We start from the raw sequence: 72,089 nt of genomic DNA, 5'->3' as shown, positions 1-72,089 counted from the left end.
AAAAATCGAGGTGATAGGAGGAGAGAGCGGAAGGCTAGGAATGGTAGCACTGATAGGAGAAGGGATGGGGAGTGGGAGGAAAGGAGACAGAGGGGTAGGAAAAGGAAGAGATTGGGGGAGGGGTTTAAAATTGGCAGATGGTAACATCCAAGTCCGGCCGACGCCGGTAAACCGGTCCTAAGATGGCTGCTGTTGGACTTTTTGTAACAACCACACGGAATTGCGACCAGGCTTGTTCTTTGAAATCTAGTGTTTGTAGCACTGCAGTTCAATTGAAATTGGGAAGATGTTCATTGGTGCGCTCGGGAGGAATGGGTTAGGGTTTGCATAATGAATGTTCTAAGTTGGATTGTCTACATAAAAGGATAGCCACGCCAGTGTATTTTGGCTACCTGTCGTTGTTTAGATAGTAACCAATTTATTCTTAATTGTATGTTCAGCACCTTTATATCAACGTGCGCTGTGTTAAGTGCACTATGTAAATAAACTAGTATTATTAGAACTTTTCTTCTTCTTTCTTCTTTCTTTCTTTGGCTTGGCTTCGCGGACGAAGATTTATGGAGGGGGTAAAAAGTCCACGTCAGCTGCAGGCTCGTTTGTGGCTGACCAGTCCGATGCGGGACAGGCAGACACGATTGCAGCGGTTGCAAGGGAAAATTGGTTGGTTGGGGTTGGGTGTTGGGTTTTTCCTCCTTTGCCTTTTGTCAGTGAGGTGGGCTCTGCGGTCTTCTTCAAAGGAGGCTGCTGCCCGCCAAACTGTGAGGCGCCAAGATGCACGGTTTGAGGCGTTATCAGCCCACTGGCGGTGGTCAATGTGGCAGGCACCAAGAGATTTCTTTAGGCAGTCCTTGTACCTTTTCTTTGGTGCACCTCTGTCACGGTGGCCAGTGGAGAGCTCGCCATATAATACGATCTTGGGAAGGCGATGGTCCTCCATTCTGGAGACGTGACCCATCCAGCGCAGCTGGATCTTCAGCAGCGTGGACTCGATGCTGTCGACCTCTGCCATCTCGAGTACCTCGACGTTAGGGGAATTGGATGTTTGTGCTGTCTGGTTGGGGAGTGCCAAGACAGAATACAAGGTACCCCCTGTGTCTCGTCCCAAAAATCTGAGGTTAATTGACAACTGTAAATTTCTCATTTATTCATGTAAAACTTGGGGGGACTTTATAGGAATGCAGGGAAAATAGGTGGGGGGGAGGGGGAATTTATGGGGAATTGGGATTGACCTGTGAGCTATATAGAAAATATGGTATGTCAGCCTGCACAGTGTGATAACACCCTCAACACAGTGGCACTGAGTTAAAAGTTGCAGTCAGCTCAACAGCTTAACCCTCAGGTTGGAGGCAGCAACAGACAGTGTAGGGTTGGGAAACAATGAGGTTAGAGGCTGAGGAAGGAGATTACTAGAAGTGATGAAGTTAGTCATGGAGCAGGAGACGGTGACCTGACATTTGCTTGTTGAAATCCCTTGTGGCGTCAGGAGACATGAACTGTTATTTGCACAGCTGGATATCACTCCATAGAATACAGTGTCCAGAGGGCTCATGGGACTTTGTGTGATTTATTCTGGAACCGTTTGCAAAGAATATATGAATCTAAATAATGTCAGCTATTGCTCACACAGCAGCAGATGTTCAATTCTCAACAATAATTTGAATTCTTCAAATTCTTCTGGTGAGATGGATTAGTCTGCACCATAGCCACATCAGGGAAATAGATCGTGCAAAAGCTTCTAGTGAAAAGGTCCAAAGCAAAAAGCAAACCCAGCAATGGATGTAACAGCTGAAATCAGGAAGTGTCGCAGAGAATTGTGCGCAATGACAACACAGAATGAAACAATTCACTGGTCACTCCTGGACAGTTCTGAGAAAGAGGTGGTCAGTTTAGTCCTGAGCATTAATTCTTTGCCAGTAAGCTTTAAAAAAATTAAGTGCATGTCCAAATTGCTAGATATTTGAGGAGGTCATTGATCCCATTGGAAACATCCTTTGAAATCTGTTTCAGTTACACCTTCGGTGAATCTGTTCCAAATCTACAAATGTACTGCAGAAACTTAGTGAGTCCAGCAGTGGACCCTAGGAGGTAAAAGGGATATAATGAATATTTCAGGCCTGAGGACTTCCTCAAGGTAAGAGCAAAAGGCAGGCAGGCACCTGCATAAAAGGGTTAAGTAGACTGCACTTCCCCAAATGGTCACAGATCCGATCCTTAAGAATTCTCTCCATTAGTTTACACAGCATTGACATAAAGCTCATGATCTATAACTCCTATTACAAGAGGCCATTTTCCAATACTCTGGATGTCCCCTGAAGCCAAAGAGGATGAAAATATCATAGCAACTACCTCAGCTAGCTTGACTCTCACTTCCCACAGCAGAGAAAGTTTACAAGGATGTTGCCTAGTTTACAGCATTTGGATTACAGGGAGAGATTAAGGAGACTGGGACTTTATTCATTGGAATGTAGACGACTGAGAGGGGACTTGATAGAGGTATTTAAAATAATGAAAGGAATAGATAGACTAGACATAAACAGCCTCTTTCCCCTGAGGGCAGGGGAGGTTGGAACAAGAGGGCATGAGTTAAGGGTAAAGGAGCAAAACTTTAGGAGAAATATTAGAGGATGCTTTTTCACTCAGCGAGTGGTGGCAGAATGGAATGATCTTCCAAAAGAGATAGTTGCAGCAGGGTCCCTGCTGTCATTTAAGAGAAGGTTGGATGTGTACATGGAGGTGAGGGGTTTGGAAGGTTATGGGCGGAGAGTTGAGCTAGTGGAGTTGTTCAAGTGAACCAGTGCGGACTCGAAGGGCCGTTATGGCCTGTTTCCGCGCTGTAAATGGTTATATGGTTATATTGCGTCTGGCCGTGGGGATTTATCAATCTTGATTTTTTTAAGAAGATTCCACACTTCCGTTTCCTTAATCCCCACATTGTCCAGCACACAGGCCTGTTCAATTTCAACCTCACCATAATCCAGGTCCTTTTCTCTTCTCAATACTGAGACAAAGTAATCAGTTAGGACCTCCCCAACCTCCTCTGATTCCAGGCACACGTTGCCCCCTTTATCCTTTAGCAGCCCCACCTTCATTCTCGTCATCCTCCTGTATTTCATATATGTATAGAATGCCTTGGGGTTCTCCTTAATTCTGCATCCCAAGGCCTTCTCATGACCCCCTTCGAGGTCTTCTAAGACCTTTATTAAGCTCCTTCCTTGATACCATATACTTCTCATGAGCCCTTCCTGTTTCCTGCTTCCTACATCTAATGTATGCTTCCTGTGGGGCGCTGTTAGCCAGAATCAGACACACACAAAGGTAAAGACTGTACAACAGGCTTTAATCCACAAAGACTTTCACAGAGCCAGGCTGGCTGTGGCTGCAGCAACTCTGAATGAGGCCTTGGGAGGCCGGCGCAGGCTTATAACCTGGAGGGTGATTGACACCCGATCGGGTGGGGCTTGATCCATTCAGGCCGACTGATTGACAGCCAGCCAGGTGTGGTCCTGTCCCCTTATACTCCTGTAGGTACAGAGGTTTCCCCCTGCAGTAGGTCGGTGGTGTACCACCACATTCACCCCCTTCTTTAAAATTGTCCCGGGGGGGGGAGAGTAACAAGGAATCGCACCCACTATGTACATTCAATATTTACAGGTTGAGACGATTCAGTGGCCATCGGGGTCTCCGTGACCATTGTAGGACTGGCTCCTGGTCACTGGTCAGAGGGGAAGTCGGGGGGCTGGCGGCAGGGGTGTGTGTGGCTGGTGTGGTGCCACATGAAGGGGTGGCCAGGGGGTCCGGGTTCAACGTATGCGGGTCATATTGGATGGGTGGGGGGGCAGGTTCATCTCCTAAGGCTGAAGCGGGCCCCTGGTGGTCAAGGAGGCCCTGCATGCACCATAGCTGCCTGGGGACGGGGATGTATGCCCGCTCAGCGTCGTCCTGGGTTGGAGGGTGGCGTGGTGTGGTGGGTGCTCCTGCTGGTGCAAGATCCTTAGTTGAGACGGTGTCCTCCCTGCCACTGCCGAACCTAACGTAGGCGTAGTTATGGTTTGCATGAAGGAGGAAAACCTGCTTCACCAGAGCTTCGGACTTGTGTGTCCGTTCATGCTTATGCAGAAGTACCGGTCCCTGGGACGTAAGCCATGCTCCAGTCGCCGACCTCCTGGGGAATGAGAACAGATGTTCGTGAGGGGTCTCGTTGGTAGCCTTGCACAGCAGTGACCGAATGGCATGGAGCACCTCGGGCAGGGTGTCCTGCCAGTACTCAACAGCCCACCCTTTTGACCTGAGAGCCAGGAGGACTGCCTTCCAGACCACCCCATTCTCGGATTCCACTTGCCCGTTGCCTCTCGGGTTATAGCTTGTTGTGCAACTGGTCGCGATGCCCCTCGCCATCAGGTACTGGCGCAGCTCATCGGTCATGAAACTACACCCCTGGTTGTTGTGGATGAAGGCGGGGTAGCCAAACATGGTGAAAATCAGCCCCAAGGCCCTGATGATGGTGGGCATGGAGGTGTCCGGACACAGGATGGCGAAAGGGAAGCGCGAGTGCTCGTCCACTACCATGAGGAAGAAGATGTTTCGGTTCGTGGAAGGCAGAGGCCCTTTGATGTCCATGCCGAGATGCTCGAAAGGCCGAGTAGCCTTTACAATGTGGGCCTGGGGTGTGGGGGGGGGGGGGGGGCGGTGGAAGAAGCGGGGTTTACACTCTGCACAGACCAGACAGGGCTCGGTCATGTCCCTGACATCCCTGATGGTGTATGGCAGATTTCGGGACTTAACAAAATCGTGCAACCGGGTGATGCCCAGAAAGCAGAGGGACTCATGCAATGCCTGCAACCTGTTATCATGCATGGAGCACAGGTGAGAGAGAGGGCATTGGGGGAGTCGTTAAACTTCCCGGGACGGTACTGGATGTCATAGCTGTAGGTTACCAGCTCAACTCTCCAGCACAGGATCTTGTCGTTCTTGATATTGCTCTTGTGGGTAGTGTTAAACATGAATGCCACGGCCTGCTGGTCTGTGAGGAGCGTGAATCTCCTGCCGGCCAGGTAGTGGTGCCAGTGGCAGACCGCTTCCACAATCACCTGGGCCTCCTTTTCAATGGCAGAGTGCCCTAGCTCGGAGCCATGGAAGGTCCTAGAGAAGAAGGCGATGGGGCGCCACCCCTTAGTTGAGGGTAGCAGCGAGGGCCACCTCGGAGGCATCGCTCTCCACCTGGAAGTGGGAGTCCTCATCCACAGCCTGCATCGTAGCATCCAAGATGTCTTGCCTGATGTGGGTGAAGGCTGCCTGCGCCTCAGGTGGGAGGGGAAAAGTTGTGGCTTTGGCCAGAGGGCGGACCTTCTTCAAGAAGTGAGGGAACCATTGCAAGTAATAAGAGGACAGGCCTAGGCACCTGCAGAGGGCCTTTAGCGTGGGGGTGAGGTGTAACTCCAATAATTTGCGCATTGTTTCCGGATCTGGGCCGACGACTCCATGGGCCACGATGTACCCCAGAATGGTGAGGCAGGTGGTGCTGAACACATACTTCTCCTTGTTGTAAGTGAGGTTCAGCTCCGCGGCCATCTGGAGGAATTTTTCCAGGTTAGTATTGTGGTCCTGCTGGTCACAGCCTCAGATAGTGATGTTATCCAGATATGGCAACGTCGCCTTCAGCTTGTGTCGGTCTACCATGCGATCTATCTCCACCTGGAAGATGGAGACCCCGTTTGTGACTCCAAAAGGAACCTGGCGGAACTGGTACAGGTGCCCGTCCACCTCAAAGGTAGTGTACGGCTTGTCCTTTGGGTGGATAGGGATTTGGTGATATGCCAACTTCAAGTTGACTTCATTGAGTCCCGGTAGCTGGCTACTATTGACCATGTCGGCGATCCTCGGCAGGGGGTAGGCATCCAGCTGGGTGTACCAATTAATGGTCTGTCTGTAATCCACGACCATCCTTGGCTTACTTACCCCTTTGACCACCAAGATTTGGGCTCTCCAAGGGCTGTTACTGGGCTCTATAATGCCTTCCACCAGGAGTCGCCGCACCTCCATCTTGATGAAGTCCCTTCCTGCAGCACAATAGCGCCTTCTTCTGGCAGCGATTGGCTTGCAGCCTAGCGCAAGATGTGGAAAGAGCATCGGTGGGGTGATGCACAGTGTGGAGAGGCCGCAGGTTGGCTTGCAGGTTGACTTGTATGCTTCCTGTGGTTTCTATCTAAAAGACGACAGAGCTGCATGCAAAGATTCGCCACTGAAAGGCGCCATCCTGGGTGATCCAATCCCTGTATGTTTTGAAGGGTGGGAGGAGATCAGAGCTCCTGAAGAAAACCCACACAGACATGAGAAGAGCATCCTTACAGACGGCGCCAGATTCTAACCCGGGTCAGTGGTGCTGCAACAGCATTTCACTAACTATTATGCTACCCACATCACTCAACCCTAATCGTGCCGCCTTTATTTAAAGATGTTACTTCAATGCCTTCTCTCAAAGTTAGGTTCTAAAATTGGGGAGAGCCAAATTACTCAGCAATAATTTCTGGCTATGATAATTCTTCTGTGGCTTGAGTTTGGTTTGTGCTGTCTGGGTTATTTGGGCCCAGACCATCTAATTAAACAACTGTGAGGAAACATTTTGCTCATTTTTTATTCAAAACTATTTCAACAATGTTTCAGAGAAGACTTGAGGCAACTTTCCAAGCCATTACTCAAGAATCTATATCAAATATGTATTCCCCCATGCTTTGTGGAGGAAAGATGGGAATTGAGTTTTGTTCCTTTTTTAAAAGAAAATCAGAGCCTGAGGGCCCTGAATTTGGGACAGCGTTCCTTCTGTTGGTCCAGGAGTGCAGTAAAAACGTCCATTGACTTCTGAGGTCAGGGTCTTAAATTTTTTTAATTAAATTTAGACATAGGCCATTTCAACCCACACATTCATGCCACCCAATTTTCACCTCCACCCCTGGTACATTTTGAACAGTGGGAATAAACCAGAAAACACACCCCCCCCCCCCACCCTAGGCAAAACCCATGCAAACACGGGGAGAACGCGCAAACTCTTCACAGACAATGCTGGATTCGAACCCCAGTCCTGTTTGCTTCCCACTTGCTTCCCACTACACCAACTGTGCTGCCTGGCATAGCTGAATGGTCTGAAGAGCGGTCACTAATCCGAAAATTTGCTCCTCTTTCACACAATTTGCTGCCTCTCTTAATGCCCATTCCTAACATATATAACCATATTACAATGTAACAATTACAGCACGGTAACAGGCCAATTTGGCCCTTCTAGTCCACACTGATCCAAGAACCCTCCTCTAATCCCACTTACCAGCACTCTACCCATATCCCTCTACCTCCCTCCCATCAATATAGTGATCCAACTCTTTCTTAAATGACAAAATTGACCCTGCCTCCACCACCTTTCCCGGAAGCCCATTCCACACAGTAACCACTCTCTGAGTAAAGAAGTTCCCCCTCATGTAACTCCTAAACCTTTGCCCGTCAACTCTCAAGCCATGACCTCTTGTATCCATCTCTCCTAATCTCGATGTGATAGCCTTTCCACATCAACTCTATCTATCCCTCTCATTATCTTAAACACCTCTATCAAATCCCCTCTCAGCCTTCTATGTTCCAAAGAATAAAAACCTAATTTGCTCATTCTTTCCTTGTATTCCAGATGCTGAAACCCAGGCAACATTTTTATTAATCTTCTCTGCACTCTCTCTATCTCGTTAATATCCTTCCTATAAATTGGTGACCAGAACTGCACACAGTACTCTAAATTTGGCCTCACCAATGCCTTGTACAGTTTCATCATTACTTCCCAACTCCTATATTCTATGCACTGATTTATATAGGCAAGCATACTAAAGGCCTTCTTCACCACTCTATCCACATGCGCTCCTACCTTCAGGGAACAATGCACCGTTATTCCTAGATATTTCTGCTCCACTGCATCCTTCAATGCCCTCCCATTTACCACATATTCTTTCCAAAATGAAGTACCTCACATTTATCAGCATTGAATTCCATCTGCCATCTTTCTGCCCACTCCTCTAAGCAGTTTAAATCCCTCTGCAATCTTTGAAAACCCTCTTTATCATCCACAATTCCCCCTATTTTAGTATCATCTGCATATTTACGAATCCAATTTACTGCCCCATCCTCCAGATCATTAATATATATGACAAACAACAACAGTGCCAATACCAAACCCTGAGGTAGACTGCTTGTCACCGGCCTCCATCCTGACAAACAATCATCTACTACTACTCTCCGGCACCTTCCTTCCAACCACTGGTGAATCCATTTGACTATCTCCAAATTAATACCCAAGGACTTAGCCTTCCTAATTAATCTCCCATGCGGAACCTTATCGAATGCCTTACTGAAGTCCATATAGACAACATCCACTGCTTTACCCTCATCAACATTCCTAGTCACCTCTTCAAAAAATTCAACAAGATTGGTCAAACACGACCTTCCACGCATAAATCCATGTTGAGTGTCCCTGATCAGACCCTGTCCCTCCAAATACTTATATATACTATCTCTAAGAATGCTTTCCATCAATTTACCTACCACAGACATCAAACTTACATGCCGATAATTACTAGGCTTGCTCCTCTAACCCTTTTTAAACATAAGAACCATATGTGCAACACGCCAATCCTCCGGCACGATACCCGTCTCTAATGACATTTGAAAAATCACTGCCAGAACCTCCGCTATTTCCTCACTAACTTCTCTCAAGGTCCTGGGGAAAATCCTGTCAGGACCTGGAGACTTATCCACCTTTATGTGTTTCAAAAGCTCCAGTACCACCTCTTTCTTAAACACTATAGTCTCCATATTTACCCCCTTTGCTTCCTTTACCCTGCACAGTTCAATATCCTTCTCCTCAGTAAATACTGAGGAAAATAAATTGTTCAAGACCTCCCCCATCTCTTTTGGCTCCACACACATTTGTCCTTTCTGATTCTCTATTGGACCAATTTTATCTCTCACTTTCCTTTTGCTATTTACATATTTGTAGAAACCCTTTGGATTTATTTTCACCCTGATTGCTATAGCCACCTCATACCTTCTTTTAGCTTTTCTAATTTCTTTCTTAAGATTCTTTTCACATTCAATATAGTACCCAAACATCTTTTTTTCCCTGTTTCTTATATTTATTGTAATACTCCCTCTTTTTTCCAACCAAGTTTCCAATATCCCTTGAGAACCATGGCTCTCTCAAACTTTTGACCTGACCTTTCAACCTAACAGGTATATAAAGATATTGTACTCTTAAAACCTCTCCTTTAAAAGACCCTCCATTTCTCTATTACATCCTTCCCAGAAAACAAATTGTCCCAATCCACCCCTTGTAAATACTTTCCTCAAACCTAGCCTTCTCCCCACTCAAAAACCTCAACTCTGGGCCCAGACCTATCCTTTTCCATAATTACCTTGAAGTTAATGGTACTATGATCACTGGACCCGAAGTGCTCCCCCAAACATACCTGTCACCTGACCTATCTCATTCCCCAACAGTAAATCCAACACAGCTCCCTCTCTAGTTGGTACCTCCACGTATTGATGTAAAAAGCTATCCTGCACACATTTTACAAACGCCAACCCATCCAGCCCTTTCATGGAATGGGTTTCCCAATCAATATTCAGAAAATTAAAATCCCCCACAATCACTACCCTGTGCTTATTACAAATATCTGCTATCTCCCTACTAAATTGTTCCTCTAATTCTCGTTCCCCATTTGGTGGTCTATAATACACCCCTATAATTGTAACTTCCCCTTTCCCATTCCTCAATTCCATCCAAATAGCCTCCCTGGACGAGCCTTCTATTCTATCGCACCTAAGCACCGCCGTAATATTTTCTCTAACAAGTAGTGCAACCCCACCCCCTCTTGTCCCCCACCACGCTCCCCCCCCCCCCACAGTTCTATCAAACCAAAAGCAACTAAATCCAGGAATATTTACCTGCCAGTCACATCCCTCCTGTAACCACTAATCGCTACCACGTCATATTTCCAAGTGTCAATCCATACCTTCAGCTCATCCACCTTCCTTACGATGCTCCTAGCATTAAAATATATGCATTTTAGAGATTTCCCACTCTTTACTTCCTGTAGGCCCCTAACTTTACCAAAGCTCTCAGTATAAAAGTCACTGTTGGAGAAACTCGGCAGGACAAACTGCACTTTATATAGAAAGGTAAAGATACTGTAAGGTAAAAACATCATGAGATGGGACCGGAGAAGGAGTCACCCAGTACTAAGGAGTAACAGAATGCAGATGTGACCTTGTACACTCAAGATAAGCTTTGCACTAACAAGAATGATGAGCAGCAGACTAACAGAGAAGGATAGCAACAGTTTATTCATTGGACAATGTAATGGTATGATAATTTACTAAGTGCGTATCCTGAGGTATAAAAAAACACCACTTGCTGATAACGGCAGAATGCGCCTTCTCCAACTAACACTGTTAGTTGCAAGTGTTACAATCTGGTAATAAAGAACAAAGAACCTTGATTTCGACTCAGTCTGGTGTCTGACTCACTCATTCATGAACAAAGCAGACCTAACAATACTCAACCAACATTTTGAGCTTAAGCCCGTTCAAGCCTGAAATGTCGGTTGTGTATCTTTACCTTTCTATATAAAGTGCAAAGTTTGTCCTGCCGAGTTTCTCCAACATTGTGTTTTTACTTCAATTACAGTGTCTGCAGACTTGAGTGTTATACTCCTAATGTTCACAGCATGTTGCTTTTATATTATTCCTTAATAACACTGCTTATCTTTGTGAGGTTTTTCAGTTGGTTATTTTTCCAGACTCTTTTGTGTAGTCTTCCAAAGGCGCTATTTGCCTTGGCGAGTCTGTTGTCTATCTCATTGTCGATCCTTGCATCTGATGAAATGGTGCAGCCGAGATAGGTAAACTGGTTGACCGTTTTGAGTTTTGTGTGCCTGATGGAGATGTGGGGGGGCTGGTAATCATGGTGGGGAGCTGGCTGATGGAGGACCTCAGTTTTCTTCAGGCTGACTTCCAGGCCAAACATTTTGGCAGTATATTTTGGCGTATACAGAGCCGTTGTCATACCCACACTCCTGTTCGGCTCCGAATCATGGGTCCTCTACCGGCACCACCTACGGCTCCTAGAACGCTTCCACCAGCGTTGTCTCCGCTCCATCCTCAACATCCATTGGAGCGCTTTCATCCCTAACGTCGAAGTACTCGAGATGGCAGAGGTCGACAGCATCGAGTCCACGCTGCTGAAGATCCAGCTGCGCTGGATGGGTCACATCTCCAGAATGGAGGACCATCGCCTTCCCAAGATCGTGTTATATGGCGAGCTCTCCACTGGCCACCGTGACAGAGGTGCACCAAAGAAAAGGTACAAGGACTGCCTAAAGAAATCTCTTGGTGCCTGCCACATTGACCACCGCCAGTGGGCTGATAACGCCTCAAACGTGCATCTTGGCGCCTCACAGTTTGGCGGGCAGCAACCTCCTTTGAAGAAGACCGCAGAGCCCACCTCACTGACAAAAGGCAAAGGAGGAAAAACCCAACACCCAACCCCAACCAACCAATTTTCCCCTGCAACCGCTGCAACCGTGTCTGCCTGTCCCGCATCGGACTTGTCAGCCACAAACGAGCCTGCAGCTGACGTGGACTTTTTTTACCCCCTCCATAAATCTTCGTCCGCGAAGCCAAGCCAAAGAGAAGAGAGAATAACACTGCCAACTTGTTTCCCTCAGATGGCATTTTCTATTTTGCAGGTAAGTGGGATGAGTTTTGGTGCTTACAGTGAACAGTGTGGGGAATTTCAAAAGTTAACAAGACCAAGATCCCTTTATTAAGTTTTCTGGGAATGTACTCGCTAGAATTCAGAAAAAGTGAGAGGGAATCTTATAGAAATGTATAAAATTATGAAAGACATGATTTCATAATTATGATAGATCATATGATAGAGGTAGGTATGTTGTTTCCACTAGTACCTGAGTATATAACTAGTGGACACAACCTCAAGGTTTAGGGTAGTAAGGTGGAGATGAAGAAGAACTGCTTTTTCAGAGCATGGTGAATCTATGGAATTCTCTGCCCATTGAAGAAGTGCAGGTGATCTCAGTAAATATATTTAAGACAAGGTTGGATGGATTCATACCAAGTAAGGGAATTAAGGGATATGGGGGAAGGAAAGGTAGGTGGAGATGAACCTATCCTCAGATCACCTCATTGGATGGTGGAGTTGACTTGACAGCCCAGGTGGCTGACTCCTGTCGCTATTTCTCACGTTCTTATTGTCAAGTAATACTACAGATCATGTAACATTACACGAAATTACCATCAGACACAGAGTTGCCAGTAGCATTGCCCAGCTCCCCTTTCCTGTAAGAGGGAAAGAGAAGCAAATGAGAGGCCCTTCAGAGTCACTGAGTGTCCATGGATTTGTGTCTAGTTCTCCCGCAGTCTCTTCAGCTGCACGGAATCCTGCTCGATTCATCAACAATCTGAGCCCCAGATCCAAACCTCCTATGGAGTCAGGAAGCCTTCGGCAGCTGAGGTTCTTCAGGAGCCCTTCTTGCCCTCAGTGCTGGAGTCGGTCCTTTAGAAATAAGTTAGTTAAGTCAGAGCTCAATTTAACAGATGCATCAGGTGACTGATATAGAATGTCATAATATCTCTGGTTACTGTTATAGAACTTCATATAGACGATCAATACAATTTTGTCAGCATGAAAACCATCTCTGAGCCTGGTCTTTCCTTAATGTCTGTGCATTGTTTATCCAGCAGAAGCTGTACATGAGCCCACCACAATAGCAGATTACTAGGGTGTAGCATGAATAAATGCTCTCACGACTGGGCGGGGTGGGGGGGGAGGGGAGAATAAACACTTTTATTAGCTTGAAACTAAGGGTAGGGTTCAACAATAGTCTTCAGAAAGGTTTTGGGTTAAGGCAGGAAACCAGGGTTCTATGAGGGCAGATGGGTGTGGAGCTGGAAAGCGGGGCCAGCCATCAGCCCAAAACATTACCAGTTCACTGCATTCATCCCTTCCTGTGGAATTTAGAATCTGTGAATGAACATGGGTTCAGAAACAAATGGTAAAAATATACAGTTATTTACAAATTTACAAATTTAAGCAGTCTGGGGGTCTGGAGATCCTGATGAAGCACCTTAGCACTGGGGGGGGGGGGTCTTTGGATTCCTTGGGTCTCTTGATCCCCTTGTGAGAGAGGAGAGGTGGGCTGGGTCTCTGGCTCAAAGGTGGAGGGAGGGATGCACTTTCCTCCAGAACCAGATCACCTGAGGCCCTGACTGGGGGCGGCAAGAATGAGCTCCATGGCTCGTAGGGCACCTGAGGCCACAGCCCCTCTGTTCCAGTGAGTGCCAGGTCCCTGATGGTGACAATGTCCTCCCTTCCATCCGGGTACTCCACATAGATGTAGGTGGGATTGACGTGGAGCAGTTTCACCCTTTCCACCAGGGGGTCGGTCTTGCTTCTCCTCACGTGCTTCCTGAGAAGGGCTGGACCAAGAGTGGTGAGCCAGATTGGGAGTGTGGTTCCCGATGCCGACCTTCTTCCGAAAGTGAATAGGAGCTCATGAGGAGTAGCATTGGTCGTGGTGCATATTAGCGATCGGATGAAATGGAGGTCCATGGGGAGGACTACCTGCAAGCGTGAGTCTGGAAGGCCTCTTGACTTCAGGACCAGTTTGACAGCCTTCCAGACCTTGGAATTTTCCTGTTCAACTTGCCCATTCCCCCGGGGGTTGAAGCTCATAGTCCTGCTGGATATGATACCCCTCACCAGCAGGTACTGGCATTGCTTGTCATTCATAAAGGATGAGCCCCAGTCACTATGTTTATAGCTGGGATACCCGAACAGAGTGAAAATGGAGTCTAGGGCCTTCATAACTGACGAAGTGGACGTGTGTAGACGTGGAATGGCAAACAGAAAACAGGAGTACTCATCAATGACAGAGAGGAAGAAGATGTTCCCATTTGTGGAGGGGAGAGGTCCCTTAAAATTGACACTGAGCCATTTCAAGGGCCTGGATGGCTTGAAAATTGTTAGGTAAAAACATCATGAGCTGGGAATGAAGAAGGAGTCACCCAGTGCTGGGCCATAACAAGATGCAGTTGTGACCTTGTACTCTCAAGATAAGAGTGAGGATGACAAATTGATGTGCAGGAAGCTAGCAGAGAAGGATAGCAACAGTTTATTCATTGGACAATGTAATGGTATGATAATTTACTAAGTACGTATCCTGAGGTATAAAAAAAACACCACTTGCTGATAGCGGTAGAATGCGCCTTCTCCAACTAACACTGTTAGTTACAAGTGTTACAATCTGGTAATAAAGAACAAAGAACCTTGATTTCGACTCAGTCTGGTGTCTGACTCACTCATTCATGAACAAAGCAGACCTAACAATTTGGTGACCCCGACGTGATGGGTGAGTGGACACTGGACGACGGTTTCTGTTTTTCTTGACAATCATCTCAGCTGGCTGATAAAAAGGTCCAGAGAAGCCTGTTTTAACAAAATTCTCTATTTTAAAATCTTTATGATTGTCAGTAAGAACTGGAGATCGGACAAATTAGACGACCATAATTGAAGGTCGTCACCTGCCAGGATTGTAACACGTAAGTGGTTACAGATAAAAGAAAAGTCCTTAAGGTGTTTTAGTGACATTTGATAAGTGCTTCGCCGACAAACTACTAGAGTTTAAAAAGTCTTTATTGTGACGTTGCAAAGTCAAATAGAGTGAGAAGGTGGTCTGAGAACAATTGAGGACCTGAGTTTTCTGCCCTAAACTGGTTATTAAGAGGAGAAATCTCCCACGTGAAGGTTGGGCTTTGAAAGAAAACAAAGGTTCAGGCTTATTGGCCTCAATTGTATAAGTCTCACTTATAAATGTCCGGCAGGTATGATAATGTCTGTACACTTGAAAACTTAAGAATTTATTTCCCCAATTCGCCGTGGTGGAATACCACAGCAGACATTAGAGACCTTGAGACGACAAAGAGAGTACTCAGGGACGCCTGCCTGGTGAACAAGGACGACGACGAAAGGCTGCAAAAGCTGTGTCCTGATCAGGTAGGAGATATCAATGAAAAAGTTGACAGAATCTTAAGAGACACCCGGTTTATTCGAAGTATTTTTGATAAGTTAAATGAGGGTATTCCCAGCATCACCAAGGAGATAAAGTTACGTAAATTCATAGATTGGTACAGGGAAACTGGACAAAAATATAGCCCAGAAACTTGGTTTCCTAGTTGTAACCTAACCTTCCGACCTCTTTGGGAAAAAAGAGAGTGGAAGACGAGCATTCAGAGTACACAGGATAGTCTGAGGTCCACCGGAGAAACAGACTTGGAGACTGTTTCGCTAAAAAACCTTTGTCATCCGGCCTGTAAGGAGACATTTTTAAAGGCGGCTTTTGTTAACATAGATCCTCTTAATGGACAAGAACCTAAATTAAGAGAAGCATTAGGAAGCGGTCCCGCAGCAATGGCTACACAGTTGCCTGCTAAGACCTTTGACCAAGTTATTAGGGAAATTAATCAGGAGTTAGGGAAGCGAAATACCAGTAATGTGGCATTGGAGAAACAAAAAATTCTCCGAAAATGTGTAGATCGTTGGAGGAAGAGGGGTTGGTTACCCGGGAGCACTGAGATGTTCCTGACAGGTGAGGGAAACAAAATTTTAAAACGTAGAGTCTTAGATAAGCTGGAAGAAACAAAACGGGACATAGAAAGGAAAATCTTTAATCGAGAGTCTGCACAAAAAAAAGATGAGAGACAAGGAGATGCAGTACCGCGATGTCCTAGCTATATTCGAAGAATTTGGTCTCCCTGATAACCCACCTATTATGGCCCCTGTAGAAATAGCTTGTAGATCCCCGCCCTATGCATATGTGGAGTCACAAGGTACCCCTGACACCCCAGACGGGATCCAGGAGTCACGTCCCTTATATCCAGATATTGAAACACTGGGACATGACAGGAACATCGGGAATAGGGACGCGTCAGACAAGGTACAGGCCCCTTTACTAAAAATGGAAGGGGGAGTAATAGAGGTCGAGACCCCTGCGGGATCCAAGAAAATAGAAAAAGACTTAGAGACGCAGAAAAGGAACATGAAAAAGGTTCAGGATAACGTTAAAAACTTAAACAAAGATGTGAATGTGCTGGGGCAGACCAGCAAGGAACAAAAAGAATTAATGGTAGGTGTATTGAAAGAAATGGAAAAGATAACTACAACATTGTCAGCAGAACTCCAAGCTGGAGGAACAGTAATAGGAATAAAGGACGAAAAGTGTAGTACAGATGAGGAAACGAGATACGACCCACCATGGGAGAAAAGTAGCATAAAAGAACTCGGGAGGGAGAAGAGTAGACATGCCCGCCTGGACATAGTTACACATTCCCTACACCCTATAGTTTGGACGCCTTGGTAACCCTCCAACTAAAAGAAGGGAAGACTGCGCACGAGTACCTCTCTCGAGCATGGGACTTATGGGAGACAGGGACTGGAGAAAGACCCGACCACAGCCCCCTGGGAAATGTTCATTTTCGTAATGGGACAATAAACGGACTACCTGGTCCGGTTCAAGCAAAATTAAGGGACATTGTGGGATTAGAGACGATGTCAGAGGACTTGTGGAAAAGACACCTGACACATGCACTCAAACGACATCGTCAATCAGAGCAGGCTAAGTCAGAAAGTGCATCCCAGAAGGGAGTGGACAAGACAACCGATAAATTGATGAGGGCCATAGAACAAATAGGGATTAAACTAGCGGCCCAACAGATAGTCCCACAGGCCATGGGGCCAGTGAAAAATTTGGGACACCAAGTAAGGAATGGTTGGGAAAGACCACTAAGTACCATGTATAGAGGAGAACATACCCTATGCTGGCACTGCCAAAATCCTGGACACTACCAGCGGGACTGTCCAGAGGCTGGGAGAGGAAGGGGAAAAGGATTACCCTCTATTAGAGGCTATAGAGGAAGAGGAGGAAATTTAAGAGGACAAGCAAGGGGTAGGGGTGGACACATTGATCGGCCCCAGAAAATTGGGGGATGGCAGAGTGATCAACAAGTCCAGGCACCCCAGTGTGATGACGATATTAGGGAAGGTGCTGAATTTGATTATTGACGGGGCCCTGGAGAATCAAAAATCACGCCTCCCTGGGAGCCACCGAAAATTTGGGGGATGGTAAATTGAGAAAAAATTGAATTTATGATTGACACAGGGGCAGCGGTTATGACCGTGATTAAACAGCCCCCAGGGAGCACATATTCGGGCAAAACATTATCTACAATAGGATTCTCCGGGATAAGGGAAACACAGCCCTATACAGATAACATCGACATGACATTTGGACGACAAAGGGTTAGAGCACCTGTCTTGGTTGTGCCAAGTTCCCCCATTAATTTATTGGCAAGGGACATTCTTACTAAACTGGGAATAACCATACAATGTTCTGAGAAGGGCCTTCGGTTAACATACCCAGGGGACACAATAGAAAGGGAAGGACAGTTTATAGTAATGACTCCATCCAATGCTTCAGAAGACTCTGTGGAGGTTATTATTTTCTGGAGTCGACTACTGTATGATGAACCAGGCCCGGGGTTGATTAAACAGTTTTTTGAGTGGAGGGCCAGTATTCCTCAGTATGGGGATTACCAATATCCACTGGATCCTATGCATGTAACATTAAACTATACCATCCACCCGGACCAGGAGTATGAGGAGAGGTGGGACTCTCTAAAAGAAGGGAAGACAGAAATGATACATTGTCCATTTATCTTTGTGGGTAAGGAGGGAATAGCTGCTATGGTTGTCATGGCAGAAGAACAAATGGAGTGGTTCTGCTTAGGAGTAGAAAATGTGCCACATGTAACCTTGAGAATTGCCAAAGATCACCACGCCCGACAGTTGGGTCCGATGGTGAAGGAAGCGATGGGGTGTAAATACAGGCAGACAGAAATCCCGGGATATTCCACCTCGGAGGGAGGGAAATTTGTCAGACTGAATATTGAAGCATGGGACCGGGTAGTGAATGAGAAAGTAGAAAGAGACCGAGCCATAGAAGGAGAAAATATTGATCACCGGGACTCAGACAAATATCTTTCTGATCTGAGTCCACAAATATGGACAACGGGGCCTTATGATGTGGGAGCAATAAAAGGAGAGGTATTTCTGGAATTGGCCAACCCCAGGCAGAAACCGATATGGAGAAAACAATACCGCTTGTCACCCAGTCAGGAGGAGGGTATTAAAGGAACGATAGAAGGGTTAATGGAGTCAGGGGTTTTAAGGGCGGCACCTGACAGCATGTGGAACACGCCCATCATGCCTGTCCCCAAACCGGGTAGAAAAGACTGGAGGATGGTACACGTCCTCCGGGAAATTAACTTTGCTACCAAGACCATCGGGAGACCAGTCCCAGACCCATACGTTGCACTTAGGGCTCTGAGTCCAGAGCACGAATACTATACTGTCATTGATCTGGCAAATGCATTCTTCTGCTTAAAATTAGCCGAGGAATGCCAAGACTGGTTCGCCTTCACTTACCAAGAAAATCGGTACACATATACTAGATTACCTCAGGGTTATAAGGACAGTCCAGGACTGTTCAATCAGGCCCTTAGTGAAATCCTAATGAAATTGAAGCTCCCGGAAGAGGTTACACTGATTCAGTATGTAGACGACCTGCTATTAGCAGGGAGAACGGCACACGGGTGCCTAATGGGGACAGCGGTTTTACTCAGGGGGTTAGGTGAGGCTGGGTTTAAAGTAAAGAGGTCAAAATGTCAGATCGGAAGGAGGGTGGTAATTTTCCTAGGAAGACTAGTCGGTAAAAATGGTACAGCCATGTCCGAGACACATCGGGAAACGATACTAGGTTATCGAAAACCGACAACAGTACAAGACATGTTAGCGTTTTTAGGGCTCTGTGGATACAGTCGAACTTATGTCCCAGGATATGTGAGTTTGACCCAGGGTTTGAGGGAAGTGGTCACGGAGATAGGTCACCAAAGGCTTAAGGAACCAGTCAGGTGGAATGTAGAACGCGAGGCGGTTTTCCTGCGTGTTAAACAGGAACTGGGGAAAACGATCAGCCTGGCTAATCCGGATTATAGTAAAAAATTCCACTTGGACGTGGCTGAAACTGGGGGCATTGTTAGCTCAGTTCTGTATCAGAAGGATGGAGGACGAAGGAAGGTATTGAGGTACTATAGTTGCAGACTAGACAATGTAGAAAGAGGAAAGGCCCCATGTCTTCGTTATCTCGCAGCAGTAGCTAGAACGATACAAAAAACCGCACATATTGTCCTCTGTCATCCCCTGGTTATTAATACAGACCACAGTGTCTCAGCCCTTTTAATGTCTAATGCCTTCAGCTTCTCGGCCAACAGATCCATTAAGATGGAGGACGCCCTTAAGGGTCCTCACATCACCTTCAGGTCGCCAAGGGACAACTATTCCAACATGGCTAGGGGATTGAACTCGGGATTGATGGAAACGCATGACTGTGTAGCAAGAGTTAAGATAGATTCCAAGCTGAGGGAGAAGCTATTTGAGGATCCCATGGAGGAGGTGGATTGGGAGTTATTTACAGACGGAAGTTGCCACAAAAATTCAGAGGGTAATGTGGCGGGATATGTAGTGGTAGGGTGGGAGGACGATGCGCCCTATCTAGTAGAGTCCTCTATCATCCCCCAACCGGCATCAGCACAATTGGCGGAAGTGATAGGGCTCATACGAGGATTGGAGCTGAGCGAAGGTAAAACGGTTAACATTTATACTGACTCTGCGTATGCTTGGAGTGCAGTCCATATTGAAGCACCAGGCTGGATAAGAAGGGACTTTCGGACTGCTGCCGGACAAAACGTCCGTCATGATCTGGTTTTACGGAGACTGGTCAGGGCGGTCATGCTTCCCCGGGCTCTGAGCCTAATTAAGGTGGCAGGCCATTCCCTAGAGAACACGAAGGAAGGGAAGGGAAACACGGCGGCTGACAGGGCAGCCAAACAGGTTACTGGTTATCATGAACCTATACAGGGGATGATTTTGAGGTCCCATAGCAAGAAAGAGGAATTGGAGAATAGGGAAAATTGTAGCAAGTTGAGCGACCACACAGAAAAGGAGGGAGAGGGACCCCCACCGAATATTGAGCACCTGATAGAAATACAGGAAATAGCTAGCCCAAGTGAGAAAGAGGAATGGATGAAACGCGGTGCTACACGACAGGAGATCATCTATGACAATCGGACAGTACATGTCTGGCGCTCCCCAATAGGTAACGATAGTTGCCCCCCGCCAATTACTTCCGTTATTATTTGAAGAAGCACATGGGCCGACTCACATTAGCGCCACCAAAACTTATAATACGCTTAAACAACATAGGTGGAATCCCCACTTACGCGAGCACATTGACAACTTTAGAGCTGAATGTACAATCTGCAACGGGCATAACCAAAGGATCACCTTACCCCACCCGCTTTTACGATTTCCAGTACCGACAGCCCCATGGAAAGAGATCTATATTGACTATACAGATATGGGTACTGACCTTAGGACAAAGGAAGGATACCGATATCTCTTAGTGGCGGTGGATAGGTTCTCACGGTGGGTGGAGGCTGTTCCAACAAAGAGGGAAGATGCGGATAGTGTAATAGGCTGGCTGACGCGAGAGTTAATACCCCACTATGGAGTCCCCAGCAGGATATGCTCTGATAATGGGTCTCACTTTAAGAATGAGCTGATCCGACAGGTTGAAGAATACTTAGGGATCAAACACCGTTTCGGTAGTGTCTATAGGCCTGAGAGCCAGGGGCTGGTAGAAAGGGCAAACAGGACGATAAAATCTAAATTAGGAAAGGTTTTGGGTGGGACCAGGTTGAATTGGGTCGAGGCATTGCCATTAGTACTGATGTCTATGCGACAAGAGAAGGCTAAAGATACCTTCCTGTCACCGCACGAGATTCTAACGGGTCGACCCATGCCCGGTCCAAAGACTGATCCAGCCTGGGTAAAGTTGTGGGAAGAAAGGGAAGTGGAACTGGACCATTAAATGCAGATGCTGGGTAATATGGTTGCTTTAGTCTCACAACAGGTGGCGAATGCAAATAAGGAGAACCCGGACACTGAAGGAGTTCCAGTGAAGGAGGGAGACCTGGTGTATATCCGTAAACCAGGGAAAGTACATTGGACTGAAGTTAGGTGGTCTGGACCATACACTGTTACTGCCGTAACAGATAGGTCGGTAAGAATTGACAAACCAAGGGATAATAATTGGCATCATTTTGCCTTTTGTTCCAAGGCAAAACAGCAAGTAGCCAGTCTTGGAAAAATTGATGAGACTCATGTGGACAATGCCAAGGGCCCTATGGGCATTCCTACTGATGGGATGACAAATAAGTCAACAGAGTAGCTCGGATCCCTGCGGGGCCAAAGTTATTCTGAAGATAGACAAAGACAGGGATAGCACCTTCCAGTTCGATCTATGCAGTGTAATAGCGTGTGGTAGGAATGAGGCGTCCTGGAGAGGATATGATGTTTACATGTGTAACTTTCGGAGAGGATATCCTAAGTGGGGCCTAAATGTATGTCCGTCTTGGGGTGAGGTTTGGTGGTGGACAGGACCCGACACTAGATGGATAAGAAAACCCCTTAACAAAGGGTCCAGCAGACCCTATTATAAATTTTTCACTAAAATCTCCCTGATACGTGGTGCTGTGACCCATACTATGGAAGGAAAGAATCCCCTGATTTTGGCAGTAAAAGCGGGGCTGAACAACCCGTGGGATATGAAGGGATGGAGCTCTAAGACATGCGAGGGGGGCACAGGGAGAGAACATGGTGTCAGAGACCTCCTCTACCTAATGATTGGAGTGTCTGTAAGTGGAAAAGATCCTTGGGGAGTGGTGAGGTTCAACTTACATACCTACACAAAGGACATACCTAAACCCACTTCGACAGAGGGGGCAGTGCGAAAATTTGACAGTACGAAGCTGTCCAGGGGAGAGAAGATAGCAATTGAAACAGGTATAGATGAGACAAACTCCTGGATAGAACAGATGGGTAAATATGCGGACCAGGCAGGGTATGGGAACTGCTGGATCTGTGCCTGAGGAAGGCCATTGTTACGGATGAGCAGATCGATTTTTGAGGAGACAGATGCTATGGACTGCGCCTTGAACCTAATGTCAGAATCTAACCCACTGAATAGGTGTCTGACATGGGAACAGGCGTTTCCCATAGCTCCGGCTAATGTGGCCCCCCCTACCTTTAGATCCACGGGCATAAGTAATGTTACTTGCTTCGCCAATAACAACACAGCAGCGCACGCTTTCCACATGGGTTGGCTGCCCAGTGACTCGTGCAGGACTCATGTTGATCTCTCAGGCAGCAGTAGTGCAACCCGCTTGACCCAGGCTAGGGCAGATATTTGGTGGTTTTGCAGAGGGAGAGTGCTGTATAACTGGCTCCCCTCTAACTGGAATGGTCGGTGTGCTCTAGTAACGCTTAATGCACCAGTCCTGATTGTGGGAAGGCAGGAGGAGGACGAGATTTACACCACCCAGAGGGTTGGATGTGGAGAAGAAGGAGGAGTGTTGGACTCTTGGGGCCAGGAGGAAGGAACCCTGACGGGGTATGGATTGATGCAATTGGCCAAGCCCGGAATATACCGGACGAATTTAAACTAGCCGATGAGATTGCAGCTGGGTTTGAAAACTTTCCTATATTTAGTGCAATTTTTCCCATCACAGTAAATAAAAATGTAAACAGGATCAACCTAATTCACTATAATGTCCAGCGCCTTGCAAATTTGACCAGGGACGTTGTTAAGGCAGTACACCAACAACAGTCAGAAACTTCCCTTATGACACTTCAGAATAGGATAGCGATTGATATGGTCCTGGCAGAAAAAGGCGGAGTGTGTGCCATGTTTGGAGATCTATGCTGCACTTCTATCTCTAATAACACAGGACCAGATGGGTCACTCACTAAGGGGCTAACAAAACTTAGGGCATTGGCGAAGGAATTAAAAGCCCAATCTGGAGTCTCTAACCCTGTTTTGTCCTGGTTACAGGAAGTGTTTGGGAGATGGGGCACAATGTTAGGACAACTTTTGCTAGGATTGTTCATTTCTGTATCGATTTTTATCACTTGTGGCTGTTGTTGTATTCCATGCATTCGAACGCTGGTCACGAGGACCATTGAGAGAGCCTTTGCCAACCACGATGAGCTGCCTCCGAAATATCAAGCTGTGCAGGCTGCGGAGCGGGACTATCTCACATCACAGGAGGCGTCAAAAGTTGCTGAGATCGATCTGGAGTCTGATGGAGAATGTGACGGGGAGGAGGGTTTATGAAATAGATTGTAACACAAATATTATAACATTGATTGTAACACAAACATTATAAAATAGATTGTAGAACAAATATTATGAAATAGATTGTAGACCATATGTTAACTTGGGTACTTACTAATGTTTGAGGGGTTAGCTAGTTATTTGCTTGGGGGCAAATGGGGATGAAACTTGTAAACGGGCAATGGGATCGGGGAAACGGATGGGGGGTATACGCAAAAGAGGGTTGGGGGGAGCCCTCGCCCACCAGCCGAACAACCCCGTGAACAGAACCTGTATAGAGCTTGGCAATAATAGGCGAACTAATGTAACGTGGTGGTAGCGTAGTCAAGGCAAGATTGTCCTCTAAAGAGGACAAAGGAGGGATTGTTAGGTAAAAGCATCATGAGCTGGGAATGAAGAAGGAGTCACCCAGTGCTGGGCCATAACAAGATGCAGTTGTGACCTTGTACTCTCAAGATAAGAGTGAGGATGACAAATTGATGTGCAGGAAGCTAGCAGAGAAGGATAGCAACAGTTTATTCATTGGACAATGTAATGGTATGATAATTTACTAAGTACGTATCCTGAGGTATAAAAAAAACACCACTTGCTGATAACGGCAGAATGCGCCTTCTCCAACTAACACTGTTAGTTGCAAGTGTTACAATCCGGTAATAAAGAACAAAGAACCTTGATTTCGACTCAGTCTGGTGTCTGACTCACTCATTCATGAACAAAGCAGACCTAACAGAAGGTGCACCTTTGCAGACGGTAGAAGTTCAGCTTGCTCTCCGCGCAGATCTAGCAAGACATGTTCATTTCCCTAACTTCTTCCATAGAGTAGGGCAGATTGCGCGCCTTGACAAAATGAGCCATGCAGGTGACCCCTGGATGGAAGAGCTCATTATGCAGAGACCACAGTTGGCCGGGGTGTGCAGAGGCATCTGGAGGGTCATTAAGGGCTCCTGGCCAATTGGCAATGTCATAATTGTAGATAGAGCTCGATCCTCCTCCTAGCAATCTTGTCATTTTTGATTTATCCCCCCCCTTGATATTATTGAACATGAATGTGACTGAGCGCTGGTCAGTGAGGAGCATAAATTTCCTACCAGCCAGGTAGTGTCTCCAGTGCCTTTCGGCTTCTACAATGGCTTGAACCTCCTTTTCCACAGAGCAGTCCGGGGCTCATGGCCTTGCAATGTCTGAGTAAAGAATGCCACTGGCCTGCCGGCCTGGTTGAGGGTAACGGCCTCTATGTCTGAAGCATCGCTTTCCACTTGGAAAGGTACATTCTCATCCACTGCGTGCATGGTGGCTTCTGCAATGTGATTCTGGAGGTAGTTGAAAGCCATTTGGGCTTCAGCCAAGAGGGGGAAAGTAGTGGCTTTTAAGAGAGGGCGAACCTCATCAGCGTATTGAGGGATCTAATGGGCGTAATATGAGAAAAAACCCAGGTATCTCCTCAAAGCCTTCATAGTCCTGGGAACGGGAAGGTCTAACAGCCTATTGCGATCGGGGCCAATTATGCCATTCTCCACCACATAGCTGAGGATAGCCAGACATTTAGTCCTTAATTTATGTAGATAACAAGAAAGCAACCTTAAACCTCATTGCAAAATAAGTTGATTTATTCAACTTCTCCCTCACTAATTGTATTTACCTATCAAATGATATTAACCATAGTTATATTTTAGTTGTCCTAGCTGCTTATTATCCCAACATTCCTCACTATTTTATTCCTGCAATAGTCATCATGAACTAGATGGGCTGAAGAGCCTGTTTCTATGCTGTTCAACTCCAATTTTCTTTGACCCTCTAGCCTTGTTTACATTCATTGCTTTGCATTTGGATAGAGTCTTGCGTGGAAATGTTAATAACTGTGGAGATCTCATGGAAACATTTTGAATATTGAAAGGCGTGGACAGAGTATATGTTGGAAGGTTGTTTCCCATGGTGGGAGAGTCTAGGACAAAAGGATGCAGCTTCAAGATTGAAGGGTGTCCACTTAGAACAGAGATGCTTAGGAATTTCTTTGGCCAGAGGCTGGTGAATCTATGGCATTTGTTGCCACAGGCGGTTGTGGAGGCCAGGTCATTGGGTATATTTCAGGCAGAGATGATGATGTCGGATACCAGCCAAAGGAACATGATTAGCATCAAACGGAATATAAAATAGAATACGATAAACACATGCAATTGAAAAAACACACAATAAACCATATGCAATAAGACCACAATATTCTAAAATAAATTGTTTAAAAAAAAGTTTACTAATTCCGAAACATCAATGCAGCACCACTGAACACCGTGAATTGGTATTTAACATTATCATGGCTTCATGAAAAAAGCTCTTTTTGCCCTGGTCGTTCTCTAGCGAAGGCTCCTATAGCGTCTGCCGATGATTGGAGACTAGTTCGTGGTTAGGGTGTGTTGGGTCTTTAATGATATTCCTATCGATTGATAGGTTTTTGATTAACCAGGGCATCAAAGGTTATGGCGAGAAGCCCAGGCAGTGGGGCTGAGTGGGAAAATGGATCAGCTCATGATTAAATGGGCTGAACAGCCTATTTCTGCTCCCATGTCTTCTGGCTCTTTAGCCTTATTTCTACTAAACTCAGTCGGGCTTTGATCTCCTCGTTTTTCTTTTAGCTATAGTTGTTTAGAAATTGGACCATTCCCCAATAGGGGCACAAATCCTGCACAGTGAGGTTAATCCATGTGATCATAGTCCATTGGCATAACTCATAGAACATAGAATGCAGAACATTGCAGTGCAGTACAGGCCCTACAGTGCACAATGTTGTGTCAGCCTCTGGAAAACCTATTCCACGACCATCTAATTTATCCTGACCTCACACCCATAACCATTTATTTTTATTACAATAGACAAGGGCCATTTGGCCCTTCACCATCATTCACCGTGATCATGGCTGATCATTCACGATCAGTACCCCACACCTGCCTTCTCCGCACAGCCCTCGACTCTGCTCTCTTTAAGAATTCTCTCTTACTCTTTCATGAAAGCAGTTACATCCATGTGGCTATCCAAGAGTCTTGAATGTCCCGATTATACCAGCCTCCACCAGCAATCCTTTGCAGGCACCCACCACTCTCTGAGTTCAAACTTACCTACGACATCTCCATTCAACTTAAAAAGATTCCTTTGGTATTTGCTATTGTCGTCCTGGAAAAAGGAATTGGCAGTCCACCCTATCTGAGCCCCTCATAATCTTTATTTTATACACTTTTATTAAGCACCTCTTTTCATCGCAACAAATAGAAAATTTCTAGCTCTGTCAACCTTTCTTCATAAGACATTCTCCAATCCATGTAACCTCCTGGTAAATCCCCTCGCGCAAGCATCTGCATCCTTCCTGCAATGAGGCAAACAGAACAGAACACAATACACCAAGTGTGGTCTAACCAGAGTTTTATAGACCTGCAACATAATCTCACGAGATAAAGGAACAGAAGTTGGCCATTCAACCCATCAAGCCTGCTCTGCAAATGCACCCTGAACTAAACTGTTCTCACATCTAGTTCCAAGTTCTGGTCTTTTCCCCATATCCCTTGATACCTCGGCTAATTAGATACCTATGAATCTCCCCCTTAAACTGCCCCAAAGATCGGGCCTCCACAGCTGTATATGCCAACAAATTCCACAAATCCATAACCCTCTGGCTGAAAGAATAAATGAGTACTCTCTAATTCTAAAGCTGAGCCCTTTTGTTCACCAAGGGAAACATCTTATTAACATCCATTCCATCCAATCCTTTCAGCATTTGAAATTCTTTCTGTGAGATCCCCTCTCATTCTTCTTTATTCCAATGAATACAGTCCAAGATCCGATAAACCATCCTCATATGTAGCCCTTGCATTTCAGGAATCATCCTCATAAATCTTCTCTGGACTCTCTCAAAAAATCAGTATATCCCTTCTAAGATAAGGTACCCAAAACTCAACACAATTCTCCAAATGAGGTCTCATCAATGCCCCATAGAGCCTTATCAACACCTCCTTACTTTGCTACACTATTCCTCTTGTAATGAATGAAAACATAGCATTTGCTTTCACTATACTGGAAATAAATTCCCCTGTCCAATGAAGGCCAACACACCACATGCCTTCACTCTATCAACTTGTGTGGGAGCCTTGAGGGGTGTATGGACCTGTCTTTAACTGTAGTCCTGTTATCATTGAGTGCTCAACTGTTCATCAATGGGTCCCAGTGGTTACCATTGGGATTTACTGCTGATTCACTCATGAAGCCATGAAAATCTCAAATACCACCCTGGGGTGTATTTACTGCTTTGTGACTGGAGATGATGGAGATAGAGCCTTTGCAGAGGAGGGAAAAAGACCCACAAATCTCTGATCAAAACCAGAACATCTTTGTACTGAGAAAGAGTGGAAGGGATCAAGAATCGTGGATGGCATGTTGCTTCCCTGGTACTGGGTTCGAGTTATCTCAAATTGAATTCATGGCATTCTCAGAAGGGAGGGTGAGCAGCCAGATGTTGTGGTCCATGATGCAGGTAGTGTGAGAGATGAGGAAAACTGATATAAAAATATGAAGATAAGGAAACTAATATAGATATATGGGTAAATGAATAAAGCCAGTATGAACAGGATAAGAAATGGATATTAGAATGTAGGAAGCAGAGTCAGTCTGAGTAAGATAAGGGTCTTCTAGCCCTAGAGAATTAGCAGGTTTTGCATATGTAATTAGTAAGCCCTAGACAGTGTTAGCAAGTTCTGCATATGAAGAGGTTGTAGCCCTGAGAGTTGGGAAGGTGTAAATTAGCACGTAGGCAGGCAGGATTGCCTAATGCCAAACCTATCCAGGAGGCAGAAGAATGTAAGGGGGAGGGTATTCCTATACTGAAATAAACTGTATAAAGGTTGGGTGAGCCCCAGTGTATGTGTGTATTCCCAGGGTAAGGGGAAGCACCCAACTTTGCATTGTTGTATAATAAATGTTCTTTGTTCTCAATTTTTGTCTCGAGCAAATTCTGTGAAGGTACTTCTGTTTCTAACAAATGGGGGCTCGTCCGGGATCCCACTCCCTCCACTGACAGAGTGCCGACGACGGGGGTAGGTGCACCCCAGCTGATTCAGCTGGACTCATGGACGAAGGGTGACTGGTCAGTGGATGAAGCGAGTGATATCCGAGAAGACGCATTGAGAACAAACAACGAGAGGACGTTAAGGAAGCGTGCTAGAACTAGCTACTGGATCTCGGTAAGAGAAATTTTACTTACCTGTTAGTATGGGAGGTGTGAGTAGTAAGGAAGAAAGTCCTAGTGAAGGATGGGAGGATCAGATAACCAAGCAAAGTCCGTTAGGATTAATGTTATCTGATTGGGGTGCGGGGAGAACCCGTGGGAAGGACAAACAGACCACGGTCAGGTATTCCTGTTTGGAATGGGTTAAAAGTCCGATTAAAGGGAGTTCAGTATATTGGCCAAAACTCGGATCCGAGGATCCGACACTGGATGTGTCAAGCATTGAACATCTGGCTCTATCAAAAGCAAAGAGATAATCTTGAGAGCAGGGAATATGCAGCCTGCTGGCTCAGGGGATCCTTTGATCAACTGGTTTTGAATGAAAAGGAATGCAAGGACAAGAAAGATAAGGAACCTTTTGTCCATGAAACACTATGACCCTTCACATAGTACTCGATTACCACCTCTATTGAAAAGGGAGAGAGGCGACTTTAATTCAGAACAGTGTGAGACCCTCCGGGAAGAAAGGGCAGAACCCTTTGATTCATTTCCCAGAGAGCAGGAACCTAAACATAATAAGCCATAAACTAACTGGATGAGACCTTTACGGGAAGTTCCCATGGGAGGGGGTCTCGGTTTTGTAAATGTGCCCCTGACTAGTCCGGAGGTGCGTAATTTTAAGAGAGAATGCCCAATAAACAGAAAGGAAAGGCTAAGATTTTGATGAAGGCAGTCAAGGAAGTCATGGAGGGACAGCAAGGAAAGGGTAGGGGCTGTGTGCCAGCTCCTGGACATTGGGAGGAGCTCCAGGAGTGGGAGAGGAGAGACCAGAGCAGGGGCAAGGGTAGAGGGGAATTCCGGGGACGACGACTGTTCCCGGGACCTCGTGGTAATCCCGGTAGGAATTAGGAAACAGGACCATTAGTTTGCTACCATTGTAAAAGGAGGGACATTTTAAGAGAGAGAATGCCCAATGCGAGCCAGGGAAACGCGACCTTACACACTGATGTTTTGGAATATAGGGGTTAATTACTCATAGAAAATATGTAGAATATATGCTTATGTACTATTCAGTTTGTATACATGAATCCAGTACTATGTAACAATTTAATATTTACCTCATGGTGAAGGGAAAGAGTAATGTAAGTAAGGGGCAGCCACAGTATGTAGCAAAGTTGGCTGATTACAGTAGGTTTAGAATCGTCTGCTCCCATGTATGAAACAATTTAGTAGGAATGTTAAGGAAAAGGAGGTGTTGATTAGCACAAACAAAAAGAATCTGACAGAGACTGTCAGAAACAAAGAGAATGGAATCAGTAAGAAGCTGAGACAGAAGGAGGTGTTGAGTAGAACAGAAGAATATGGCCAGATGAGAACAAAGAAATAATTAGAAATATCTGGGCTATGAATTGATTTCTGATCAAAACAACAGGATATTCTGACCTTGAGGATTAAAAAAAGATGGGAGCTCTACACCCCAGATAACTGCAGAGCAGGAAATTACTTGTGATAAATCTTATGCAAGAAATCTAGCAAAGGAAGCCAACTTTTGTTCTGTATGATTTGGTTGAGCTATATAAACTGTAGAGACTGGACAGTAGAGGTCAGTCTTGGGGAATAGCTCACTGTGCAGGTGACCTATGAACTAACGACTGAACCAGAGCTCTGTTAAGCTTTATTCTTATGCTGTGCAATAAAATTATTCTCCTATCACTTCATTTAACGAACACGCTGGACTCAGATGACACATAGACTAAATTAAGGGTAGGGTAAAGCCAGAGTCCGACAGATGGAAGCAGATTATGAATAGGGGGGGTCACGGTTCTCAATCAATACACACCGTGGGGCTGCACGGAACCATTGGTAAATTTAAGCATAGAACCCCACAGTGACAAGATGACCTTTTTAGTAGATTCTGGGGCAGCCCGGTCTAGTATTTTACAACCACCCGAGGGTGTTAAGATAAAGGGGACCATGATGATTTCGGGAGTAGGAGGAAGAGATTTTACGGTCCCTGTATTAAGCAATGTAAGAATACAAATGGAAGAAAAGATAATAACAGAGGATATTTTACTAGTTCCCCAAGCTAGAGTTTGTTTGTTAGGACGAGATTTACAGGACCAATTGGCTATCAGCACCGGACCACAGGAATCAGGTATCGGGGTTCAATTGTGTGTATTAAGCGAGGAAGATCGAGAACTAATAAATCCTGGAGTATGGGCAGAAAGAGGCAATAGAGGAGTGTTAGATATTCCTTCCCTGCAAGTTACTTTAAAAGATTCTGAACAAGTAATTAGACAAAAACAGTATCCAATTCCGATGGCTGGCCAAAAGGGGCTGCAGCCAGTAATTGACCAGTTGGTGAAAGATGGTATACTCGAACCTTGTTTCTTATTTGGCTTGGCTTCGCGGACGAAGATTTATGGAGGGGATAAATGTCCACGTCAGCTGAAGGCTCGTTTGTGGCTGACAAGTCCGATGCGGGACAGGCAGACACGGTTGCAGCGGTTGCAGGGGAAAATTGGTTAGTTGGGGTTGGGTGTTGGGTTTTTATGTCACCTTTTAATACCCCAATTTTACCTGTCCAAAAACCAAACGGTACCTATCGATTAGTGTAGGACTTGAGGGAGCTGAACAAAGTTATTCTCACCCGTCACCTGGTTGTACCTAATCCCTATACAATAATGGGTAAAATTGATCCCCATAGTAAATGGTTTAGTGTGATTGACCTCAAAGATGCTTTCTGGACCTGTCCATTAGCAACAGAGAACAGAGACATGTTTGCCTTTGAATGGGAAAATCCTTTTACTGGACGTAAGAATCAATACCGGTGGACAGTCCTTCCCCAGGGCTTTACAGAATCACCAAATTTATTCGGCCAGGTCTTAGAACAAATACTAGATGAGGCTCCTCGGGGAGAGAGAATTGTCAGTTGATACAATATGTTGATGATTTGTTAATTATGAGAAAAACTTACGAATTAGTTAAACATTATACTGTTGAACTTTTGAATTTTCTGGAGAATAAGGGTCTCAGGTTGATCGAATCCAAATTACAATTTGTTCAATCAGAAGTTAAATGCTTAGGTCATCTGGTAAGTCAGGGAACTAGGAAAATAAGTCCAGAGAGGATACGTGGTATTCTACAGATCCCCCCTCCCAAGACTGCCCAAGAACTTAGGAAATTCCTTGGTTTAGTGGGATACTGTAGAATCTGGATTGAAAATTATTCTAGTTGGCCAGATTTCTCTATGATAAACTCACAATTCTAGGGGGCGAAGCTATTGTCTGGACAGAGGAAGAGATTAAAGATTTTAACTTGGTGAAACAGCGCCTTATTAGTGCCCCAGTGTTGGCTTTACCCGACCTAAATAAGCCATTTGACCTATATACCAATGCGAAAGGAGGTGTAGCCACCGGAGTATTAACACAAGAGAGGGCAGGCTGTAGACAGCCAGTTGCTTTTCTGTCAAAAGTTTTAGACCCTGTTTGTCGTGGTTGGCCAGAGTGTGTGCAAGGCATCGCAGCCACTGCTATTTTAGTTGAGGAAGGACGAAAGATTACGTTTGGTGCCCCGATAATAGTTCACACCCCTCACACAGTCTGCAATATTCTCTTACAACGTGCTGGAAGGTGGCTCACAGACTCTAGAATTTTAAAATATGGAACGATCCTAATGGATAGGGATGATTTGACCCTGATTACGAATAAAGAACACAATCCAGCAGCTTTCTTGGTTTCTCCAAATTCTGACAATACCATAAATGAGTTAGAGCATGTATGTTTAGAGGTAATAGATTTACAGACCAAAATTAGAGAGGATTTAAGTGATGAGCCTTTACAGGAGGGTGAAAGGTGGTTTATTGATGGATCTTCTCGTTGCATTGATGGCACTCGCTATAGCGGGTATAGTGTAGTGGATGGGAAAGAAGGAGTGGTGATTGAAGCCGGTCACCTTCCCGGTCATTGGTCAGCACAATCTTGTGAATTGTATGCCCTCTGTAGAGCTATCCAGGGTCTAGAGAACAAGGTGGGCACGATCTACACAGACTCAGAGTATGCTTTTGGTGTAGTGCACACCTTTGGGAAGATTTGGAAAGAGCGGGGAATGATAACTGGAAAAGGACAAAAGTTGATCCATGAAAACTTAATTGTCCAATCTCTAGGTGCTTTTACATTACCTGAGGAAATAACTGTAGTTCATGAACGAAGCCATCAAAGTGGTGACAGTCCTGAAGCACAGGGGAACAGACAGGCAGATGCAGCTGCCAAACAGGCTGCGCTCACGGAGAAAATAGACATGCAGCTGTTACTGCCCACCCCTGGAGTATCCTATTCATTCTATTAAACCTGGTGATTGGGTATATGTAAAAGCATGGCAAGATCACCAACTAAAACCTGTCTGGGATGGCCCCTATTGTGTACTTTTGATTACAGACACTGCTGTGCGAACGAAAGGGATGGAGCCACATCCAACGAATTAAACGAGCTGCTGAACCACAGACTAACGATATTGATAATCTACCCTCCACCGGGCGTGCAGTCCTTCATCCTTCTGATCTGAAAGTTACACTACGCCGGGAAAAAGTGCTGTAATGTTGTTTTTACCATTTACTGTATTGTTTACTTGTTGGTTCCCCGTTTTTGGGACATCCCTAAATTACTCACGATGTATTAAGTCCTCCTGGAATAGGGGCAGCAGAGGTGACAATTATTTCACAGATATAAAGTATGGGTTAATATAGGATCCCAACATGGACCAGGGGAACAGAACGGCTCTAGAGGAGAAGATTTGATTTGTATTTTGGCCTCTAGAGGTATTAAAGAGAGCAGTTTTAAAGGGATAGCACAAAGAAGATGGTGGGACAATGACAGACAGAATGGTAGTCAGGATTGTACACGTAGCAGAGATAGAGTGAATACATATGCTAATGTTCGCAGACAGGCTGCAACTCACAGGTTCAGTGACAAGAAACACCCCTCCCCAACTTGGTCACCTGGAAATCATCCTTTGGGTCACACAGACATTCGGAATGTTAAGAACCACCACTGTAAGGGGAGTTCCAGCTGTAAACGAAGTAAGCTGTTCCAGAACACCACAGCTGCTTGGCATTTAAATTGTTTAATCAGACTCCAGGCAGCCTTGGACATCATCATCGAATGGATAGCAATGGCCCTGAATTTAGGGGCTGAAGAAAAATGACAGATACGAGCCACAGTTCAACAAAACCACCTGGCTCTCGATTACTCGTTGGCTGCTAAAGGCAGCGTTTGTGAAAGACTGGTTAATGACAATGCTCACAACAGTCAGGCGGTTAAAGACACTTCTTCAGGAGTTCGAAAATCTTCCCATGCCCAGGTTCAGACGTGGCAACCTTGGTCCGGTGTGGGATGGACTAGACTTTTTATTGGTAACTGGAGTCTGATACCCACAGCCCTTATATTAGCTGGACTCGCTATTCTGGCCATTATGGTACTCCCCTGCCTAAAGACTTGTGTGCAGTTTTTAATTCATCGAACCCCTCATCAAATCCCTATAACCCAAAGGATGTACGTTTCCCTAATTCTGTCTAATGATACTGAGACTGCAGTTCGTTTACTGACCAGCTGGGAAAAAGACCAAGTTTGCAAGTAATACATTCCAGTTGAGAGATCAGTAATACTGATCTAAAAGAAAAGTGAGGATTGTGAGAGATGAGTAAAACTGATATAAAAATATGAAGATAAGGAAACTAATATAGATATATGGGTAAATGAATAAAGCCAGTATGAACAGGATAAGAAATGGATATTAGAATGTAGGAAGTAGAGTCAGTCTGAGTAAGATAAGGGTCTTCTAGCCCTAGATAGAATTAGCAGGTTTTGCATATGTAATTAGTAAGCCCTAGACAGTGTTAGCAAGTTCTGCATATGAAGAGGTTGTAGCCCTGAGAGTTGGGAAGGTGTAAATTAGCATGTAGGCAGGCAGGATTGCCTAATGCCAAACCTATCCAGGAGGCAGAAGAATGTCAGGGGGAGGGTATTCCTATACTGAAATAAACTGTATAAAAGTTGGGTGAGCCCCAGTGTATGTGTGTATTCCCAGGGTAAGGGGAAGCACCCAATTTTGCATTGTTATATAATAAATGTTCTTTGTTCTCAGTTTCTGTCTTGAGCAAATTCTGTGAAGGTACTTCTGTTTCTAACAGTAGGAAGGGTGAGGAGGTCCTACAAGGAGAGCTCATGGAGTTAGGTGCTAGATTGAAGGACAGGGCCTTCAGAATTGTGATCTCAAGATTTATATCCATGCCACTTGCTAGCGAGGTTAAATGCAGGAGGTTAACACATGGCTGAAGACATGGTGCAGGAGGGAGGGCTTCGGGTTTTCTGGCAATTTTAAAATACAGTACTCTTTATCAGGTTTCAGACTGGAGGCCTGTGATTAGTGGTGTGCCTCAGGGATCAGTGGTTGCACCATTGTTGTTTGTAATCTGGATGATAGTATGATAAATTGGATCAGCAAGTTTGCAAATGGCTCTCAGATTGGAAGTGCTGTGGACAGCAAAGGTTTTCAAAGCTTGCAGAGGGATCTGGACAGCTGGAAAAATGGGCTGAAAAATGCATTAGGAATTTAATGCTGACAAGTGTTGCATTTTGGAAGGACAAACCAAGAAAGGATGTACACAGTAAATGGAAGGGCACTGAGGAGTGTGGAAGAACAGAGGGATCTGGGAATACAGAACTTAATTCCCTGAAAGTGGTGTCACAGGTAGGGTTGTAAAGAGCGCTTTTGGCATATTGGCCTTCATAAATCAAAGTATTGAGTATAGGAATTGGGATGTTATGGTAAAGTTGTATAAGGCATTCGTGAGGCCAAATTTGGAGTATTGTGTGCAGTTTTGGTCAATTAACTACAGGAAAGATATGACAAAGATAGAAAGAGTGCAAAGAAGATTTATTAGGATGTTGTCTAGACTTCAGGAATAATTACAGGGAAAGGTTACCTGGGCCGTAGAAGAATGAGGGGAGACCATATAACCATATAACCGTTTACAGCACGGAAACAGGCCATGTCGACCCTTCAAGTCCGTACTGGTTCACTTGAACAACTCCACTAGCTCCTCCGCAAACTCCTGAGGAAGTAGAGGCTTTCTTCATGATGCCATTGGTGTGTTGGTTCCAGGAAAGATCTTCCAAGATAGTGACTTTATCTGTCACAGCATCTTTAAAACCTTTGATAGATGTTTTTTAAATTTTGAGCGAGATAAACACAGTAATATAGGTCGGCTTTTTCCACTGAGGGTAGATGAGATGCAAACCAGAGGACATGGGTTAATGGAGAAAGTGGAAAAGCTTAGGGGGGATATAAGGACGAACTTTTTCACACAGAGAGTGGTGGGAGTGTGGGACGAGCTGCCAAGTGAAGTGGTGAATACAGGCTCAATTATAATATTTAAGAACAATTTGGACAGGATGGGAGACGTATGGAAGGCTATGGACCAGGTGCAGGTCAGTGATACCAGGCAGTAACATGGTTTTTCACAAAATAGAAAGGCCAAAGTGGCTGTAATGTTCTCTGGCTCTGTGATTCTAAGTGCCTGGTTCTCTCTGACAGGAAAACTGATCTAGAAAGTGACGGGAAGCTGAAATGAGCTATAATCTTGGAGTGAATCACTTATCAGCTGAGATTGGTGTAGAAAGAAATACTTCAGAACGTATGTCAAAGTAACTGTTCTTTAAGGAGTCCCTTGCTGTATCAAGTACTCTCTAAGTTACAGACATGCAAAGCAGATGCATATCAATGAATGCAACTTCATTAACAAGTTCTTTCCACCTGCTGTGCATTGATTTTTGTTTGTTATCTGTCGTTCTTTTTTTTTAAATCAGAACTAGTTCATTACCTTCCCCCGTCTGTTATGAGCAGAATAATTATTATAGTTTTGAAACTGCTGTTTATATACAAATTGGAGCAAAACACAATTTTGAAAATATATAATAATTTTACAGGTACAGCACGGTAACAGACCCTTCCAGTCCACAGGTCTCGTACTGTCTAAACACCCCAATTAAGATACAAACCCCGTGCATTTTGAAGGATGGGAGAAAATTGGAGCACCCGGTGGAAACCCACACAGACACGGGGAGAATGTACAAACTCCTTACAGACTGTGCCAGATTCGTACCCCCGGTCACTGGCGCCGTAACAGCGTTGCGCTAGCCGCTTTACGCTAACTGTGCCATCCATAATTTAGATGGTGTTCTGACAAGTCTCCAGCTCAAAACTGTTTGCAAACCAGAGTGTAAATAAATATTATTACATGGTCAAGCAGTGCAGTGTCCTGCTCTGAACATTAACAATTAACCATCTGGAAATAATGTGCACACTTTTATTGGTCTCCTTTAGACTGTAAGCGGTGTATGCAAAGCTTGACTGAATCTAACATGTTTTTGTTTGCTTTAGGAAACAGCTTGCATTAATGTAACATCTGTAATGTGCAACACACATGACTGAGAAAACAGTTCACCCAGATAAATTAATCTTTTCTGTGATTTTAAACGGCTGTTGTTCTCGTGGTAAAATGAGAAACAGCCACTAGTCTGTATTTCCTATTTCACCTTCGACACTCCCCATGGTTCAGTTCACGGGATATATGACAGAGAAGCAGGCCATTCAGCCAAATCTGTCGTACTTGTGCTGATTCTCCACTTGTGTCTCTTTCTACCTTTCCTCATGGAATGTGCTGCCGGCTACAGTGGTGTAGACAGTACAGTAGGATCTTTCAAGGGATGATTAAATAGGTACATGGAACTGAGAAAAATGGAGACACATGCAGTAGGGAAATTTTAAGCCATTGGTGAAGTAGATTATTAGGTCAACACCACACAGTGTGCTGAAGGGCCTATATTGTGCAGTAGATTTGTATGGCCTATCTCTGCGCTTCTGTCATTCTGGCCATTTAAGCGTAAACTGGACGGACTAGGACATTGTTCCCCGGAGTGTAGGAGGCTTGAGGGGTGACCATAGAGAGGTTTACAGAATCATGAAGGCCCTAGATAAAGTGACTATCATATGCCTTTTCCAAATCTAACGCTTCGGGGTAAGAGGGGAAAGATTTAGAAGGAACCTGAGGAGTAACCTTTTCATATAACAGGTGGTGTGTACATGGAACGAGATGCCTAAGGAACAGGTATAATTATGATGTTTAAATACATTTTGAAGGATAAAATGGAAAAGGAACATTTAGTGGGATGTGAACCAAATAAGACTAACTCGACCCATTAGAGGCAGGCCTGCATGATTTCAGCTGAGGGTCCTGCTTTGACATTAAACCTCAACTGCTATTAATCACATTGACAGCAAAGCCCCAGGCTCTGAAATCAATTTAAACTTTAATTTAGAGATACAGCAATGTAATAGGCCTTTCCAGCCCTCAACCCGTGCCACCCAATTGCCCTCGTGTGACCAATTAACCTTCTAACCCCATACGTCTTTGGAACGTGGGAAGAAACCCAAGCAGCCAGGCTCCACAGAATGAGTGTACAGACTCCTTACGGACAGCATCGGAACACTAGTGTCATGCTAACTGTCATCCAAAAATTACTTCTTTAAACTTTAACGTTTTCTTTCCCAAGCTTTTAGTTATCAGTTTTGATGACTCAATGCCAAAGTGTGTTTGAGCTCAAATGAAATGCTTGGGAGAAGTTACAAGGGTAAAGGCGTGATATGAATAAACACTGACATCATTGATTGAATCTTCAAACATCCCTCACAATGAGGGAAAGGCAGGCCAGTGAAGTCTTTGAACGCAACCTCCATTAATTGATCTTCTCTTTCTTTAAGTCATGGTCAGATGTTGATTAATGCAGGGAAGGAGTGCTGAGGTAAAATGTCTTCTATTGAAGACAGCAGCAGGCAAGAGGGGCAAAACGGCCCGCTCTTGATTCCACTTGAAACATTCTTGTGCTGGGTAGTCATGTCGGTGAGGAAAGAGGAGCAGGGAACGTGAGCAGTAGGAGTCACGAGTGACACACTTTCTCTCTGCGTGTGAGCACGCGTCCCCGTCGCAGGGAGTCCCATAAAGGGAGACAGGACTACTCAAGAATGCAAAGGGCTTGATTACATCTGAGCAACTGTTCCTGCCAATGTGGACAGCTGAAAGGTCCTAGGACTGTAATCCTCAAGGGCTTGGATTTTATAATCTCAATGAGCCGCTGAGTCATACAGTTTGGAAACAGGCCCTTCAACCTCACCAAAATGTCCCTCCCACTCTCGTCCCACTTTGCCTGCATTGGGTCCATATTCCTCTAAACCACTGGCATCTCTCGGGGTGGGGTGACACCAAAATGACTCTCTATAATTTTTTTCAACAGTGTTCCACCAGAAATGTATTACTTTTTTATTAAAAAATCCCTGCAGTTACTTAAAACAACAAAAACATTTTCTCTTAAGCCCAGTTTACATGTATCAATACAACTACAAGACTAAAACTCTGCTCATTTACTTTGTGAACCTTGTAATGCACTCTGGTCAGAGCTGTCATTATTATCCATCTACAATGACGCTTCAGATCACATGGTTTTGTCTGCACAAGCAAGCGCTGTTGTTTTCATTGCCGCTGGTGTTTTTATAGTCACTGCTTTTATCAAATTTTCTGATTTTTTAGCTACACTATCGTGGCAATTAGTATTTGTGAATGATTTGTGGGTAACATTCATTCAAAAAACATTACCAAGGATTCTGTATGTTCTGGTACAGGACGAGATCCATGGTGGTGGTGGTGGGGGGTTACACCATGAGTTACCGCACTGGCTAACACCAATCCTAGTGACGCCACTGCTCTAAACCTATCCCACCCATATATCCTCCTATATGTTTCTTAAGTGTTGCAATAGTACCTCCTTCAAGCACCTCTTTTGCCACCTTGATCCAGGTCCCCACCACCCTCTGTGATCCTGATTTTATTTAATCCATCAATAGCAGCTATACCTTTAGCTATCACAGCCATCAGCTCCTGGAAGCCTTTCCTCAAGCGTATCCTTTTACTTACTTTGTTCAGCGATTTCTTTTTATCCCCCCACCTCCCCTCGTTTTAACACTCCTGAGAAGCGCTTAGGGTATTTATGTTCCCACTCTAAACATTGGAGGTCCAGGATTTGGTGGAGAGGTGGAGAATGTTTTTACCCTGAGGCTGGTCGTGGTCTGGAGCCCGAGAGGGAGAGGCAGAAGTCCTCATCACAGTTAAACAGCACTTGGAAGTCGGAAATAGGAGCAGGAGTCGGCCGTTTGGGCATGCTGTACTGTTTAGTAAGATCATGGCTGATGTGAAAAAACAAGTACTGGATAAAAAAGACATCCCAATGGCAACTATTTTAATTCACATCCCATTGCCATGCCAACATTTCTGTTCATGGCCTCATCTGTAGCTAAATAGAGACCACTTGCAAACACAAGATGAACAACAGTCTCAGCAGTATCCCACCAGACAGCATAAACATCAACCTCTGATTTGTCCCCCAGTCTTGTTCTTTCCCTGCCCCCCTTTCTCCTGCTCCCCACTCCCCTCTCTTCTCCTATCAGAGCTACCCTTCTTTGCCCTCAGCTTCTTTTTTTTCCCCCTCCCGCCTGTGCCCATCTATGACCTGTCAACCTGTGCTCCTCCTCTTCCCTCTCCTCGCCTCCTCCCCTCCATTCCTCCCCCCTTCCCACTTTTTTATTCTGGCTTCGACTTGTTTTTTCCACAATCCCAACGAATGGATCAGGCCTGAAACATTAACTGCCTTTCGCTTGCCACTAATGCTGCATGACCTGCTGAGTTTCTCCAGCACATTTCTGCATTGTTACCCAGGAACTTACAGATTTTTTTGATGAAACCACCTCTGGATGGACTGGATTTCCCATCTTTTGGCTCGTTCAGAGCACCGAGGCTCTAGCAGGCCTGAGAACTGGGATGCCTTGAGGAAATCTGCGCTCTCCATGGGGAGGTCACCTCAGCAGCTCAGGAACACAGTAGGCAATGCTTGGTTATGAAGAATGTAACTTGCACTCGGGTGTTCACCACTCCGCCAGCATCTGTGCTCTCTTTGTATCCCCAAAGGGAGGTGAATTAGATGCGGTAAATTACCCCTCGGTGTACATCAGTGCCAAAAGAATCCAAGTGGATTTATTGATCACACAAGAGAGAATATGGTGTAGGGGTAAAGGAAAATAAGGAGAAAGGAATGGAATTAAACAAGAAATTCTGCAGATGTTTGGGTCGAGTGCAGTACACAAAAGTGCTGGAGAAATCCATCCAGTCAGGCAGCATCCATGGGAAGTTAAGAATGACCAACAAAAGGGGCTGTTGGGTTGAGAGGAGTCACATGATGGAGTAGTGGCCGGTAGGAGAATACCAGCCCTCTCCAGAAAAGAAGAAAAAAAGTGAAAAAAAAACAAAGCCCCAGACACACAAAACACAACAAATAAAAGATAAAGGTGTGGAGAAAAGAAAGAAAATGGCAACTAAGAAAGAAAAACCAAAAACAATGGGAAAAAAAGAAGGAAAGATGCTGGAAGAGAAAGGAGAAGGCCTTACCTGCACGAAGAAGCAGGGACCCGCTCCCCGAGGTTAGTGAAGTCCCCTCAGGGTCGTGACTCCCAACCGCAGGACTGCAAAAATGGCTCACTGAGCCAACAAATGTGCACAACAAGGAAAAGGAGAACACCGACGGGAGGGGGGACCAGCTGTGGAGTGAACCTACACAGCACGAACAGTTGAGAGATGCCCAACAGCAGGGCTCCCAGCGGGAAGAAAAGGAAAGCAACAGGAATGGGAGGGGTGAGAAAGAAAAAAGGAAGCAAGAGACACAACAGATAATCAGCCCAGAAGAAGAGGACCAACATCAAGAAAAAAACCCAACAAACTGAGAAAAGCAGCTCAACAAGAAAATCTGAAGAGACACAGATACAAGGAAGAGAAATAGAAGACACAAACCCAAGAGCAGACACAGAAGAAGAAGAAGAAGAAGAAAAAGGCCAAGCTCTGCACAGAGGAATAGAAGGTAAAATTAATGGACAGTACATAGATTTAAAAAAATTCAAGAACAAATGAATGCATTAAGACAGGGGTGTCAAACTCAAATTCACGGAGGGCCAAAATTAAAAACTTGGACTAAGTCGAGGGCCGAACTAAATATTTATTGAAAATTTTCAACAACATCTGCATGTTTTCTCTTCTTTCAACATATATAATGTTAAACTTTTTCTTATTAAAATAAATGTTTAATAATAGTTTTGGATAAACTCTTTCCAGAAGCATTAACAAATGAGAAATAAAATATTCAATAAATAATATTTCTCTCTAGAGGATTTGTCAAATGTTGCTAGTGTGCTGTTGAATAGTAAAATCTGAGGGCTATTGAGAATGTGGGAGAATAACATGATTCCTGAAACCATCAAATGGGTGACTGATTGTGGGCATGAACTCGAGCAGGGTTATTTGCCATGCCCTTTTTCCATTGGTACAGATATCCTTTGATTGACACACTTTTCAAGTTTTATGCCTAATGAGCTTGTATCCAGGTGCAGGACCATTTTTAACCAGGAATATATTTATCACTGTGACATGAAACTATTGGAAGATCGTTTTATCCTGAGATTAAAGTTCATAATACTTACTCAGGCCTGTGTGTGGGAGGGCGGGGTTTGCGGGCGATCGGGTTGGACAACGACAGTGCGGGAGCATCGGCTCTCGCTGCAGGGCGGCATCTCGGTGGATCAGCGGCCCCGTCACCGTGAGTCGCGGGTCGGCCTGCGGCAGGGAGGGGGAGTGGGCAACGGTCCTGGCGAGGTCAGGCCCCCCCTGAGTTTCTGCCGGACCCCCCTTGACCTTCTGAGTTTCTCCCAGACCCCTCCCCCTTGACCTGCTGAGTTTCTCTTGGACCCCACTTTGACCTGCTGAGTTTCTCCCGGATCCCCCTTTGACCTGCTGAGTTTCTCCCAGATCCCCCTTTGACTTCTGAGTTTCTCCCAGACCCCCCTTGACCTGCTGAGTTTCTCCCAGACCCCTCTTGACCTGCTGAGTTTCTCCTGGACCCCTTCCCCTTGACCTTCTGAGTTTTTACCAGACCCCTCCCCCTTGACCTGCTGAGTTTCTCTCGGACCTCCCTTTGACCTGCTGAGTTTCTCCCAGACCTCCCTTGACCTGCTGAGTTTCTCCCGGATCCCCCTTTAACCTGCTGAGTTTCTCCCGGACCCCCCTTGACCTGCTGAGATTCTCCCGGACCTCCCTTGACCTGCTGAGTTTCTCCTGGACCCCCTCCCCTTGACCTTCTGAGTTTCTCCCAGACCCCCCTTTGACCTGCTGAGTTTCTCCCAGACCTCCCTTGACCTGCTGAGTTTCTCCCGGATCCCCCTTTGACCTGCTGAGTTTCTCCCGGACCCCCCTTGACCTGCTGAGATTCTCCCGGACCTCCCTTGACCTGCTGTGTTTCTCCCAGACCCCTCCCCCTTGACCTGCTGAGTTTCTTTCGGACCCCCCTTTGACCTGCTGAGTTTCTCCTGGATCCCCCTTTGACCTGCTGAGTTTCTCCCGGATCCCCCTTAGACTGCTGAGTTTCTCCCAGACCCCTCTTGACCTGCTGAGTTTCTCCCGGACCTCCCTTGACCTGCTAAGTTTCTCCCGGACCCCCCTTGATCTGCTGAGTTTCTCCCGGACCCTCTTTTCATTCCGTGCCGGTGTCCCAGGACCTTTCCAGGGCAGTCTCCGCGCTCAAGACCGCGCTGGGATCCCGGTCAGAGGTGGAGGAGCAGGTGAGCACGGCTAATCCCGATCCAGCCCACGCCACTCCCAAGATTGGCGGGGATGTTCCAACCTACCTGCCCGACCAGCCTCGCTCTCCACGTGTACTCTGGGCACCCGCCGCTGGTCTGGTGGGAAGGTGCATGGCAGCCGGCGGCGGCGCCACCATCGCCCGGCGGGGAGCCCCAATCTTCCCTCCGGCGTCCCGACTCCATCTGCAGCTCCAAGAAACGCTGTGCCACTGGGGTTCCGGGCGCTGGGAAGCGGCCTTGGCTTCCCCTGACACCGGCCAGGCCGCGCTGCGGTGGGGGGGTGGGCGGGGGTACACGACAGCGTATTTATAAAACCACCCACCACTACTTTTTAAGGACCAGGATTTTTCTCTCTGTCTCTCACCCTGGGACACAACGGTTACTGTGCATGCGCTATACTGGCGCGGCGGCCAGCGGGCCACCTCTAATACATTTTTGATATAATATTGCGGGCCAAATATAATTATATCGGCCCGCGAGCCAGAGTTTGACATGTGTGCATTAAGAGAATGGTTGACACTAGAATTTAGTGAAATGAAAAGGAAAATGAAAAATACAGAAGAAAAAGTGTGTAGAATAGAGCTGGTCATAACAGATGTAGGGAAAGGATTAGAAAATGTGGAAGAACAGGTAATGGTGGTAGAAATGGAAGTGAACGACTTAAAAAGAAAATTGGAAGAAAATGACAAAAAAAGTTAAAGAAACATAAGAGTTGTTAGCTCAGAAGATGGATATAATGGAAAACTATAGTAGGCGAAACAATATAAAGATAGTGGGCCTTAAGGAAGATGAAGAAGGCAAAGATATGAAAGAATTTATAGAAGAATGGATTCCAAAGGTCCTGGGAATGCCAGAAATACAGGAAGGAATGAAAATAGAAAGGGCACACAGAACATTAGCCCCGAAACCACAGTCACAACAAAAAACAAGATCCATTTTAGTAAAATTTCTGAGATACACAACACGAGAAAATATATTGGAGAAGGCAATGAATAAAATTGGAATACAAGGGTCAAAAAATATTTTTTTACCCAGACATAAGTTTTGAACTCCTAAAGAAGAGGAAGGAGTTTAACACAGCAAAATTGATCCTATGGAAAAAAGGCTATAAATTTATGTTAAGATATCCAGCGATGCTTAAAATAGTTATCTCAGGGCAGCAAAACAGACTGTTCTCGGATCTGGAGAAAGCACGAGAATTTGCAGAACACCTACAGGTCAGAATGAGAGATGAAGTGATGTAATAAGAACGAAGAATGATGACAAACTACATATAAAGATTTAAAAATAATGTATAAGTAAGAACTAAAGGAGGTAAGAAAAGGGAAGTAAGGGAGAAGGGGGGAAGAGGAGGGGCTTTAAAAAAAGAAAAAGAGAAGTAAAGAGGGGGAGCTTTGTTTTAATGTGAAGATAAAAGTCTTTTCTGGAGGGGGTTGGGTGGGAGAGAATAACAGTCACTGCGAAATCAGTTAACACTTGCGAACGAGTTCGCAATCCGAATGGAGAGGGGAGTTGTGGTTGCACAGCAAGGGACAAGGGGCGACTCAGAGAGGGGGGGGACACTTGGGGTTAAGAGAATTTTAGATGTGGAAGTGGTTGAAGTATTTTATGTTTTAGAAGTGTGGACATACATTGTTCAAAAAGGGAAACTGAGAAATGAAAATGGGGAAAAGGGGAAAGGTGGTGGTGAGGAAGCAGAAATGAGATGTAAACAGAGTATGAAATGGCCGTGTTGAACGATATGACTATAAATATTAACGGAATACAAAACCAAATCAAAAGGAAGAGGCTATTAAAGTTACTGAAAAAAGACAAAATAGATATAGCATTTGTGCAGGAAACACATCTAACTGAAGTGGAACATAATAAATTAAGGAGAGACTGGGTAGGGCACGTAACGGCAGCATCATATAGACCAATATCTCTACTTAACTCAGATTATAAGATAATAACAAAACTATTAGCAAACTGCTTGGCCGACTGTGTACCAAAAATAGTAAAACTAGATCAAACGGGATTTATTAAGAAAAGACGAACAACAACGGACAATGTCTGTAAGTTCATTAACTTAATCCATGCAGTACAAGGAAATAAAATACCAACAGTGGCTGTTGCTTTAGAAACGGAGAAAGCCTTTGACAGGGTAGAATGGAATTTTTTATTCAAAGTATTACAGAGGTTCAATCTACCAGAGAAATATATTAATTGGATTAAAGCATTATATAAGGGACCAATGGTGAAGGTAACAGTAAATGGATATATATCAAACCAATTTAAATTAAGCAGGTCAACTAGGCAGGGATGTCCACTATTTCCCTCACTGTTCGCTTTAGCAATAGAACCATTGGCAGAACTGATAAGAACAGAAAATAAAATAAAAAGGATAAAAATATAAGACAAGGAATATAAAATCAGTTTATTTGCAGATGACATCATAGTATACTTAACAGAACCAGAATTATCAATAAAAGAATTACTTAAGAAATTGAAGGAATTTGGAGAAATATCGGGGTACAAGATCAACGCAAATAAAAGTGAAGCGATGCCAATGAATAATGCGGATTACACAGAGTTTAGAAATGAATCACCATTTAAATGGCAAACACAAGCAATCTGATACCTAGGCATTAGACTAGATAATAATTTAGGCCATCTATACAAATTAAATTATCAGCCATTAATGAAGAAATTACAAGATGACTTAGAACATTGGAAAGGTTTACCACTAACACTGATAGGAAGGGTAAATTACATTAAAATGAATATCTTCCCAAGGATACAATACCTATTTCAATCATTACCAATTCCCTCAACAGAGAAATTCTTCAATGAACTAAAGAGAATAATAAGGAAATTCGTATGGAAAGTGGGGAAACTGTGGATAGCGCTAGATAAATTAACAGAATGGTACAAACAAGGGGGCTTACAGCTACCAAACTTTAAAAAATTATTATAGAGCAACACAATTAAGATACCTATCCGATTTTTATCAAACAAGGGAAAAACCAGATTGGACCAAGATAGAGCTAGATAAAATAGGGGAGAAGGTACCAGAACATATACTTTTATAAGTGGGATGAAAAACTGGTGCAATATAGAAGTTCACCAGTACTGTACCATTTACTCAACATTTGGAAGAAGATTCACGTAGAAATTATAAAAACAAATTACCAACTTCCAAAATTATTATTGACGCAAAATCAACTAATCCCTTTCACAATAGATAACCTTTCCTTTAGAGAATGGGAGAGAAAAGGAATTAAAAGAATAAAAAATTGATTTTTGGAAATAATTTATTATCATTTGAACAAATGAAGGACAAAAATGGAATAACTCGTGGTATAATGTTTGCATACCACCAACTGAAAGCTTGCTTAAAGGATAAATTGGGAAACAATCTGAGGTTACCTGAAGGAAGCAGCTTTGAATATGTGATTACAGACACAATAATAATTAAAAGATTTATAACAAACATGTACATCAAACTGCAAGAGAAAGAAAATGATGAAATAAGCTATAAACCCAAACAAAAGTGGGAACAAGATCTAAACATAAAGATAAAAAATGAAATATGGGAAAAGTTATGCTCCGGAACTATGAGAAATACAATAAATACGAAGTTACGCATGATACAATATAATTGGTTACACAGGCGATACATCACACCCCAAAAGTTAAATAAATGGGACCCAACAGTATCAGATAGATGTTTTTGCTGTAAGAAGGAAACGGGAACAACAGTACATACAATTTGAGCATGTGAGAAAGTGGAAAAGTTTTGGGAAGATCTAAATCAGATATTAAATAAAATCACAAAAATCCAGAGATCTTTGTTCTCAGTAATATAAGAAGTAAAGAATTAGGCCTCAAACTGGATGAAGCATAAAAAAGATTTATTATGGTAGCCTTAGCTGTAGCAAAAAAATGTATAATGTCAACCTGGAAATCAGAAGAGAGGCTGAGAGTACAGCAATGGTACATGGAAATGAATAAATGTATTCCATTGGAAAAAATTAAATATAATTTAAAAAATAAAGTCACAGTATTCGAACACATTTGGGAACCGTACATGGAACACAACAGAGAGGGCCGACCGTGAACCTTCACCACCTAAAATGATAGAATGAGAAGAAGACGAAATGAACTGACCCAGTGTGTAAAAGTAGATGACACAATTTTCTTGTTTATTTTCATTGTGTGAAGACATTGTTTAATGGGTTTATTGTAATGTATATGTTGAACGTTTAGTGGGTAGGGAGGGGGGTGGGAAGGAGGGAGGAAAGGAGGGGGGAAAAAAGGGGAGAAAATGACACTGTATATTCAAGAGGGAAATGTTTGTGTGTATTTTGATTAATATGGTTCATAGTGTGAAAAATAAAAATTTAAAAATAAAAAATGGGGCTGGTGGGTTGATGACAACATAGGCGCCAAATAGTCTCGCACTTCACAAGATCACAAGAGCTCAAAAAAAAGGAACAGAAGTAGGCCATCAATTCCACCCTGTTCTCACATCTAATTCCAAGTTCCAGACCCATATCCCTTGATACCTTGACTAATTAGATACCTATCAATCAAGCTCTCCCAGTGATTGGGCCTCTACAACTGTATGTGGCAATGAATTCTACAAATCCACGACCCTCTGGCTGAAGCAGTTTCTCCTCATCTCTATTTTAAATGGATACCTACTAATTCTAAGACTGTGCCCACTTGTCCTGCATTCATCCACCCACCTACTCTGTCCAATCCTTTCAGCATTCAAAATGTTTCTATGAGATCCCCTCTCATTCTTCTATACACCAATCAATACAGTCCAAAAGCCTCTAAAGGTTCCCCTGCATTCCTGGAATCATCCTGGTAAATCTTCTCTGAACTTGCTCCAAGATTATTACATCCCTTCTCAGATAAGGGGCCCAAAACTGCACAGTGCTCCAAATGACGTGTCAGCAATGCCTCACAGAGATCATCAACACCTTTTGCTTTTATTTTAGCCTTCACCTCTCTTGTGCCATTTTTCCCTTCATAATTTTCCTTTTATCTTCAATATATTTATCCTGCACTTTCTTCATTTCTTGTAGAAATATCATCCAATACTGTTGTGCTGTCCTTCTGTCCAGCTGACTTTTCCAGTCAACTTGTTCCAGTTCCTCTCTCACACCACTGTAATTCCCTTTGTTCCATTGAAATACTGACACACCTGATATCAGCTTTTCCTTTACAAATTTGAAACTGAACTCAACCATGTGAGGATCACTACTTCCTAAGGGTTAGATTCCCTTTAATTCCCGAATCACCTCAGGTTCATTACACGTCACCCAATCCAAAACCACCAATCCCCCTGGTGGGCTTATCGACAAGTTGCTCCAAAAAGCCATCCTGGAGGCATTCTAGAAACTCTCTCTCCTTAGATCCAGTACCTTCCTGACATTCCCAATCGCCTTTCATGTTAAAATCCCCCAGAATTATTGTGACATTCTCCTTCTGACACGCTTTTTCTATCTCCAGCTATAGTTCGTAGTCCACTTCTTGGCTACTGTTCAGGGGCCCGTATATAACTGCCAATAGGGTCCTTTTACCCTGGCCATTTCTTAACCCAACCAGTAAGGATTCAACCATTTCTGTCCCGATGTCCCATCTTTCTAGTGATTTGATATCATTGTTTAAAATCAGGGCCACGACACCCCCCTCGACCTACCTGCCTATTCTTCCGGTACCCCGTGTACCCTTGGACATTCAGCTCCTAATCACATCCATCATTATGCCATGCCTCATTGAAGTCATATCTTTCAATTTGCAGCTGTAAAACAAGGTCATCTACTTTATTTTTAATTCTCTCTGCATTTAGGTACAGTACACTTCGATTTCTGTGTATTATCTTGTCTTTTCACCTATCTGTCCTTTTTGTCTTTGCTACACATTATTTTTGACCTTTTTTCATCTTTCTCGACTGTAGCAACCTACTCTAATCTCAGCATTCACATTCTGATTCCCACCCCCACTGCCAAACTAGTTTAAACCCTCCCCCACAACTCTAGCAAACATACCTGCCAGGATATTGGTCCCGCTCCAGTTCAGGTGCAGCCCATCCTTTTTTTGTAGGTTAGTGCACTATCTAACATGCTCTTCTATATCTCCTTACAACATTGGCACTTTTGCCTCATTGGCATCAATGAAGAGTTAGTTTACTGCTCAGGAAATGGTGCAAGAGCAACAACCTGCTTCTCAACGTGGACAAGACAAAGGAGGTGATTCTCGACTTCAGGAGGACCAAGGTTGACCATTCTTTATTGCACATCAATGGTTCAGTCGTGGAGAGCCCAACATTCCTTGGAGTGCACAAAAAGGATCACCTATCCTGGACCCACAACCCCTTCTCATTAGTCAGGAAGGCACAGCAGTACTTACATTTTCGAAGGAAGTTGAGGAGAGCAAGGTTACCGGCCCATATCTTGACAACATTTTAGAGTGTCCTGTCCAGCTGCATCATTTTGGAGGACGGTAGCTGCAAAGCATCAGACTAGAAGTCAATGCAGAGGATCATCAAAGTGGCCGAAAAGATCAATGGGCTCCCCCTTTCCTTGATTGATGACATTTAGTGGAGGTAATGCTTAAATAGGGCTCAAACAATTATAGAGGAGCCTTTCATACCAGCCCAGAGCATCTTGGACCATCAAGAAAGAGGTACAGGAGTATCAAAATCAGGACTGCCAGGCTGGGAAATAGCTTCTTCCCGCAGGCTGTGAGATTGATGAACCTGTAACTGAGTAAATATTCCAAAATATTTATCTGTTTATTTTACATTGTACCTTTATGTATATATATATATATATATATATATATATGATTTTAATGTGTATTGTGTGTTTATGTGTCTGCACTGTGGTCCAGAGAAATGCTGTTTCATCTGAAAAACAGTCGGAGGATAATAAACTTGAACTTGAAGTAAGTCATTTGGTCCAACAAGTCCATGATGGTATCATAACATTCCCATAAACCCCTTTTCCCCAACCTATTCCTCTCTCTTTCACACCCATCAAATGTACTCTAATTATCCTTCCACTCACTCACATTTAGGGAAATTTACAGAAGCCAATTAACCTGCCTGTGGGAGGTTGGAGGAAACCGGTGCCCCTCGGGAGGAGCCGCATGTGGTCAGAGGGAGAGAGAGAGAGCACCAACTACACGTTGGCAGCACTGGGATTCAGGATCCAGCCCTGGCTGCTGTTTCTGGGAGGAGGCAACACCCCTCTTCAGTGCTGCTGTGTCATCTTGAATAAAATCAGGAGCTTGTTTTCTTTTGCTTTCACTCATTGCTCTGGAATAATGACAGTTCCTTGCGCACCCATCTCGTGCAATTCCTTGAATTACCCGTCTTGTTTACGATGTAATCCAGTTGCCCCTTGTGGTGCGCTGTTAGACAGAATCAGACAAACACAAGGTAAAGATTGAACAACAAGCTTTAATCCACAAAAACCTCCACAGAGCCAGGCTGGCTGTGACTGCAGCAACTCAGTGTGAGGCCTCGGGAGGCTGGCGCAGACTTATATCCCGGAGGGTGATTGACACCCGACCGGGTGGGGCTTGATTGGCAGCCGGCCAGGTGTTGTCCTGTCCCCTTACACTTCTGCAGGTACAGGTGTTGCCCCCTGCAGTAGGCCGGCGGTGAACCACCACACCCTGCAGGGTTCTCCTTGAGACAAAGTACAGCATTAACCCATTTGGAGGCTGCCCGGAGTGACACATCAAGCTTCACTTGTGCAAACATAGCAAGAAGGCTGATATTTGCTTGAAGTCAGAGGAGGGAGAATGCTGAACATCTGCGATGGATTAGTGATTGTCTGGAAAAGAATGACAAGTTCTAGGGGGAGCATATCAAAACATTCCTGACCATGCAAGTGCATTAATGGCAAGCATTACTGATACAAGATGCAACACATCTGTGCCTATAATTTAATTTCAGTTCCATATCCCCAGACTTTTGGGCGTCATAATATAAGTATCAGGAGCTTTGCTCTGTTGCAAAACAAACTTGGTGGTTCATCAAGTTACCGTATATTTCAGTGGATAAGCCAACCTTCAGATAAGACAAGACCCCAATTTCAGTCTGAATTTCATGGTATAAAACAACCCCCAAACATATTGGTGCCATACTTGTGTTGACTGAGCTGGTGTCGTGATGACTGAGTGGGTGGGTGTGGCTGGTAGGTGGGAGAAGCCTCGTCACAAGGTGAGAATGGTGTTACCCAGAAGCCAAGGGTTTAGGTGTTGAGTCGCTGGGCCCTGGTGGCTATTGCACGACCTCCTTGGCTGGCAGCGTATCCGGCGCCCAACTTGTGAGCTCAGCAGAGTGCAGGTGGGCCGCGGTGTCGATGCCACGCCCTAACTCGCAGCACTGGCTCGTCCCGTGCGAGCCCACCACCTGGTCGCCGCATGAGCGTGTGCATGCGCGCGCTTGCTCCTGAGTCCAGTCGTGTGCCTCTGGGCTTGGGGCGGTGCAGAACGGAAACTCACACTTGTCCAAGTCAGTCATTCAGTCAGACACAGCGGGTGGATGGGTCTCCTGTGTTGAGGGAGAGCTCACCAGCTGTTACCTCCTGGACTTGGTGTAAAGGAGAGGAGAGAACTTCCTGCAGTTTGTATGCATCCCAAAGTGCACATGTCTGAGGAGAAAAGGGCACCAATTTAAAGAAAATGGCATACGACTTTCCTGATAAAAGTCTAGTCGAGATAGATCTCTCCTCTTTGCGGGTGGGTATCAGCGTGGGTTTGAAGGAGGAATAACAGCATCTGGCCGCTGGTCATAGGCGCTGTAACAGCAACGCGATAACCGTGATGGTGAGCATTCAACCCACATCTGTGTTCTAAATGAGGAAGTGATGAAAGGGTGGGGGGGGGGGGAATAATTTGGCAAAAATAACCAGAATTTTCTCAGTTTCAAGGTAATTTTTCTCAAGGTCTTGAAGAAGGGGAAGGCTGATTTGAATAGCCTAAGAGAGGACCTGTAAAAGCAACTCCAATTATGACACCAAAATGACATTTGCACAGACGAATGGATTGGAAGTGTTTGTGAGGATATGGACTAAAATGCTGGCAAATGGGACTGGCCCAGAATGTCAACATTGTTAGCATGGATGAGTTGGACCAGAGAGCCTATTCTGTGTTCTATATCTCCATGACTTCATGACCTGGCAAAAGTCAATCGAAAGCAGATGCTTGTGGGTAAAATAACAGCTAATGACAAAGTCTTTTAAAGTGAATTATTAACAGTGGAGAGCCTGTACATTCCAGTAAGAACATTGAAAGACTGCAGGGAAAATTTACAAGGATGTTGCCTGAACTTGAAGAACAGCGTTCTCGGGAATGGTGGAAGAGGTTAAGACTTTATTCCATAGTGAGTCAGAGAATGTGAGGAGATTGGATGGAGGTTTACAAAATTATAAGGGTACAGAACGGGTTTTCTCATGAGATTGAGTGAGGCAAGAACTAGAGGGCATGGGTTAAGGGTGAAAGGTGATTATTTTAAGAGGAACATTTTTGGGGGGGACTTCACTCAGAGAGTGGTGAGAGTGTGGAAGAGTGCAAGCTGCCTGCAGAGGTGGTGGGTAAGGCTTTGTTCTTGACTTTTAAGAGAAGATTGATTGGTACATGGATGGGAGAGGTAGGGAGGCCCATGGTCTGGGTGCAGCTCGATGGGACTGGGCAGAGTGAACAGTTCGACACAGACTCGATGGGCTAGAAGGAGTGTTTCCATGCCGTAATTTTCTATGTTTTTCTATGTTAAGGGTAAAACTTAAATATAACAAGATGAGGGAATCTTCGATGATAGAGGATATTGAAGATTTGATCAGGAAGATAAAGTCAATATGGATTCAGGAGTCTCCTAAGGAACTGGCGTGTGTAGGAGATGGATTAAAGAAATTAGGAGGGCAAAATGGGATCATAAAATGTCCTTGGAAAATAAGATAAGGAGAATGCCAATTCACGCAGGACATTCGGAGTCCCTAGACATGGATGGTTATGGGAAGTGAGGATGGGAAGGATTAGGTGCCAGAGATCGATGATCAGTATTTCTTCCTATTTATTTTAAATAATACCTTCATATACAAATATGATTATTGTGAACTGTGAGTAGGTACATGAACTGTGGTCGGGAGAAACACTGTGTTTTGTCGGGTTGCATATCCAGAGTCTGATCATGATAAACTTGACGTTGAACTAGATTAACATACATAAGTTGGTACAACATGGTGGGCTGAAGGGCCTGTACATTTCTGCAAAGTGCTATGTTCTATTCCATAAATAGATAAGGAGCTTAAGGAGAGCAAGGGAAAGAGGGCTACAAGCTGTTATCTACGTGTGCAGCTAAGTGATATGGGCATCTGAAATGAATATTCTAATCTGTATTCACCAAGTTGATAGACAATGAGTTCAGAAAGAGGTGTGGCAGGTCATTATTGGTTAGCATATTAGCCAATAAAAGGCCAGCGAAACGGGTTTGAATCCATTGTTGTCCGTAGGGAGTTTGTGTGTTCTCTCCTTGATTTGCATGGGTTTTCTCCCGGTGATCTGCATTTCTCCCACCCACCCTCCAAAAAAGTTGTATGGGGTTTGTAGCTTAATTGGTGTATTTGGGCAGTATGTCTGAAAGAAAAGAGGTGGTGTTAGATGTGAAGGGAAGATTAAGGGTTGATAAGTCACTAGGACCTATGACATCCATGTCAGGTTGCTGTGGGAAGCAAAGGAGAGATTATTTGCAGCTCTAATGAGGAATGTTGCATCTTAATTAGCTACAGGTTAGATGCCAGATGAGACATGTCCAGAGGGAAATTATTAGTGAAAATCCTTAAGAATAGAATTGATGTACATCAGAAATACAGGGATTGATCAGAGATAGTCAGCATGGCATTGTGTGGTGGAAAACCGACCTCACTAATCTGATTATGTTTTCTCAGGAGGTAATTAAGAAGGGTAATGAAAGCAAAATAGATGATATTCTCCATATGGATTTCCATGAAGTGCTTGACAAAATCCCATTTGGGGAAGGGTGGGGGGGGGGGGGGTTAGTCCAGAAGGCACATGATATCCAAGGGAAACTGACTAATTAAATTGAAAATTTGCGGAGTAACAGGAGGCAAAGAGTGGAAGGATGTTTTTTTTTCTGAGTGGAAATCTGTGACCACAGGGATTGGTGCTGGGACCTTTTGTTTGGTGAGGTGTATTCAACGACTTCCATGGAGCAGGCATGAATAGTAAGTTTGAGGATGAAGGGGGAATTGGTGGTGTATCCAGCTTGGACACATCCAGAGCTCTTTTACAGGACCACAAGAAACTCCAGAGAGTTGTGAACCCATCAGAAAATCCAATCTCACTTCCAGCAACTGCATCCGTGCCTCCAGCTGTCTTGGAAAAGCTGCTAAATTGTGAAAGGATCATCGCACTCAATCAGATTCTCTTCTCCCACCTTCCATTGGGCAGATGTCACATGGGCTTGGACCTCAAGTCTCCAGATTCAAAGCCAATTTCTTTCCAACTGTTGTTAGATTCTGCAATGGAGCTCACACTGTCAAAGGACAAGGCCTATTTTATAACAATTTATACCTTTTGCAATTTTTCTCTATTCCATCCAGCACATTTTTGTACTTTTCTCTATACCGTACAGTGTTTGACAATTGCCCCTTAGACTGTTAATCTAATATATCTGTTAACACCTCAAAGTTCAAAGTTTAAAGTTCAAATGTATTGTCAGAGTACATGCATCACATCAAATACAACCCTGAGATTCTTTTTCCTGTGGGCGAGGCAGAATTTCTACTTATCGGTCAGTTTAAAAAAAACTCAACTCCAGAAAACATATGAATGCAAGAGAGAAAAACGTAAACAGAGAAAGAAAATGTAAACAAACTGACGGTGCAGTTAAAAATATAAATATTCAGTCATAAATAAAATGCAAAGTAAGAATCATTAAAAGAATTTTTGATTGAATTTATTGTTGATGAGTCTGATGATAGCGGGCTCCAGAAGCTGGTGGTGCGAGTCTTGTGGCACCTAGACCTCTTTCCTGGTGCAAGCAGCACGTCCTGGGTGGTCTGGATCCTTGATGATTACCGCTGCTCTCCAACGCCAGCTCTCCACATAGTTTTTCTCATTGGTAGGAAGAGTTTTGCCTGTAATGTCCTGGGCTGTGTCCACTACCTTTTGCAGGGCAACAAAGCTTTTGATTCTATCTTGGTACACGTGACAATAAATTTATTCGATTCGATTCATTCTTGTTCCTAAGAGACTGCTTCAGAAAAAGACCTCAATATTTCTGCCATAACCACACACCTTTTAAGAGAGCTTTATCAATCAGATTTTAAAACAATAAAACCAATCATCAACTGGAAAGAGGTGCAAAAAAGATTCATGACTTCATAAAGGTCTAAAGGATTATGAGAGGGAGTTGACTTAATAAAGGTCTCCAAGATTATGAGAGGCATAGATAAGGTAGACAGTCAGTGCCTTTTCCCTAGGGCTAGAATAGCAAACACCAAAAGACATCTGTACAAAAGTGAAGAGTGGAAAGTGTAGGGGGGGACTTCAGGGGTGTTATTTTTTTACCCAAAGAGTTGCAGATGCCTGGAATGCATTGCCTGGGGAGGTAGTAGAGACAGGAACAACAGGGCCATGTAAGACTCTTGACAGGCACATGGATAAAAGAAAAATAGAGGGTTATGAGATAGGGAGGTTTTTTTTGGCAGGAATACTGTATATGGGTCAGCACCACATCATGGGCCAAAGGGCCTGCACTGTGCTGCAATGTTCTATGTCTTTTGTTGTATGTTTTTACTTGGGCTTTAAAGGGCAAGGTTGGATAGGCCAGGGCCTTTAAGCTAGCATAGGATGCTGAGGGGTAGATTTGTAGAATTGTGTAAATTCATGAGAGGAGATGAGAAGGGGAATGATCAGTCTTTTTCCCAGGATGAAAGGATCTAAAACTGGGGACGTAGTTTTAAGGTGACAAGGGCAAGATTTAAAAGGAACCTGAGGGGAACACCAGAGGATGGTGGGTATAGGGACAAAGGTGCCAGAGGAAGTGGCAGGAACAGGTAAAATTACATTTTAAAGACATCCAGACGGATACATGGATAAGGAAGATTTAGAAATATATTGGACAAGCGCAGGCAAATGCGACGAGCTCAGATGGGCAACTTAGTCTGAAAGAATACATGACTCTATGACTCAAAGAATAAACAACTGCAATCAGCTTTGTGTACAAGAACACCAACACTTTTCTATCCCCCACCACTTAAGATTTCAGGACGACGCAGTCAGCTTAGTGTTTAGCGCCAGCACTTTGAGACCGCCAGTGACCTGGATTCTAATTTGGCACCGTCTGAAAGGAATTTGTATGTTCTCTCTATCTGTGTCTGCTTGGGTTTACTCCCACCCTTCAAAAATGTACGGGGTTCATGTTAATAGATTTATTTGGGCGACATGTCTAAATAAATTCTGTTTTTCTACCTAAGAGGATAGCTTCACATTTATCCACATATTTCACCTGCATGTCTTTACTTAACTGGAGTATGCCCCTTGAAGCCTTTCTGAATCCTCCACATGACTCACGCTGTCTCCTAGTGTTGTACCACCTGCAAACCTGGGTATATTACTCTTCATTCAAATCACCGACATAAATTGTGAATGGCTGGGCCTTCACCACTAATCCCCACGGAATAAAACCAAAAGACAGAGACACATTTTACCTATCGAGTCCACCCCACCATTCCATCATGGGTGACTTACTATCCTTTCCAACCCCATGCTCCTGCCTTCTCCTCAATTCTTTTCCAATGACTTGGCCACACAGCCGTCCGCAGCAACAGATATCACAGATTCACTCCCCTCTGGGTTAAGAAATTCCTCCTCATCTCTGCTCTAAAGAGATGTTTTTGTACTCTGAGGTTGTGCCTTCTGGTCCCTGACTCCCCCATCCTCTCCATGTCCACCCTACCCAGGCCTTTCAGTATTCGCGAAGTTTCAGTGAGATCTCCGCTCATTCTTCTGAACTCCAGCACGTAGAGATCTCAGCACTATATGTCGCAGCTCCTTATATGAAAACCCATTCACTCTGGGACTTATCTTCTAGACCCTTTCCAATGCCAAAATATCCTTCATTAGATAGGGAGCCCAAAACTGTTTTCAGTATTCATTTTGTGGTCTGACCAATGCCTCATATAGCCTCAACATCACAACCCTGCTCTTATACCCAATCCCTCTCAAAATCAAAGCTAAGAAATCCATGAGTCACAATTTCCCAACGTGAAGTAACAGCTCCATACTTACTCTGTTTCAGTCCATTTACCAGTCCACATTCCAATCTGGTGTATAATCCGCAATGGGCTCTAATTTTGTTGCATGGAAGCATTGAACACTGCAGCACACAGTTACAGGCCCTTTGACCTATCTTTCTGTGCCAAACTATTATTCTCCCCATTTCCACTGACCTGCACCCAGGCCATAGCTCACCACACTCCTCCCGCGCAAACCTGTTTTAAATATCAAAGTTGAGTCTGCATTTACCAATTCAGCTGGCAGCATGTTCCATATTCCCACTACTCTCTAAGTTCCCCCTAATGTTCCCTTTATACTTTTCCTCTTTTACCCATGTCTTCTAGTTTTTATCTCTTCTAACTATAACCCATTTGTTCAGTTCTCATCTTTCACTGCATTGTGGCAATGGAAGTGTGGCCAAAAAATGTGCTATTTTTAGAATCGACATTAGGGAAAGCATTAACTTTTACCAGCAAGCCTGATTAATAAAAGGTAGCGTTGTCACACCCAAACTTCCTTTGTGCAAGTTAGTGAGTACATCTCAAGGCCATTTCAGATAGCCCAAAAGTTGAGATGTAAAGGCGAAGAAACTCCGCCAAAAAAGCATAATCACATACCTCTCTGAATGTGCGGAGGCGGTCTCCGAGCCGCATATTTCAATTGCTCAGCAAGCGGGATAATCTCAGCAGTGCAGCCCTCCACTGATCAATCTAAATGTACAGCCATGTTACGCGGTTGGGCTGATGATGCCATCAGCCTGAGATCCATCTCCCCACTCACCCCTCTCCCTCCAAGTCAGGGGCGGCGGGGAGCCCTCGGGGCAGTCGGGGCAGCGGGAGCCATCAGGGGACGGCCAGTGCGGGCTGGAACAGTCACCCCAGGCTGCTTCGGTCTTCGGGGCCACTCTCCGCGGCTCAAAACACAGCAGAGCAATGGCCGTCTTCCCTACACATAACCCCCCACACAGCTGGAACTGTTCTGGGAACCATAGATTAGGGGTAGTGAAGATGGCCATTGCTCTGCCGCGTATTGATGACTGGTGGCACCCTCAGCACCAGTCACCCCACCTCCGTCGGATCTGGATGGCGCTATGAGGCACCTCTGGATATGAATGGGATGTTGGAGCAGCCTTTTAGGGCTGCTGTCTGAAAGGTAAGTTTCTATTTTTCTATCCACTCCATAGCCAGTCTCATGAAATGACCTTCAGTGGAGACTGAATTTAAAGACAGGTACAGAAGCAAGCCATTCATCCCCGCAAGCCATGGAAATGTTGAAAATTACAACACAGAAACAGGGCCCATTTGGCCCTTCTAGTCTGTGCTAGAATCCATAGCCCTCCATACCACTCCCATCTGTTTACCTGCCCAAATTTTTCAAAAATGTTAAAACTGTGCCCGCATTCATCCCTTCAGCTGAAAAGTTGTTCCACACTCCCACCACTCTCGGCGTGAAGAATTTTCCCCCATGTCCTCCCCTAAATTTTTCTCCCTTTTATCCTTAAGCCATGTCTTCTGGATTGAATTGTTAAAGTCTGGCCACATTGAAATAGAAAACCAGAGCAGAACCACAGAAAATTCAACCCAGTTCATTCACAACGGTCACACAATTATTAAACCGGCGGGAACAAGTGATACAAGACACCAGTTCAGCTCTGACTCTCGTTCTGTATTGAACCTTGTTCAATTTACAGGCAACAATGGTACCCTTTTTGAACATATTTCTGCATATTCGGCAGTAAATAGCATTACAGGTAAGTCATTCACACGCTTTGTTTGGCTTTTCATACAAATTTAAATGGATGGAAATGATTTATGTCATAGAGGAGGAAATGGGAAACAATCAGTTTTAAACAACTCAGCCTGATAATTGTCCCAGAGTTTCGATCCTTTGATAGAGTCTCACACATTACTTGGAAGTAACATCGGGTTGCATTGTTCATTTGGCTTGGTTTCGAGGTTAATTATAAGATGTTAATTTGTCCCATTAGAAGAATAATTCTGTTCCTGTTTGTCAATTGTGGCAGAAAGTATCCTGACATTCCTCATGTGATCTCTAGCAGTGTTAATGCTGTCTCCACCTGACAATCTGTGTTGATTTCAAGATAGTTAGTTCAATCCCTTATTCAGTTTGTGAGGCATTCCAACAGGACGCAACTTAACATATGGATGAGTTCTCCAGCAACTGGGTTGGATTCAATGGGACACAATTAGCATTGTGGCAGTATGTAACCTTTGCAGACCTGTATGAGATCAGATTTATCTCTAACCTCTAAGTGATGTCCTTATAAACCTTTACCTACCTCCATTTACTATCTCGATCCCCTCATAATTTTAAATACCTCTATTAAATCTCTCCTCATTCATCTATGCTCCAGGGAATGAAGTCCTAATTTGTACATCCTTTCTCTGTAACTCAGTTCCTGAAATCCAGACAAACTTCTCCGCACTCTTTCTTTCTTTCTTAGGTGATGAAAACTGCACACTCTTCCAAAGCAACTTCACATCCTCTTTTAGCTTTCCTGTTTTCTTTATTGATGTTTTTCTTGCAATTCTGCACTCCTTGAGTACATTATTTGCTCCATGTTGACTACACCTGTTATATACCTCTCTCTTCTTCTGAACCAGATCCCCAATACCCCTCAAAAAACCAAAGTTCCATATGCCTGCTAGCCTTCTCTTCAGTCCTGACAGGAACATCACATCACATCCTTGCTCAAAAACAACTTATCCCAATCCACACATTCAAGATCCTTTCTCATTTCCTCATGTTGGCCTTTCTCCAATTTAGAATCTTAACCCAAGGCCCAGATTTACCCTTCACAATAATTAAAATGAAACTAATGGCATTATGATCACTGGACCAAAAGTGCTCCAAGCATACATATTTCTACTACCTTCCTGTCTTGTCCCATAATAGGAGATGCAGTATTGCTCTCTCACTCTCTCTCTCTCTCTCTCTCTCTCTCTCTCTCTCTCTCTCTCTCTCTCTCTCTCTTCATTCTCTCTCTCTCTCTCTCTCTCTCTCTCTCTCTTTCATTGATACCTCTCTATATTCATTTAGAGAACTTTCCTGAACATATTTGACAAACCAAGCCATCCATCCCTTTTACAGTATGGGAGTCCAATATGTGGAAAGTTAGTCTCCTACTATCATAACCTTATGTTTCCTATAGATGTCTGCTATCCCTCTACAGATTTTCTCCTCAAATTTTCATTGCCTATTGGATGGAAGAATCTCATACTTGAATCCCCAGGAAATTCAGCTGGATTAATCTGATTTAGCCTGCCATTAAAAATTCATGAAGACTTTCTATAATCATTTTTTTAAAATACTCATCTAAGACTTCAACTGTTTGATTGCTGAATCTACAGTAACCTACAGATCTCTCCACAGAATTCCACAGAATTCCACAGATTCACCACCACCTGCATCAGGAAAAATCTCAATCTTGCTGTCAAGTCTTCATTTTAAAGCCCCAGCCAGGAGAAACATCCTTCTTGTACACTGTCTGTACCGCTCTGTCAGAATGTTGTATCTTTCAATAACCCCTCTCAGTATTCTAATACCTGCTCAATAGAAATGCTATTACAGTGCCAGCCTCCTAGTTTCGAATCTGGCGCTGTCTGTAAAGAGTTTGTACGTTCTGCACATGTTTTCTCCTGGTGCTCCAGTTTCCACCCATCTTTCAAAACGTACGGGGGTTGTAGGGTTAATCGATATATTGGGGCACCACAGGCTCATGGGCTGAAAGGGTCCGTTAAAAAAGGTTTAAAAAATCTTTTAAATTAACGTAAAGAAAAAATCTGGCTCCATCTGTATGTTCTCCCATGATGTGTGTGGGTTTTCTCTGGGTGCCCTGGATTCCTCCACCCTCCTAAAGTGTACAGGGTTGTTAGGTTAACTGGGTGCAATTGGACAGCATGGAAAGGCCTTCAACTGTGCTTAAATGTTAAATTTAGACAAGCCCCACAGTAACAGGCCCTTCCAGCCCATGAGACCGTGCAACCAAAATTCTCCTATTAACCGCAACGCACGTACATTTCGTATGGTGGGAAGAAACCAGAGCACCCAGGGAAAACCCATGCAGACAAGAGGAGAAAGCAAAAAGTGCTGGATTCGAACCTGAGTCATAGTGTGGTGCTAACCTTGCAGTGTTGTATCATTAAAATGATTTTATAAACTGAGTTTACCCAATCTTTCCTTGTGTAACAGTCCCACCTTGATAGGGATCTTTCCCAGTTTAAAAAAAAGCAACACCAATATCCCAGTAATGTGGTAGTTTCCATTTCACAAGGACAACTTCTGTAGGAATTTGTATTTCATGGAAGACTGTAGACGCTGGGAACCAGCAAACGTTAATCATTCAGTTAGAAGCTTCTGGAACAGGCTGGCAAAGAGAGTACGCTAGTCGACTTAAATCACAAAAATAAAATAAATGGTATGTGATAGGAAAATTTTTAGGTTGATTTTCCTGATCAGCAGCTCAAGCTCTTAAAAAATACACCAGAAAATGTTTATGAAGCAAAATCTTGGTTGCCCAGTGTTATGAGACGACCGCTGACACTGCCAGGTGAGTGACGTCGCTGGTGTGGCTGCTTTCTCCGAGTTCCACTGATCCCAGGTTCAATTCTGACCTCCACTCCTGTCCGTAGGGAGTTAGTATTTGCTCCCCTTGCCTACATGGGCTCCCTCCGGGGGCTCCAGTTTCCTCGCTCATCCCGGGTTGGTTGGTTAAATTTTAATTTGCATCCTAGTATTTAGATATGTGGTAGTGGTGCGGTCACCCTGTAGTGGAGGGGGGGAGGTGAGTGAAGAAACAAAGAACACTAGAGATTCTATGAGCTGATCAGCGGACTAGTTTAATGGCGTTCTTATACTCATTTAAAATATCCGAGATACATGCGCTCCCCACGTCATGTGACTCCTGGAAATGACGCAGCTCCCAGAAGTCTTAGCACCATTAGACCCCAGAAAACTTACAGGCCCAAGGAAACCATGAAGTTCTGGTGAGATTCGTGGTGGCGTATTCTGCCTCATGACACCCTCCCCCTCCCCCCCCCCCACCCACCGAGCTGGTGTGAGGGGTTGCCGTCCCAATCCTGTTATCATGAGTGGTATTGGCCGGTGGGCACCGCCTGTACCAGCTGATCTAGGTCCACATGTGCCAGCTTAAGGTGATCTACTGAAACTATTTATTGCCTGCCACCAATGTCCATAACAAGCGTGGAGCAGTCATTCTGTAGCACCTTGGAAGTACCTTCATATGGCTGTGCAATGGCGTCCTGGGCACATCCCTGCGTAGGAATACATGAAAGTAGTCCTTGAGTTCAGGTGGAATGTAGGAAGTCATAGACCATTGCTAGCTGGTTGGAATAGAAACAAGTGTACCCACCTTCACCCTTAAATGTGTGAGTACGAAAATGGGAGATTCCTGCTGCCCATGTACTGCCAGAATGAAATCTCCTGGGACCGTTAGGGAGGCTCCAATTCTGCGGAGTACGTAGCTAGATCCTTCCTTCGGTGCAGTATGGATACCTAAAAGAACCCAAGGCCATTCATCTATCCAATCTGGTCTATTAAGATGTGCCATGAGAGCTGTTTTCATATGACGGTGAAAACTTTCCACTAATCCACTGGACTAGGAATGATAGGCCATTAACCAATGCAGTTGCGTGCCCAGCAACTATGCGATTTGTGGACCATAACCCAGACATGAACAGAGCTCCCCTGTCAGAGGAGATATGCATGGGTAGTCCAAAACGCGATATCCAATTGCGATGAGGGCTCTGGCACAGGCGGAGGTGTTGGAGAGCGGGACAACCTCTGACTACTTCATGAACCTGTCTTCTCCTACTGTGAAGAGGTGAGTAGCACCCCTGGAAAGGGGTAACAGGCCGACGATATCCAAGTGGATGTGATCAAACCTGCACAGCATGGGTGCAAAAACCTGTAGTGGGGCTTTGGAGTGGCACCGAACTTTCAAGGTCTGGAACTGGATGAATTGTTCGCTGCTTCAACTGCCCTTGGGCATGGCAGCTGCATATGATACCTAAGGCTTCTGGAGGGTGGAGACCTTGTGGGGATTATCAGGTCTGAACAACATCACTATGACAGATCGTTACCTGGTTCCCCATGGACAGGATTTCTCTGCAATCCATCATGGAGTTAAGATTTTCTCCAAAATTGACCTGGTGTACAGGTACCATCAGATCCCAGTTGGCCCAAGCACCAGCTTGTTTGTGCAGGCTCTGCCACATGAATTTGTCCACCTATGAGGCTTGATGTCATCCTAATAGAAGGGTGAGGCAAACTGTGATTGGTGTCATACACTCGACATTGCCACACAGCTGGTACAACGGGCCTCGGTTGGCCGGTGGATAAGTCACAAAGTAGGGGAGGCATTTGCTGGACCAAAGTGTACGTCCTCCTATTTCAGTCCCGATGTGGCAGTGCAATATATGGCCATCTCCTCATCTACCTCATGACCTGTTGCTGAAGCTGTGTCATCTATTCTGGGTGCAGGCAAATGGACAGAAATGATGGGAGTGCAGGATAGCATGTCAGCGATTAGATTGATCTTCCCCACAATGTGCTTTATCGTAGTCATAAACTCTGAGAGTTGATATTGTTGTTGGGCCGACCATGGATCTGACATCTTGGTGAAGACAAAAGTCAATGGTTTGTGACCCGTGTAGACTCTGCCCTCCAGGAAATAGCGAAAATGCTTATTGCCAGTAGAAGGCAAGGAGCTCCCTGGTATTCTCAAATGACTGAAGAAAGCTAGGGGTTTCCAGATGCTGTTGAGCTGCTTCAGGACCTTCCTACCGCAGTGCTTGACGTATCTACAGTCAGAGCCGTTGGCAAATCAACCCGCGGATGCATGAGTACAGCGGCTCTGCCTAGCACTCCTTTGGCCGTCTTAAATGCGGCCACGGCCTTGTCATCCCATTTCAGTTCCTTGGGATGCCCGGACAAGAGTTTGAAAAGCAGCTCCATATCTTTGGCTGCAGCTGGCACAGAATAATGGTAAAAGTTAATCACAGCAATAAATTCTTGCAGGCCCCTGATGGCAGAGGGTATCGACCTTGAAAGGTAGTGGAACTACTCCGTGCTGACTGATGTGGTGGCCGAGGAAATCAATGGAGGCAAGGCCAAATTGACATTGGCCAGATTGATCGCAAACCCGTGGTCATCTAACTGCTGACATAGTTGATGGAGATGGGCCCGGTGCTACTGCCATGAGTGGCTGGCGATAAGGATGTCATCCAAATAAACAAATACAAAATCCAGGCCCCAGGTCACTGTGTCTATTAGGCGTTGAAATGTCTGGGCTGCACTTTTTAAACCAAAGGGCATACGGAGGAATTCAAGGGGTAATTAAGCCAATCTTAGGAATGTCATCCAGGTGAACTGGAATCTGATGGTACCCGTGTACCAGGCTGATTTTGGAGAAAATTCATCACAGAAAAATCCTGTCTATGGGGAACTGGGTAGCGGACTGTCGTAGTGATGTCGTTCAGACCTGATAGTCCCCACAAGGTTTCCATCCTTCAGAAGCCTTAGGTATCATATGCAGTTGTGATCCCCAAGGGCAGTCGAAGCAGCAAACAATCCCCATTTCCTCCATGCATCAGAATTCGTCTTTAGCCAATCACAGTTTATCCGGATGCAGCCTGCATGCTCGAACATGCAGGGGATGACCATGAGTTGGAACGTGGTGCTGTACTCCATGTTTTGGTTAGGCCATCATGAACTATGGAGTAATAATGCTGGGAAATTCCACTAGGATTCTGGCGTATTCATTGACTGAGAGTGTCACCGAGTCAAGGTGAGGTGCGAGCAACACAACGGCGTGCAGGGAGAGGGACTCACAAGTCTTCGAATTGATGAGGTGGCAATCTTTGAGATCTACTAGAAGTGCTTACAAAATATCAGCCCCCAGGAGTGGCTGTGATACATTAGAAACAGTGAAGGACAAGGTCAACTGTGATGAGCTGAAATTTAGTGGAATTGGCCATGACCCGTACGTTCGGATGTTGCTGGTGGCCGTGAAGGGAGGGTCCTTCTTTCCTGAACATATCTCTGGACCGGAGGGGGGAGCACACTAACCTCTGCCCCAGTGTCGGCCAAGAACCGACCTCCTAAGGGTCGGTCCCAGAGGAAAAGGAGGTTGTCCTTGTGGCCGGCAGTTGTAGCCACTCCTGACTGCCCGCCTTGGTGTTTCCCAGATGTGTGCAGGGTAGACGACAGCGGTGAGCTGCAATTCCCCATCCCTGATGGTAATAGCACCACAGCTCTCTGTCTGTGTTGCGTCCGGCAGAGTCTGATCCCGCAATGCTATCCCGAGTGGGCAGGGTTCATGCCCTTTGATGAGGCGCAGCTACGAGCCTAATCAAAAGTCCTCCACGCTGTTTAGCATGCCACAACTCAACAGCAAGGGCTGCTAGATGAATGGGACGTCATCTGCAAGCAACAAATGGATATATTCTGGCATTTGGTCATGATAAATCTGCTCGAAAAGCAGGTATGGCCTGTGTCCATCCATGAACACCAGCATCCCGTTCATTAGTTCGGAAGGAGTACAGTCGTCCAGGCCATTCATATGGAGAAGCCATTCATCGGGAAAGGCCGTAAGTACGTAAAAGCAGGACTTTGATGGCTTCATACTGTCATTGGCTGGAGGCTGGCATAAGAAATCGACAATACGCCCTACATTGTCTTGGTCCAGCAACGCAATGATATAGTAGTACTTTGTTGCATCAGCGGTAATCTGATGCAGATGGAACTGGGCCTCAGCCTGCTTGAACCAGACCTATGGCTGCGAGGTCCAAGGTTTGAGTGCAACGGCGTTCTGTTCATCAATAATGAGATCTAAAATGTTGTTTGGACCATCGGGGTCACTAATGTGGTGGTCACAACTGTAGCAGGTGGTGAAGCAACAAAGAAAAAAGAGATGTTATGAACTTTATAGTCGTTTAAAATATCCGAGGTCTGTGCGCTTCCCACATCACATGACTCCCAGAAATTGCATAACTCCCAGAAGCCTTAGAACATAAGAAATAGGATCAGGAGTAGGCCATCCAGCCCATCAGGCCTTCTCCACCATTCAATAAGATCATGGCTGATTTGATTATTGTCTGCCTTTTCCCCATATACCTTAATTACTTTTTATGTAAAAATCTATTTAACTGAACTTTAAATATGTTTAATGAAGTAGCCTCAATCGCTTCCCTGTGCAGAGAATTCCACAGATACAGTTTTTCCTCATCTCAGTTTTAAATCTACTCCACTGAATCTTGAGCCTGTGTCCCCAAATTCTGGTCTCACCTACCAGTGAAAACAATTTTCCTGCCTCTATCTAATCTATCCCTTTCATAATTTTATATGTTTCTATAAGATCTCCTCTCATTTTTCTGAATTCGAATGAATATAATCCCAAGTGATTTAGTCTCTCCTCGTGGGTCAACCCCTTCATCTCTGGAATCAACTTGGTGAACCTCTTCTGGTGAACCTCTGCCTCCAAGGCCAATATAATCCTTCCTCAAGTATGGAGATCAGAACTGCACACATCATCATTAGTCCCCAGGAAACTCTTGGGAACTCCTGGGCCCGCGGAGACCCGCGACTCCAAAGCTCCAATGAGGTAAGTAGTGGCTCAGTCCTCCACAGTAGACACTTGAAAGGCAGTGGGTTAATGGGAAAGCGAGGAGCTTAAAATATTTATGTGGGAATAAAATTTTATAAAACCGCCGCTGCTGGAAATCTAAAAAAAAAATTGCAGATCAGTTTGAAAAGGAAACAGAGCGAACATTTGTGGTTGGAAACCCTTTGTCAGAACTGGCAAGGAGAGAAATTTAAATTTTTCAAATTTAGACATACAGCACGGTAACAGGCCCTTCCAGTCCATGAGCCCATGCTGCCCAGTTACACACAATTGACCAGTTGTATGCTTTGAACATTTATTTAGCTTCGGGGATGGTGGGGGAGAGGGATGATTCAGACAGGTTAAAATTGGAGAGATCATGACAAAAAAGTGGGATTAGTAAAACATAGTCAGAGATTCATTCCATGTGTAAACAGACCTTGGGACTCACCATGTCAACACTGACCTGGTTGAAGGTAAACCCCCCCACCCCCCACACAGGGTTTTGTTAAAGAGGAATTGAGTGATTGGAACTTCACTGAATGTCAGGGGTTGAGAGCAATGATTTTCTCTTTGTGAATCTCATCATTGCCTGGCACTTATGGGGGGGATGTCAAAGGTAGGTTTTTTACACAGAGAGTGGAGGGTACGTTATGATATGATATGAAACCTTTTTTGCCATTTAAGACCAAACTGTTAAACAGTCCACAGTAAAAAATGAGATAACCTTCCTCCAAACCATAATGTTACCTACACATCATGAGATTACACAAAAACAACATAGATGACACAAGACTCTGCCTTATGCATGGAATACTTTGCTGGGGGTGGTGGTGGTGGACAATATCAACATTTAACAGACTCCTATATAGGCACATGGAAGGGAAGGTTTGGATTGTCGTGGAGTTAAACAAAAAAGTCTGCTGGAGTCGAGTGCACTGCACAAAAGGGCTGGAGAAACTCAGCAGGTCACGCAACATCCAGGGGAGGTAAAAGGTAACCAATGTTTCAGGCCTGGGCCCTTCCTCAGCAATCAGGACAAAGAGGTAGACATCTGAATTAAAAAGATGGGGTGGAGGCAGAGCGGTGAGAAGAGTGGAAGAAGAATGGGGAGAAGTTCAGGATAACAGGTGAGAGGTAGAAACAGGTGGGGGCGGTGATATGACCACCAGCCTGCAGCAGGGGGCGATCTCTGTACCTGCAGGAAGACCACCTAAGGGGATGACTCCACCTGGTCGGCTGTCAATCAGCCGACCCAAATTTAGACCTGAGCTGGCCCCTCCCGAACCAGTCACACAGGGAGCCTCCAAGGCATGAACTGGTGTTCGGATTTTTACTTGAATAAAGCCTGTCGTACCGTCTTTCGAGTGTTGTGCTTGCTGCTACCTCAGTGCCCCACAGTGGGAGGCTAGAAGAGAGAAAAACTGTAAAGTGAAAGGGGTAGAGGGTAGAAGGCCTCTGATAGGAGAAGGAGTAGAATGGGATGGGGAGCTGGAGGGAAGGAGGCAAGAGGGACAGGGAAAGAGAGTAGGGGAGAATACAAATTGGAGGTTGATGTTGAGGATGTCTGGTTGAGGATTGCTGAGACCGAATATGAGGTGTTGTTCCTCCCATTTGTAGGTGGCCTCAATTTGGTTTCCTTTTGTCAAGACGTGAGGCAGTCAGCGTGGCAGTGGTGTGTGGAAATACAATGGTTAGCCACTGGGAAGTCCAACACGAAAATCTACGGACACCATCTCTGAAGTAAAACCACAGTGCTGGAGAAACTCAGTAGGTCAAACAGTGTACTTCATATAGCAAAGATAAAGATACATAACCAATGCGTTAGGCTTGAGCCCTTCATCAACGTGTGGGGCCACTGGGAGGTCCTGGTTTTTGCAGTGGACAAAAAGAACGTGCTCAATGAAAAAAATCTCCCACTCTGTGTCTAGTATCCCCAATGTAGAATAATTGTTGTGTAGTAGGTTGACATTGGTTGACACAACAGTCTGGCCTGAATGGCCTGTAATATTCTATGTTCTAAACGTGGCTTCCACCAGGTGTAGCTGCATTTGGATATTGACCATTCATATTAATATTACTGAGGTGCAATCAATGACCACTCGCAGACATGAAGCAAGTAGTCAAAGGCTTTATTAATCAGAAGACCCTGACATGCCTCTACATGCTGCTGGTACACATCGAAGACAGGTATGAAGGAGACTAGGGCTCTCGGCCTTTATTAGTGGATCTTATAGGGAGGGGCTACAGGCACAGAAGGCAGGCCAGCCTGCCCAGCCCAGTGAGGACATGCCCGGATATGCCCCCAGTACCGTGTTCCATCACAATTACTAGTGTTTATATTCATGCATGTATATGTATCATTTGTCTATATGTGTGTTGTGTCTGAACATATGTTTGCACTGTTCTGCACCATGAATGCTGTTTTGTTGGGTTGTACTGGTACAATTGGATGACAAACGAACTTGACTGTTCCATTGTCTGAGCAGTCAGGAAAGGTACTGAATATTTTGCAGTCATCAGCGAACATCCCTGCTTCTAACCTTAGGACAGAAGGAAAGTCACTGATGGAGCAGCAGAAGATGGTTAGGCCTTGGACACTGAGAAACTCCTGTTTCTCAGTAGGCCGAGATGATTGACCTCTAATTACCACAGCCACCTTTCTTTGGGTGTCGTATGATTCCAACCAGCAGAGGAATTTTGCTCTGATTTGCACAGACTCCAGTTTAGCAAGGCCCTTGATGTTACACTTGGTCAGTTACTGCTTTGATGTCAAAGGCAGATAATCTCACTTCACTTCTGCATTCAGTTCATAAGCTGGGTGTAAGATGGTATATTCCCATTCTCTATTTCTCTGAATAGGTTGGAAATGGTCCAGTACTTTAAACTTGTATAGATAACAACAACCTCCATTCGTACAGAACTTTTAAAAACAATAGAACATATTAAATTGTTCTTCAAGAGAGGCCTCAGATAAAATTTGGTACAAAATCATGAATTTTAAATGTTTAATTTTAGACATGCAGCACAGTAACAGGACAGTAACAAGCCCTTCAGACCCACATACCGCCCAATTAACCTACGAACCCCTGTACGTATTTTTTGAAGGGTGGGAGGAAACCAAAGCGGCCAGAGGAAACCCACGCGGACACGGGGAGAACGTACAAACTCCTAATAGACAGCACTGGATATGAATCAGGGTTGCTGGTGCCACAATAGTGTTGCGCTAACCGTGCCGCACCGTGAACCATGTTGTTAGTTCTGAGAGCAATAAGATTGAAAGAGTGGAGAGAAGATTTACAAGGATGTTGCTGGGACTTGTGGAGCTGAGTTGCAGGCAAGGGGTAAACAGGTCAGGACAGTATTTCTCTGGAGGGTCAGAGAATGAGGGGCGATTTGATAGAGGTATGGAAAATTACGAGGGGTGTAGAAATAGTAACTGCAAGCAGACATTTTCCACTGAGGGCGTGTGAAACGAGGACGTGGATTCAGGGTGAAAGATGAAATGTTTAAAGGGAACATGAGAGGGAACTTCAAGCAGAAGGTGGAGAGAGTGTGGAACAAGTTGCCAGCTGAAGTGGTGAATGCAAGCTCGGTTTTGACTTTTAAGAAAAATTTGGATAGGTACATGAATGGGAGGGTACAGTGGGATATGGCCTAGGTCAATAGATGTAGACAGAATAATAGTTCGGCCTAATCTTTTTTTAATATATTTTATTTACAATTTTAAATCATCTGACATTCGTTATAATATCTCGATACAAACATTATATAATTAATTGAAACCCCCCCCCCCCACCTCCCTTGTCCACCCCACTAACACCCTCCCTCCTCCCCTACCCACCTAAAAAGAAAGAAAGAAGGAGATCATCTCTTAAAACAAACATAATCAACTTTTTAGCTGTGGAAACTGAAATATCCACTGGAGCAGATTAGGAGATCAAATTTTAACACCAAGAGTTTTTAAATATGGGCGATTATACGTTATCTTTTCAAACGGAATGCAAGATTTCATTTCAACGTGCCATCTTTGCATTCCTAAAACTAAATCAGATCTCCATGTAATAGCCAAACATATTTTTAGAATCATCCAAAGCCAAACATAAAAATTCGATTTGGTACATTATCAATCTCAGCCCTAAAGCAATCGACTTGATATCCCCTAATAAAAATAACATTGGATCAAAAGGTAAACTTACTTTTAATACTCGCTCCAAAAACAGTCTTGATGGGCCAAAGCACCTGTTTCAGTGCAGTCGTGTTCCATGGCTCTGTGGTGATACTTCAGCCTGAGGAATTAATTTGGTTTCTCTTCTCACTGAGTGTTTCCAGCATTTTCAGTCTACATTTATGAGAATAGGTGGGGTAGAAGGTAACATGGCAGGAACATCTTGGAGAGAGGTCAGGGGGCAGAGAACTTCAGGGCATTGGCAGCTGAAGAGGCAAACTGCCAAAGATGAAACGATTAAATTCCGGCATATCTGAAAGCCCAGAATTTGAGGAACTTAGTGCAAGAGGATCACGTGATGAAGTAGTTGTCGGTAGGAGAATACCAGCCCTCTCCAGAAAAGAAGAAGTAAAATGAAGAAAACGCAAAGTTCAAGAAACACAAAACACAGCAAATAAAAGATAAAGGTGTGGAGAAAAAGAAAATGGCACCCAAGAAGGAAAAAGCAAAAACAGTGGGAAAAAAAAGAAGAAAAGATGCTGGAAGAGAAAGGAGAAGGCCTTACCTGCATGATGAGGAAGGGAGCCACCG

This window comes from Narcine bancroftii, chromosome 7 (assembly GCF_036971445.1).
Source record: "Narcine bancroftii isolate sNarBan1 chromosome 7, sNarBan1.hap1, whole genome shotgun sequence".
NCBI classification, from domain to species: domain Eukaryota; kingdom Metazoa; phylum Chordata; class Chondrichthyes; order Torpediniformes; family Narcinidae; genus Narcine; species Narcine bancroftii.
The sequence above is the reverse complement of the archived record's forward strand: the minus strand, read 5'-3'. Positions refer to the sequence as shown.